This window comes from Henckelia pumila, chromosome 3 (genome assembly GCF_033568475.1).
Source record: "Henckelia pumila isolate YLH828 chromosome 3, ASM3356847v2, whole genome shotgun sequence".
Taxonomy (NCBI): domain Eukaryota; kingdom Viridiplantae; phylum Streptophyta; class Magnoliopsida; order Lamiales; family Gesneriaceae; genus Henckelia; species Henckelia pumila.
This window is the reverse complement of record NC_133122.1, coordinates 7902248-7974336: the sequence shown is the minus strand read 5'-3', so window position 1 is coordinate 7974336 and position 72089 is coordinate 7902248. Positions and strand designations below refer to the sequence as shown.

General features: G+C 39.1%; 1 non-coding gene and 2 pseudogenes across 1 annotated transcript; all 3 read right to left on the bottom strand.

Moving 5' to 3' along the window:
* Positions 1 to 29487: 29487 nt before the first annotated feature.
* Positions 29488 to 71327, bottom strand: LOC140888044 (origin of replication complex subunit 1-like; annotated as a pseudogene).
* Positions 31514 to 31591, bottom strand: LOC140893674 (small nucleolar RNA snoR28). Its single transcript, XR_012153267.1, has one exon. It is a non-coding gene; the product is annotated as a small nucleolar RNA snoR28 (small nucleolar RNA).
* Positions 33986 to 55799, bottom strand: LOC140886309 (origin of replication complex subunit 1-like; annotated as a pseudogene).
* Positions 71328 to 72089: the final 762 nt, after the last annotated feature.

Here is a 72089-nt window from a genome sequence, read left to right as displayed (position 1 = left end):
CACAATTTAATCGTAAGGTTGATACCCATTATGGAATCGTTCCATACAAAAATTTTAAACTTCCGCTGCACCGGGTATCAATCATAATTGATCTGAACACCGCGTTCTACAACATAGGACGCGGGTCATACCGATGGTCAGAGTCCAGTGGTTGAATCACTCGGAGGAGGAAGCTACTTGGGAGACCGAGGCAAACATGAGGACTAGCTACCCGGAATTGTTCGGGTAAGTACTTTAATTTTGAGAACGAAATCCAATTTAAGGGGGGGAGAATTGTAACACCCGGTGTTTTTAATACGTAAATTCGCATGCATAATTAGGAAATTTATTTATTTAAAATTTTAGATTATGGGTTAAATATTTATGTGAATTATTTGTGCATGATTTAAATGATTTTCAAGCATTTAACCCATAATTAGATATTTTTCATGATTTATGAAAATTTAATTATTTTATCGCGTAGACGGGACCGTGGACGGACGAGATGACAACTTTCTACCCAAATTATTTTATGAGTCTTTTAGGAGCCCGAAAATATTATTTTGAGTTTTTATTCCTCAAAATTATCAGTATTAAATTTTATATATTTTTAGGAGTCCGTTTTAATCCAAATTTAGCCAAAATATTGACTTTTAATTACCTTTAAAATTCCCTAAAAATTTTATTTCGGGATTTTAAGTTAGTTATCAGATTTTTACTTATTATGTAGAGTTTTAAGTTATATATTTTATATTTAAAAACCCTTATTAATATTTTAATTATCCTAAACCTTATTTTATTCTAATTACCCTAAACCTACCCCAAAATCCTACGCTCAAAGCTCCCAGCTGCCAACCCCACCTCTCCTTCATCTTCTTCAGTCGGTTTTAGCTCCAAGCCTCCATTGTTGAACGGTTTTTCAAGCTCCAAGTTGGTTGTCATCGCCCCGTCGTCCCGAAATCGTCATCTACGTCTTCTTCTTTTCATTCCATGGTGCAAGACATGTTTCTTTCTCTTATTTTTACACCATATCTGTGATTATACGTGTGAGTGTGTAGACATCAGATTTTTCAATGAGACTTTCAAGAGAGGATCGGTTTTTACGATTATTTGCACATGGTTCTTTGGTTTCTTAATCATGCTCACGTTTTTGGTTAACCATGGCTTGTATGACTGCTGGTCAAGGTGCTTTAGGGTCCCTAGGCCAGGTAGGGCTCGGGGGTTAAGGCTGGAGAGGGCTAGGAAAGAGAGGAGACGAGCTGCACCATGGTTGGTGCAGCAGATCGCGCAACTAGGTTTTATGGAAGGGGTGATCGGTTGGTTGGATGGGGCTACATGGGGTCATAGATAAGGGGTGGTTCGGACCGCCCAGACGTGGGCTACGTCTGGGCGGTGCTGCTCCGGTCAGCGGCGGCCGGATCAGGGCGGCAGCAGCCCTAGAAGGGCTGCTGCTCGCGGCCACATGGAAAGAGAAGAGGGGGATCGGGTTCTAGGGTTCAGTGATGGGTCCGGGTCGGGTTTGGTGATCCGGGTCGGTCAGTAAGTCATGGGTTATGTTAGTTGGGTCCGGGTCCGGGTTAAGTGAGTCAGGCTTGGGTATTTTTATTTTTAAGTTTTAAGTTTAATTAAGTGTTAAATGGGCCTAATTAAATCCAAAAATTTAATTGGGTTTCATTTAATTATTTAAGTTGAATTTAATTGTTATTGGGCTTAATTAAGTTAAATTAAGTTAGCCCGATAATTTTTATGGGCTTGGGAGCCCATGGAAGTTATTGGGCTAGTCTTTGGGCTTTTGGGCCCATTGGGCCAGATTAAGTTGTTATTGGGTCAAGTATGTGCTAATGGGCTTTAATTGATTTATTGGGCTTAGAAATGTGATAATGGGCTTAAGTATGTTAGTGGGCCAGTCCCAGTGTTAATGGGCCAAAATGTAAGAAAATGGGCTTGAGTGTTAGGGCCAGCAGTTTAGTACAAACCATGAGAAATTGCATGTGTCCTAATTATATATTTAATTATTTTATACATGAAAGTTATTTTAGTATTTATATGTTAGTATAAAAATTAAATTAAATATATATGAAGGACACACATTTTTATTTAAGTACATGCATTCATGAAATAATTTTTATGGCATGATTTAATGTTTAAGGTTGAGCAGGAAAATAATTTTATGTTGGAAGTTGAAGTAGTGTGACAATTTAAGGGGGGCAAGCCCCCACATGTTAAGGGCAGTTTACTGTCAATTTAAGGGTAGTTTACTGCCAGCAAGAGGTGATTCGTCACCGCCGCGTACGTTGGTTTTAAGAGACTGATCAGTCGAACCACTTAAGTTTAAGGTTACACTATGGATATGACCATGCGATGTTAGAAAAACGGTATGCTCAACAATGTTTATGTATGTATTATATGATTATATTTAAGATCAAGTTTAAGCAAGATTTTAAGTTATGATTCACGATTTTTAAGCATGCTCATTCTTGTATATGTTATGTATTAGTACTTCAGTGATTTAAATTATTTTTAATCCTTGTTATGTTAGCATGTTGGGCCTCTAGGCTCACTACACTTATATGGTGCAGGTGAGTACGTAGAGGAAGATGTAGTACCTATCGGCGGCGAGGACGTATGAGCGGACAGGCAGTGATCCCCCGCAGCCGTCGTTTGAGTCATTATGAATATTTTTAAGAAATTTAAACTCTGTTATTTATTTATTTCTTTTAAGTCTTTTCAGTGGAAAAATTTAACACTATTTTTATTAAGTAATTTATTGCATGCAAACTTTTAAGTTAATTATTTTGACAGTATATTATTTAAGTTTGACTCAGATATTTAAGTATAAAATGTTGCATTTTATTTAAGTTATTTTTAAATCTATTTATTGTTGTGCATATATGTATGGGCATGTATGTACATTTATTTCACTTAGGATATAAAAAAAAATATATATATATATTTTCCGCATATGTTATTTTAGAAAATTTGCTCATTTCAATATATTGATTGCATAGCATACATTTATAGATCAGTGTTTGTTATGCTACAATCCGTATCTGATGAGCCTTTATTTATCGTATTTGCTGAGATTTTGCCTTTGAGTAGATGGAATGCATTTGCAAGATTAGTCATAGAAGATGAAATACAGAATTGAGGAAATAAGATTGAATGTGCTGATATCAGGCGTGAGATATTAAGCTAGAATGCATTATAGATATTAAAGCAATAACTGAGTACCAGTTAACAACTGATTGAATCCATGCACTGATTAAGCAATAGTTAAGATGTGAGTTTCAGAAATTAGATTTTTGTTATTCGGTACTGGGTATACCAAGAGGAAAATGTCGGAAGAATTTTAGTCGATGTACTGAATTAGTATAGAACTAACCTAGAATTAACAGATATGTCAGTGGTTAGAATATACAGAAATATTCAGAAGACATATTCCGACTTTTCCACGAAATGAAAGGAGTTCTATAGAAAGTGATGTCTAGTATGAAAGTCTGATGACAACTCGTAAAGAAGAGCATTACTTGAACTGAAGAACTCCAGAAACAGATAGAAAAGTGAGTAGAAAAGAGTTATTTAGTACCGAAATGATAATTAATTCTATGACAATAAGTGAAGTCGAAAAGATTATATTGACTATTGTCAGCTGAGAATTTATAAATGAACTCATATCAATAGAGAATAAGAAAAATCAGTTACATTTGAGCTTTCTCTTCAATTTTGCCGAAGCTATTACATCATAGAAATCATGATTCTTGAATTTCTTGATATCGATTCTGAGGTTGTGTTATTTGATCTCGATCGATTTTGTAAGGCCCGAAAATATTAAGTTCTTAATGATGGGATTTAAGAGTTAAATTCCGAATAAGAGTGAAAAGATGAATTTAAGAATTTATGGAAATTAGAGATTTCAATTTCGGGTCACAAATATTTAATTTGGGGATTTTTTGGATTTTAAGATTTTAATATCCGAAATTCTTAAATTAAAATATTAAAAATATTTGAATTGATATTTATGGAATTTAAGATGTAAATTCCAAGATTATAAATATCAAGGATTTAATTTGAGGATGAAATCCGAGCAAGGGCCAATTTGAAAATATTGAGAAGTTCAAGGACTAAAAAGCGATAAGATCCGAAATGATTTAATTTTAATCTGAGAATATTTAATTTGAGAATTTTTAGATTTTAGAATTAAATTCTAATATTCTTAAATTATTTAGGATTGAAATTGAATTAAATCGCTTGTCCGGGGACTAATCCGTAATTATGCCATAGTTCAGGAACTAAACAGTAAATAGGTCAATATATATCTATTTTTACTTAGAATTCACGTGAGAAATCAGAAAGGTGGCAGCCAATAACCCAGAGAGGAGGGAGAAGGCTTTCAAGCCATTTTCGATTCTTCAAGCTCCGATAAAAATCGATCCGCCAAGTAGAATTTCCGATTGAGCATATATTTGCGATCACAGCTCCGAGTGCTACGTTTTGACGTAAGTTTTAAGAAGTTCTACCATGTTTGAATTTTAAGTTGTTGTTAGAATTAATATTTAATTGTATAAACGTGTTCTAGCATATACGACGATAACATATCTAAGACGGATTGAGAAAAGATCGTCGTTTGGACATGTTTTGGAATTTTGAAAGAATTTTCGAAAATCTGAATTTTTGGGGCTTTGGATTTCGAAATTGAGCTGATGAATTGATGTTGATATTGAGTTGAGATGATGAATAAGATTGATGTTATGGTTTCGGAATTACCGACTTTGAACTGTTATGCCGCCGATTTGCAATTTAAACGATTTCAGCTATAGATTGAACTTATCACTAAATATCAGATTTGAGAATAATAGTAAGCATATTGTACACTTCATTTCAGTTGTGAATTGGAGTTATCGAAGTCGAATCGACGAGTTCGAGCCGTTTGAACAATTCAAGTTGAATCCAGATTTTGATCAACTATCAACGACAATGAGCAAGCATAATAGAAATTAGATACGTCATCAGATTTGATGCTAGCAAGAGTGAATATGTCAAAGATACGATTGAAAGGTATGAATAGACATTAATAAGATGGGCAGAATAACTCGAGATTGTTTTTGATTATCGAGTTGCCTAAAATCACATATATGCATGTTTAATATATGTTATTGTTTATGTTTACATAAATGAGATAGATTATTCAAGATAGCTATCTTCTTGACTTCCCAGAATATTTATGTAAATGTTTACTTGTCTTCTTTGATTTATATTATGTTCTATATTGAACATGTTTTACGTATTCTATGTGATGCTTACAGATTTTTCGGTATCCTTGAGTGATTAGATGATCATATGATTATATGATTGATGTGTTCAAGATGTTGTTTTAGCTTATGTATGATTTGATGCATCCAGATTATGTTGCATTCATCTTGAACTCCAGCCTGAAAAGCACAGAGGGTTGAATGGCCTAGAGTGCAGATGACGTTTGGAGAACTGTAGTTGAGTGGCATGGAATGTAGATTTACTTCCGGAGTCAGATGACTCATGGCACGTAATATAGATTTATTTCCAGATCTAGATGACTCACTATAGTTGCACCAAAGTCAGGGAAATTGAGATATTTAACACCACCTCAAGTGGGAGAGTCGGTGGTTGGTTAAAGATTTTATTTCCCAGGGATCCCAGAGCTACAATTTATTGATATCAGATTTGATAGCCTATTCCTTGGCACATGCATTGCATTTATGCATTAACATAGAGATTTCTATGGTTTAGATTATGCGTTTATAAATGCTAGCATGTTATTATATTCCATTCAAGATTTGAATGAGTTTATATGCTTGGTATTATTTTATATAGATGAACGCATATATTATCATGTTTTACCTGTTATTACATTATTTGAGATTTAAGATTCATTTGGCATATAGATTTAATATGCTTAAATGATGTATATGCATGTCGTTCATACTGAGATTTATTCTCACCGTAGTTATCCGGCTGTTGCTTTGTTTGTATGTGTGCATTGCATCAGGTTGGGGCATAAGCAAGTCAGACTTGACTTGGATTGCACGAGATTGAAAGATTAGAAGTGAAGACTCGGGTTTTAAGCAGATGACATGTATTTTAAATTTGGTATTCATGTTAGAACAACAAGAACCTTTGTATATGTGAAACTTGTAGAATACTCGTTTATGTTTATGATTGTATGTATTTCAGATGATTAGAAGAGTTTAAATGCATGTTTATGAGGTTTGAGATGGGAACAAGAGTTTTATGCTTTGCTGTAAACCTTGAAATGCTATATTCTGAATTTTTATAGCAGGGCACGGACCCCGTGCAGATTTTGGGTAAGGGTCCTTGTACCCTACTGTTTCTGAACATGTTTAGAATAAAGAAGGCATAGACCCCGTGCATGTCATGTGCCAAGGTCCGTGTAGGCCACTGTTCTGCAACTTCTTCATTTTCGAGTTCTGCCTTGTGCACGGACCCTGGTCCAGAAGAGGCATGGACCCCGTGCCTTGGGTTCGTGCAGGGGTCCGGACCTAGGTCCGCATGTGGGCTGTCGAAAAAAAAAATTTGCTTTTCTCGACGTGTTTTCGCGTCGCCAAATGTATGATTTTGCGTCGCCAAATGTCATGTATGATTTATTTGCTTATTAAGCAGACTAATATTCAGATTGAATATTTCTTGTTTTTAATTGCCCTGTAAGATTAGATTAGCACCCGAGGTCCCCACAGAATCACCTTCGGAAACCCAAAATCGACCTCTAAACTTCACAATCCCATCTACTACTGAATACAAGCCACTGTCTTTCTCCTTAGCTCTCTGTCTCCACTTCCTCAATTGCTCATCAACTAATTGAGCAACTCTAATACAGTCGAATAACGTAGTCTGCGTTGTCAAGGCTAACAATCCAGGAGCTCTACCCTCAGCATAAAACTCTATCCCAAAACTCTGAATCTTATCTTGCAATGGTCTAGACACCGTCAAAGAGGCAATCACTGCTGCCTTCCAGCTCAAAGCATCTGCGACCACGTTAGCTTTACCCGGGTGATAACTAATGTCGCAGTCGTAATCTTTCATCAACTCCTACCATCTCCGCTGCCTCATATTCAACTCCTTCTGGGTGAAGAAGTACTTGAGGCTTTTATGGTCTGTGAATATATTGTTGGAGAACGGCGATCAGATCAATCAGAATTGATACCCGGTGCAGCGGAAGTTTAAAAATTTTATATGGAACGATTCCATAATGGGTATCAAAACTTTTACGATTAAATTGTATGTGTAAAAATTAAATAACAATTATAAATTTTTACCTCCAATCTCGAATCGAGATTATGGACACCAACAGATTGCTCTGCTCTTGTTGTATATCCCTGGAACTGATGGACGAACTGTTCTTCAATCAGGTCCACGAACGGATAATTAATCCCTCTGATAGATTGCACTAGAAAATCTATCAGAAGTTTCTACGAAGAGAATTAACGAATTTGATCCGTTAAACCAGACTGTAATTCAAAATTCACAGGCTGGATTTTTCCTGAGCAGAGGGGAGGGGGGCGGCCACTGTTAGACAGAAAACTAGGGTTTTTTCGAAAATTGTGACCTGTTGTGTGTAATTTCTGTACTGCAATAACTTATTTATAATGTAGGCTGCTAACAGCTTAGGGCCCATTAGTCATAAGTTCAAGCCCGACAAGCAAAGCCCGCATGTTCAGAAATTAATATAAAATTCATCGTGACTCTGATTGATAAACCGATTTTACCAATGTTCACAGAAACCATTTCTGCACCTTTTAAAGTCAAGATAAATTTTTCTGAATCCGAATTCAGTGATTTCCAAAAATGCCCATCCCTATGTCATTTTAGGAAATCTTACTCATCTACTCTTAAATAAGAAGTCCAACTTCTTTGTTCATTAAATTTAACTCTTTAAATTTAACTATCTCAACGGGGATTAAAAATCCATTACTTTGTGTGACCCTCAATGGTTCAGGGATACAGCTAGCCGTGGGCTCACAACTCCTTGTGACTCGGAACAACAATTTCCGACTTGCCCATCGAATAATGGTAAGAGCGCCTAGAAACATCGCCCCATGATTCCCTAGGTATCACTGATAGTGCCTGCAAGAACCAATAGATTTTGGTTAGCGTACAGTACGGTCCCTTCATCCATATATCCCGATCGAATCAACAACCATTGGTAAATCGAGAGTCGTTCGAGATTCGATAACTATGCAACGCATCTTGAAGATCAAATAGTGACATCGCATGTGCTACTAAGAAACCATTTCTTAAAACACATCATGTACTATGGCCAGAGATTCGTCACACTAATATCTCCTCAGATTGCATAGGATATCCACACTCGCAAGTATGTGGTGAATCCTTGACAACAAAGCATCGACTCCTATATGTGTTGTAACTGTACCCAATCCCGACACCTGATGACCCCAATAGAGTCGGTAAATGAGTCAAAGCACAGTACTAGCATATAGAGTCTCAATGATGTTTCAAGTAGTAAGGACTAATGGTGTACAACCAAAACCGCGGACTTTATCCACTCGATAAGTGATAACCACTTGGAAAGTCCGGATAGGGTAGTTCGATCATTCATCATATGAATATCCATTTGCATGCTTCGAACATCTCTATGTTCCCTACCAATGAAACGTGGTACTCTGCATCGCAAATTCTAGTCTCAAACTCGAGCGATCCTTTTCCTTATTATCGAACGGCTCAATCGACTAGGAACAGTTTAGAATATACAGTGACTATAAGATGTGTTTCATGATAGACATCCCCATGTACTACCACATCTTACATACACTATAGTATATTCAAGGTCTTTATCAAAACAACAATAGTATATCACAATATAACAATATGAAGAAAGATAAAGTCATTGCCATTAATAAAAGTGTAAATTATATTAAACAAAATATTGTTTATACAAAGAGTCATCAAAGCCCTTAGCCACAAGTTGGCTCACCGGGCACCCACTCTTTCAATCTCCCACTTGCCCTAAAGCCAACTAGTCATACTACGTAGACCCATTGCTTCGCGATGTTTGTCAAATAATGGTCCTGGCAAGGGCTAAGTAAGTGGATCAGCGATATTGTCTGCAGAGGCCACTCTTTCGACAGTGATGTCTCCTCTTTCCACAATCTCCCGGATGATGTGGTATTTCCTTAGTACATGTTTGGATCTTTGATGAGACCTTGGTTCCTTTGCCTGAGCAACGGCACCCGTGTTGTCACAGTTCACCGGGACTGGACCAACAACTTCAGGAATGACGCCCAACTCTTGGACGAAATTCCTCATCCAAACGGCCTCTTTAGCAGAAGCTGATGCTGCAATGTATTCTGCCTCTGTGGTGGAATCCTCTGTGGTGTCCTGCTTGGAACTCTTCCAAGAGACAGCACCGCCATTGAACATGAACACAAATCCAGAGGTTGACTTCGAGTCATCCACGTCACTTTGGAAGCTAGAGTCGGTATAGCCTTCCAATTTTAGTTCTCTTCCTCCATATACCATGAACATATTCTTAGTCCTTTGTAAGTACTTAAGAATGTCCTTCACGGCTTTCCAATGCATTTGACCGGGATTAGCTTGATATCTGCTCGTCACACTCAGAGCAAATGCTACATCCGATCTGGTAGATATCATCCCATACATGATACTACCTATGGCTGACGCATATGGTACATGTGTCATTTTCTCTATCTCTTCATCAGTCTTGGGACACATAGACTTGGATAGAGAAACTCCATGACACATGGGTAGATGTCCTCTCTTGGACCCATCCATTGAAAACCGTTTCAATATGGTGTCGATGTAGGTTGATTGAGTGAGTCCTATCATTCTCTTAGATCTATCTCTATAGATCTGTATCCCTAGAATATAGGATGCCTCACCCAAATCCTTCATCGAGAATCTACCTGATAACCATATCTTTGTTGATTGCAACATCCCTACGTCATTTCCAATGAGTAGGATGTCATCAACATAAAGTACTAAGAATGTCACAGCATCCTTAACTACTTTCTTGTACACGCATGGTTCCTCCGAGTTCTTGATGAAACCAAAATCCTTTATTGTTTCATCAAATTTCTGGTTCCAACTTCTTGATGCTTGTTTTAAACCATAGATTGATATCTGAAGCTTGCATACCTTATGCTCGCTTCCCATGGATGTGTATCCCTCAGGCTGCGTCATATAGATTTCTTCCTTAATGTCTCCATTAAGAAAAGCAGTCTTCACATCCATTTGCCATATCTCATAGTCATACCAAGCAGCTATGGCAATAAGGATTCTTATGGACTTGAACATTGCAACTGGTGAAAAGGTTTCATCATAGTCAACTCCTTGTCTTTGAGTATAACCTTTCGCCACCAATCGCGCCTTGTAGGTCAATACCTTACCATCAGGCCCAAGCTTTCTCTTGTAGATCCATTTACACCCTATTGGAACAATTCCATCGGGAGGATCTACTAAAGACCAAACTTGGTTTGTATGCATCGAATCTATTTCCGACTGCATAGCTTCAAGCCATAAATTTGAATCCGCATCAGAAATTGCTTCCTTGAAGTTTCTTGGATCACATCCAACATCGGGTTCATCTTGATCCCCTTCAAGAAGAAGACCATATCGAATAGGAGGTCTAGAAGTCCTCTCGGATCTTTTAGGTATAGGCGTGTCCATCAATGGTTCCTGAGGTGTTGGATCATTATTTTGTATTTCGGGTTCTTCTCGAATTTCTTCAAGTTCCATCATCTCGCCTTTCTTATCCAATAAGAACTCCTTCTCCAAGAAGGTGGCATTCCTTGAAACAAACACCTTTGTTTCAGCAGGATGATAGAAATAATATCCGATTGAATTCTTCGGATACCCTACAAAATAACATAAGGTGGATCGACTATCCAACTTATCTCCCACTGTCTGCTTCACGTAAGCAGGACATCCCCAAATCCTTAAGTACGAATACTTAGGAGCTTTGCCATTCCATAACTCGCATGGTGTTTTGTCCACTGCTTTGGTGTGGACGTTGTTCAACAACAACACCGCCGTTTCAAGCGCGTAGCCCCAAAACGAAGGTGGAAGCTCAGTGAAGCTCATCATGGATCGAACCATGTCCAACAAAGTTCGATTACGACGCTCCGATACACCATTCAACTGAGGTGTCATAGGAGGAGTCCACTGAGAGAGAATCCCATTCTCTTTCAGATAGTCCAAAAACTCGGTACTTAAGTATTCTCCACCTCGATCCGATCGAAGTGCTTTAATACTTTTACCTAGCTTGTTTTCTACTTCAGCCTTGAATTCTTTGAACTTTTCAAATGCTTCAGACTTATATTTCATTAAATATAAATACCCATACCTAGAATAATCATCAGTAAAGGTAATGAAGTAGGTGTGGCCAGATTTTGACTACGCTCAGGTTTCCCCTTAAAAGGAGATTTAGTCATTTTTCCTTTCAGGAAGGATTCACAAGTAGGTAGAGAGTTAATATCAGACATATCAAACATGCCATCTCCCACTAGCTTGTTCATCCTCCTTGAGGAAATATGACCTAGCCTAGCATGCCAAAGGTTTGCTGGGTTTTGACTATCGATTTTCCTTTTGTTTGTTGTTGCCGGTTTATCAACATAATTTATTGGAACGTCTTTCAATTTTAAGTTATATAGATCGTTTTCAAGTTGTCCATTTCCAATCAAACATTCATTCTTGTAAATATTGCAAATTCCATTCACAAAATTGCAAGAAAAACCATCTCTATCAAGCATAGAAATAGAAATAATGTTTTTAATCAAATCTGGAACAAATAAAACATCTCTTAAAAGTAACTTAAAATCGTTCTGCAAAATTAAATAAACATCTCCCACAGCTTTAGCTTCAACTCTGGAACCATTTCCAAGCTTCAGCTGGGTCTCACCCATTCTAAGCCTGCGACTTCTTGTCATCACCTGCAAATCATTGCAAATGTGAGATCCACATCCGGTATCCAATACCCAAGAAGTAGTATTAAGTGAAACATTTATTTCAATATAGAACATACCCTTCGCAGTTCGCAAATGCTCTAGATATTCCTTGCAGTTACGTTTCCAATGACCGGGCTTCTTGCAGTAATGGCAAACATCCTTGGACTTTTCCATGTTTGAAGCCTTTGCTTGTACTTCTTCTCGGGTTTGATTTTATTGGGTGGGGCAGAACGTTTCTTACCCTTTGTACTTGGCCCCTTCTTAGCAGAAGAAGAGGAGCCCACCAAGAAAGCCGGTTTATCCTTCTTTAAAGTGGATTCATATGTTACAAGCATATTGACCATCTCTTCAAGGGAGACCTCTATCTTGTTCATATTGAAATTCACCACAAATCCGTCAAACGAAGAAGGAAGAGATAGAAGTAGTAAGTCCACGTTGAGTTCATGCTCCAACACCAAATCAAGCGTTACCAACTTCTGTATGAGCCAAATCACTCGTACCCCATGATCACGGACCGAAGTCCCTTCACGCATGCGACACGTCATTAGCTCTTTTACAGTAGCGAACCTTTCAGCCCTCGATTGAGCCCCAAAAAGTTCCTTGAGTTGTACGTGAATGTCAGCAGCATTCACGATGTCCTCAAATCACCTCTGGAGTTCATCAGACATCGAGGCTTGCATATAGCATTTGGCCTTGATATCATGGTCCCACCATGTATCAAGTTTGGCCAACTCATCTGGACTTACATCAGCTGGTGCTTCCTTCGGAGGAGATTTTTCTAACACGTAGAGCATCTTCTCCGAAGTCAAGACAATCTTCAACTTACGGAACCATTTCGTATAGTTTGCGCCAGTCAATTTATTTTGTTCGAGGATCGAGAATAGTGGATTACGCGAATTCATCTTTATGAAATACTGAAAAGAAACAGACAAATATCAGTGATTGTTTAATTAATTTACTAAGACATAAAATAGGCGAAATTTATTTTATGAATCTCACTCCCACTATTTTAACGATTTCACTACCCTCTAGTGAAAATGGGAAACTGTTTTCCTTAGTGAGAACATGGAGTCCAATTGACAAACTATGGTCCCGAATAATATCAGCTAACCATAATTTTCAAAAGGTAGAGCCCAATTGCTTCCAAAGCAACCTCCACGTATTTACCTCATGTCCAATAAGGGTCCAATAATATGACGCCGTTTATTGTGACATGTCAAGATGACTCATCAATATTAAGTTGTGATGGACGGTCGCCATGTGGATCCCCCAATAATATGAGCCGATCCTATGGGAGTTCCACCCAACTTACAACATGTGTCGATCCAATGTATAGCTTTCCGACGAACGGGCCCCCCCAATAATATGAGCCGGACCGTATCCGCGGGTAGCATCTCATACATTGATCGTTGATGGAAGGTAGGAACATTTAAACAATTTTAAATTTCCTTTATTTATCTTGATATCAATTTTAAATCATATTTAAAATGAGGGATTTTAATTTTGAAAATTTGTCTCATCATTTTAAAATTTTGTAAGCTTGCCGGATTCACACAATTTTTTCTAAAACATGCATACAACAATAATATCACATATTATATAGGATGATCGATTCCATTTCTAATCGACCCGTGGTTGCCAATCACGAGTCTTAGTTCAATCCTAGGTAATATGCAGTATGCAATGCAATCCTATTACATTGAGCTTCCAATTTACATTTCTTCTGTCTTTATTGTCTGCTGGGCCCACCTCCTTCTTCAAATCTTCATCTCCCACTAAGTCTAATGTATTTACAATAAATAACCATGACAAGTAGGGGATACATTTCAAGGGGTGGGAACGGGCCATAAACCAGGCCCACTTTTATTACATATGACAATTCATATTGGGCCATAAACCAGGCCCATTAATAAATCCAACAACAATAAAAACAAATGTAAATTCCTAACATACACCTACAAAATTGGTCATGGCAATCGATCATCCTTATCCAATAATATTTAATTCAAAATTAATTTATTGGATAACATGCAATGGCAATTTAAATTAAAAGGATAAAATCATATTCCATATATAAAATCTTATTTTACATACAAAATCATATTTTATCTTTTTATCAAATAAAATCATATTTTACATATAAAATCCAATTTTATACATAAAATCATATTTTACTCAATATATCCATAAGATCATATCTTATCATCAATTGTACCAAAAATAATTAATTTCATAAAATCTGATTTAACGGATAAAATATATAAATTTTCCAAAAATTCAAATTTATCCAAAAATCAATTTTAAAATTTTCGGACTCGAACAATTCGATCCGACGCCTCGTGGACCAATCAAAAACAATTTTCGATCGGACCAAAAATAGAATTTTAACATATTAAAATTTTAATTTTAAAAATTAAAAATTAATTTTTTGCGGGCCGCCCGGGACACTCCCGGGCTGCCCGCGCCCCAAAGGGCTCGGGCCGGGTAGCGCCGTGCGCTGCCCATTGAAAGAGTGGGTGCCCGGTGAGCCAACTTGTGGCTAAGGGCTTTGATGACTCTTTGTATAAACAATCTTTTGTTTAATATAATTTACACTTTTATTAATGGCAATGACTTTATCTTTCTTCATATTGTTATATTGTGATATACTATTGTTGTTTTGATAAAGACCTTGAATATACTATAGTGTATGTAAGATGTGGTAGTACATGGGGATGTCTATCATGAAGCACATCTTATAGTCACTGTATATTCTAAACTGTTCCTAGTCGATTGAGTCATCCGATAATAAGGATAAGGATCGCTCGAGTTTGAGACTAGCATTTGCGATGCAGAGTACCACGTTTCATTGGTAGGGAACATAGAGATGTTTGAAGCATGCAAATGGATATTCATATGATGAATGATCGAACTACCCTATCCGGACTTTCCAAGTGGTTATCACTTATCGAGTGGATAAAGTCCGCGGTTTTGGTTGTACACCATTAGTCCTTACTACTTGAAACATCATTGAGACTCTATATGCTAGTACTGTGCTTTGACTCGTTTACCGACTCTATTGGGGTCATCAGGTGTCGGGATTGGGTACAGTTACAACACATATAGGAGTCGATGCTTTGTTGTCAAGGATTCACCACATACTTGCGAGTGTGGATATCCTATGCAATCTGAGGAGATATTAGTGTGACGAATCTCTGGCCAGAGTACATGATGTGTTTTAAGAAATGGTTTCTTAGTGGCACATGCGATGTCACTATTTGATCTTCAAGATGCGTTGCATAGTTATCGAATCTCGAACGACTCTCGATTTACCAATGGTTGTTGATTCGATCGGGATATATGGATGAAGGGACCGTACTGTACGATAACCAAAATATGTTGGTTCTTACAGGCACTATCAGTGATACCTAGGGAATCATGGGGCGATGTTGCTAGGCGCTCTTACCATGATTAGATGGGCAAGTCGGAAATTGTTGTTCCGAGTCACAAGGAGTTGTGAGCACACGGCTAGCTGTATCCCTGAACCATTGAGGGTCACACAGAGTAATGGATTTTTAATCTCCGTTGAGATAGTTAAATTTAAAGAGTTAAATTTAATGAACAAAGAAGTTGGACTTCTTATTTAAGAGTAGAGGAGTAATATTTCCTAAAATGACATAGGGATGGGCATTTTTGGAAATCACTAAATTCGGATTCAGAAAAATTTATCTTGACTTTAAAAGGTGCATAAATGGTTTCTGTGAACATTGGTAAAATCGGTTTATCAATCAGAGTCACGATGAATTTTATATTAATTTCTGAACATGCGGGCTTTGCTTGTCGGGCTTGAACTTATGACTAATGGGCCCTAAGCTGTTAGCGGCCTACATTATAAATAAGTTATTGCAGTACAGAAATTACACACAACAGGTCACAATTTTCCAAAAAACCCTAGTTTTCTCTCTAACAGTGGCCGCCCCCCTCCCCTCTGCTCAGGAAAAATCCAGCCTGTGAATTTTGAATTACAGTCTGGTTTAACGGATCAAATTCGTTAATTCTCTTCGTAGAAACTTCTGATAGATTTTCTAGTGCAATCTATCAGAGGGATTAATTATCCGTTCGTGGACCTGATTGAAGAACAGTTCGTCCATCAGTTTCAGGGATATACAACAAGAGTAGAGCAATCTGTTGGTGTCCATAATCTCGATTCGAGATTGGAGGTAAAAATTTATAATTTTTATTTAATTTTTACACACACAGTAAAAGTTTTGATACCCATTATGGAATCGTTCCATATAAAATTTTTAAACTTCCGCTGCATCGGGTATCAATTCTGATTGATCTGATCGCCGTTCTCCAATAGTGGTATCATATATTACACTTCTCCCCATTGAGATAGTGCCTCCAGATCTTAAGTGCGAAGACCACTGCGGCCAACTCCAAATCGTGAGTAGGATAGTTCTTCTCATGCTCCTTCAACTGCCTAGAAGCATAAGCAATAACTCTATCTCGCTGCTTAAGAACTGCTCCAAGTCCCAACTTAGAAGCATCAATATAAACCACAAAATCACCTTGCCCTAATGGCATAGCCAACACTGGTGCTGTCATAAGAGCTTCCTTCAATACATAAAAGCTCTTTTAACACTCGAAACTCCAAACAAACTTGGAATTCTTCTTGGTCAATGCTTTCAAGGGCACTGCAATGGACGAAATGCCCTTGATAAACTTCCTGTAATTACCAGCCAATCCGAGAAAACTATGAATCTCCGATGCGTTTCTAGGTACTAACCACTCTTTAACCGCTTGAACCTTGGAGGGGTCTACCTCAACACCTATCTCGGAAATGATATGACCCAAAAATGCTACTCTCTCTAACCAAAACTCGCATTTGTCGAACTTAGCAAACAACCTCCATTCTCGGAGCACCTCTAGAACAGTCTTCAAATGTTGTGAATGTTCAAACCTATCCTTAGAGTAAATGAGGATATCATCAATGAATACAATGACAAATTGGTCCAAGTACGGCTGAGACACGCGGTTCATAAGATCCATGAAAACCGCTGGCGCGTTCGTCAACCCGAACGGCATCACAAGGAACTCGTAGTGGCCATAACGAGTCCTAAAAGCTGTCTTGAACACATCCGACTCTTTTACCTTCAACTGGTGATAACCCAAACGAAGATCAATCTTTGAAAATATGGAGGCTCCTTGCAACTGATCAAAGAGATCCTCAATCCTGTGAAGTGGGTACTTGTTCTTTACCGTCACCCCATTCAACTCTCGATAGTCTATGCACAATCTTAAACTCTCGTCCTTCTTTTTCATGAAGAGGATTGGTGCACCCCATGGAGAGAAACTAGGGCATATGAACCCTTTATCAAGCAACTCTTGAATATGTTCTTTCAGTTCTCTCATTTCGGTAGGAGCCAACCTATACGGTGCCTTAGAAATTGGCATTGTATCCGGTACCAAGTCAATAGAGAACTCAACTTCTCTATCAGGCGGAATACCTGCAACATCTCCTGGGAACACGTCCCCAAAATCTCTGACGACGTCCACATCTAAAATATCCGGACGTGCTGGAAACTCTGTCAAAGATAAGCTAGCTAAGAATGCCTCACATCCATTGTAACGCCCCAAAATTTTATTAATGGACTTTATTTGAGATAATCAGAGATTTTAAAAGTCGAGGGCTGATTTGATTTTGATCAGGGACTAGAATGCAGTTTTTAGAATTTTCAGCGACTAAAACGCAATTATGGGAATTGTTAGATATTTAAAAGGAATTGACTTGTTTTAATTCATCACCTCCACCAAACCGCCATTCTCCATTGAAGGCGTGAGAAAGCTTTCCCAAGCTTTTGTGATTTCCCTTTTAGCTCGATCCGTCCGTTGGAATTTATTTCTGAAGGCAGATTAGCGATCACGACTGCGAGAGCTTCGTTCTATAGTAAGTTTTTATTCGATCAACTAGACTTCTATTTTTGGATGTTGTTAGAATCGATTGAGTTTGAAGTATCTTGGCAGAGTTCTGATCGTTTATTCTCTGTTAGTTTTGAAATAGAGCGTCGTTCGGAATTGTTTTGATTTTTGGAAGATTATTTCGAAATTGGAGATTTTAGATTTGAAGGATTTGAATTATTTTGATGATATTGAGATGATTATGAGTTTATTGAATTGATATCTTGCTGTCTGCGTTTCCGGTTTGATCAATTTTTAGCCGTTATGCCGTCAGTTTGAGTTTTGGTCATCGTTCAATATTTTGATCGTATCGAGTTTGATTGAGCTTTTGGATGTCGATATTGATCCTATTGACTTCTTATGATAGATTGAATTGAAGTCAGCAGAGTTGCGAGGTAGCAGCTTTGGTCAGTTGGAAGATTGAAGTCGGTATAGTATCGATTTCTTATTTTATCAATCGAAGAAGTGTGATTGTGTTTTGAATGAATTTGATTGGGTATTGATTATTATCCTTATTATTGATTTCAAATTGAAGTACCTTCAAAGCGAATAAGGTAAAAGACGACTTAGAATTGAATGGAACGATTAACTCGAATTAGACTTTATTCGAGTGTTCCGAAGAAATCACATACTTGCTTGATTGAATGTTTATTTGAATGCATGAGATTCTATATGCATTTATATTGACGAAATCATGTTAGAATGATTATTTGAATTGATGAATGAAAACATGATTGAATGCTTATATGAACTGATGATTGAAATGATATTAGAATGCATGAGATGACATATGCATTCATATTGAGCCTTGATTCATTTCAATTTGATTAGACGATCTAGAGATTGTAGTTGAGTGACCTGGTTGGAGATTTTATACCTTGTCAAATAAACTCTCTATAATGCTCTGGAGTCTAGAGGATTAAAATATGTCTCGTCCACCTCGAGAGGGGAGTTCAGTGTGATTGGATATTTTAACCTCGGGATCCCAAACCGAAGAAAGAAAGAAAGAAGAATTCCATTTGATTATCTGAGTCTGATAATCCAGAAGTTTTAAAGACATGCATATCATTTTAATTCAGTACTTGGATTAATTACTTGAATTCTATCTTGATGTGATAGATATATGGAAGTTGATACATGTCATGACTTGATATGTTTACGTGATTTATATCTGAAGTTGATATATGACTTGGATTGATGCATGTATTTATTTATATGTTTAATTGATATGCATGATAGTCTCTTTTATTGGGAATTATATTCTCACTGGATTATCCGGATGTTGTCTTTGTTTTTATGTGTACTTGGCAACAGGTGGGGCAGGATCGAGTTAGAGATGACAGGGATGGAATGTGGATGAAGAATAGAAGTGAGACTTCGAGTTAGAATCGGAATGCATGCCAATCTAGTTTATGTTTTGAAATCATGTTAGAATTCGAATGAGTTGTATTTGATTTTGAAGTATTGAATATTAGATCCGTTTTCGATTGATGATTATTGATTATCGAAGATAGTTTATTGATTGCATGTTACTAGATTCGGAATTAAGCAGGATAGAATGATGAAGTATGATGTTGATTATGGATTAATGCATGATGTTTGAGCTATGCATGTTGAATGATTTTTGGATTGGAGTTTGAAGCATTACCCTGTTCTGTAATTTTTTGGGCAGGGGGGGGGGGGGGGGGTGGGCGCGATCCTGGCTTTTTGCTGGATCGAGCGCGGCCCCTATTTATTTTGAGGCAGTAGACTCTACTTAATGGTGCGCTCGATCCTGGATTTTTGCCGGATCGAGCGCGGCACTTTTATTTTTCTCGGCAGAGAGTTCAGGAATATAGTGCGCTCGATCCTGGAATTTTATAGGATCGAGCGCAGCACTGTTCACTTTTAAAAAAAAATTATTCCTTTTCCTTTGGCTTTTGATTATTGACGTTTAATTATTGTTTATCCCAAGATTAGATGATTAGAACCGAGGTCTCACATTAAGTGGTATCAAAGCGATAAGATTCTTGGACTGAATTTAGAAGAGAGCGGGGTAGATTGAGTCCGCTTGAATTTAATTTCTCGCATGTGATTGATTAATTCTATGATTGAAGAATATGCGAGCATGCTTTATGATTGAGAATTATTTAAATTACTTGGATATGTGATTTAAATTTTAAAGCATGAATTAATTGAGATATGAACTGTTTCGGGTTACTGGTTACATTTTATACTCTTGAGATCGAATGAGTATGTCGAGCTGAGATTGTTGGACACCGGATAGATGTGATTGAGATGTTGTGTCCTAATCCTCTTGAATAAGGTTTTCTACTCGGCAAGTTTGAACAGGATTCAACTAGTAGCGAACCCGATTGTACAAATTTGTTTTGTGACTGAATTGATGGAAGCATTACTGATGAGATTTCAGTCTATTAACCCTTCAACTCTGAGGAGTTCTGAGAATGAGTTTGGGTGTGAAAGCTGATTAGAAGAGATGGATCAGTTGTTTGATTCTTTTTAACTACAGCGATGAACGATGGATTCAGTTAGTTGGTTACCAACTGCAAGGCTTTAGTACTTGCTCGAGGATTCACAGACTCTAACTGCTCTTGACGATGATGAAGCAGGTAACTGTTCAATTCTAGTCTTTCGAATCTTTTGCTGTTAGATATTGGTGCAACTTTTTCTTCTTATTGAGAATTTAGATTAATACTTCCTCTACTTTTGAGTATCTGAATTAGTTGCGGTGAGTTTAGTTCGAATTTTTGAACTTTGATTCGATGGGAGTTTATTGTACTGAACAGTACTATACTTCGGTTATCAGATTTTGATTATATTATCGATGTAGTGTATTAACCGAGTACAGGGCAACCGAAGTTGATTTCAGATTGTTGCCAGATTCGGATCCGAGATGATAAACGAGTGGATTTTTCCTCCGGTAAGAATGCCTGAGTTAAGAATTCCTTTCTTATTAATTGTCGATTACCGTTTGTTACAGAAAGGTGCGGAGGAATGTTTGAGGTATGCAGATGATGTCTTCAATCAGCCGTGTCGGTTGATTTAATAGAGTTGTTGAGTTTGCTGATGTTGTTTTGGTTGAGATTACAGATTTGCCTCCGAGTCGAGAGGATGTGTTCAGCATTTATTTTAGATCAGACATCATCGACTAATAATCTGAAGGGAAGAAGTTTCAGAGATTGAGTTCGGAATGAGGTACGACCGATTTGAATTTTATCGTACAGATTGAATTGGAATTGCATCTGCAATGTTTATGAGTCCTTTGAACCGAATCTTCCAGAGGTTGTAGATGAGTTCTTGAGTATTCTTATCGATGAATCTTTTATCCTTCGAAGATCCGTATTGATCTTTCAGATTCTTTATGAATTATTCGCAGATTTGCATGTCGATCAATTATGCTATTCTTTTAACGTCTGAATCTCGTGAGACCGAGTGGTATTTTCCTCGATCTTTTCTCTGGGAAGATGGAATTTTATTGAATACCTCAAGACTAGAGCTGTTATCAATTGATCTGGATTGACGTCCTTATCTGAATTTGAGATTTTTGGATTTAGCGAATTCTATCGTGAATCCTTTGAAGAATTCTTATTGTTGAAAAGACGATTACTCAGCAGATTATGTTCTCCTATTTAGTTTGTATATTTGAGACCAGTTCTTATTGAATTGAAGGAGAGATTGAATAGAACCTCAGTATTATTGATTTCTTCGGTATTGATGACCTTTCGGTGCTTTGCACTTCTTCTTATTGAGAGTTGAGACTTATTTCTGTTCAGAATAACTCCGTATTATCTTGAGCATCGGAGAAGTTGAACACTCGAGATGCAATATTAGTTTCCGATTTGAGTCTCACAGAGATCTTATTGCTCAGAAGATTTAGCATCATTTTATTTGCTTGGAAGATTTCAGTAATCTATTCTAATCTTGGAAGATAGAAGTCTTTATTGTCGCAGTCCGAACTGATTATGAATTGGGAAAGAGAGTTATAGAGGACGATTAATTTGACTGCGAATTTTATTGTTATCCGGAGAACTGATGGTAACAGCTACAATGGTAAGCTGTATGATCTGATCTTATTTTTATCTATTTCAGTTTTCTTCTTTGACAGATGATTGCTGCACTTTTGTTAGAGTCTGGATAAGATGGAACATTTATCTTGACTCCTTCATTCGACTTCGAACCAGAGTTGATTGAGAAGACTGATAACGCTTTGGAATCTGATTCGACCTTTTAGAATCCGATGAAGATAGATCAGATCTGAGTATAATCTTAGTTATTATTGATGTATTATTAGCGAATAACTTTTGTGGTGCCAGATGTTTCAGTTTGAGACAGAGTATCAGGAGTTTGGCACTTTGAAGTTTATTCAGAGTTCTTCCAGATGATCGGAAGATGTTTGAGGAATTGAGGAATTAGATCGAATAGAGGATGAGGAAACATGAAGATTCGAAGTATAGTTTTTGATGTTGTGAACTGTCAGCAGTCAGAAAGAGAACGATCCAATTTTTTGTTGTACAGACTATTCTGATTCAGAATGGAGTTGGGATCACAATTCGTTGATTTTTAGTAGTAAGACTACTTTGTTGAGTTCGAGATGAGATGTAATCGGAGTATCGTTGAACGAGTGATGGAATCCTCCGATAAGAATTCTTGATTCTAAGAATTCTTGATTTATTCTATAGAATGACTGTTGTTACAGAATAGTAGGAACGAACTCTCGAAGCTTTACAGTTGATGTATTGGATTCTAACCTGAATTGGTTGATGTGCCAATGGTTATTGAACGACTGAATTTATTCGGAATGAACTTCTAGATTGGTCCCGATTGTCAGAACGAGTTCGACACTGATTGGGGATCCGAATTTTTATCTTCAGGAAGATCGTGAAGTGAACTTTCTCAGAATAGTTTCCAGATTGAGGTTTGGCCAGTTTGAACTTTTGACAGGCCGTTGGATTTGATGAATACTCCTGTATGGTTGAAGAATTTTCTGTTGACCGAATCTTTCAGAAGTATCAGTTGAAATTAGGAATTATTATTGATGAATTTCTTGCTTTCTGGTGATGAGAATTGTACTGATCGTACAGAGCTTTCGAGAATCTTTTTAGAATGGTACGCCGATCAGTTGTATACTAATCTCGATGTTTGAAATTCTGATTGGACCGAATGAATTTCTTCGATCTTATGATCTAATGATGGAATTTCTGATTATCCGTTCTTCTGTATTCTGAGTTTCAGTACTGATGATCTTGCAGTACTTGGTTTTCTTCTTATTGAGAATTCCGATTTGAATCTTTTTAACAGAAGGAGCGAATGTAGCAACTGATGTTTAGAACCGAAGAATTTGTTCTTATTTTATCTACTGTCTGATTTTGATTGACCGATAGATAGGATCCGCTACAGTTTTCTGTACAGAATGATTTTGATGAAGAACAGAGAATTGATATCTTGTCAGATGTTGTCAGATATCATGAATTACCGAAGTCTGTCAGTTTAGACTGAGATCCTTGATGCATTGTCCTTTCGGCATAGACTTTGAAGAGAATTTTTTTGTCAATTTCAACTACTTTTGATTCGATACCCTCAGAACGACGGACAGCCAGATCAGATGAGTCGAACTTTAGAAGAATTTCTTTGAGTAGTAGTGCTAGACTTAGCACTAGTTGACGGAATTCTTGAGGTTTGTAGAAATTTCGTGCAACGACAGAGTTTGACGAGTTATTGGAGGCACATTATAGAAGTTGTGCGAGAGTAGAGGATGATCGAATTGAATTTTGAGATTAATTCCCTTTGTCTCTTGGTTTAGAACGTAAGATGATTCGAATTGTGACTAAGCTTAGAAGGATTTCTGACGAAGATGAGTCGACTCTTGATAGATGGACAGAGTGTTGATGAAGTATTCGACTAGAGTTTCTGACTTTCTCTATTTGTTGAGATGTCGAACTGATTGAGACGAACGGTTCAGAGTAAGATTGGAAGGAAACTCTGGATTTAGTTCCGAGATGTAAATTCTTATTGCAGTCCTTTGATTTTAGCCTCGACCTTGTAATAGAATCGTGATTGATTTCGAGGACGAAATCGATTCTTAGATGGGGAGAATTTTAACGCCCCAAAATTTTCTTAATGGACTTTATTTGAGATAATCAGAGATTTTAGAAGTCGAGGGCTGATTTGATTTTGATCAGGGACTAGAATGCAGTTTTCAGAATTTTCAGGGACTAAAACGCAATTATGGGAATTGTTAGATATTTAAAAGGAATTGACTTGTTTTATTCACTTCATCACCTCCACCAAACCGCCATTCTCCATTGAAAGCGTGAGAAAGCTTTTCCAAGCTTTTGTGATTTACGTTTTAGCTCGATCCGTCCGTTGGAATTTATTTCTGAAGGCAGATTAGCGATCACGACTACGAGAGCTTCGTTCTATAGTAAGTTTTTCTTCAATCAACTAGACTTCTATTTTCGGATGTTGTTAGAATCGATTGAGTTTGGAGTATGTTGATCTTGGCAGAGTTCTGATCGTTTATTCTCTGTTAGTTTTGAAATAGAGCGTCGTTCGGAATTGTTTTGATTTTTGGAAGATTATTTCGAAATTGGAGATTTTAGATTTGAAGGATTTGAATTGTTTTGATGATATTGAGATGATTATGAGTTTATTGAATTGATATCTTGTTGTCTGCATTTCCGGTTTGATCAGTTTTTAGCCGTTATGCCGTCAGTTTGAGTTTTGGTCATCGTTCAATATTTTGATCGTATCGAGTTTGATTGAGATTTTGGATGTCGATATTGATCCTATTGACTTATTATTATAGATTGAATTGAAGTCAGCAGAGTTGCGAGGTAGAAGCTTTGGTCAGTTGGAAGATTGAAGTCGGTATAGTATCGATTTCTTATTTTATCAATCGAAGAAGTGTGATTGTGTTTTGAATGAATTTGATTGGGTATTGATTATTATCCTTATTATTGATTTCAGATTGAAGTACCTTCGAAGAGAATAAGGTAAAATACGACTTAGAATTGAATGGAACAATTAATTCGAATTAGATTTTATTCGAGTGTTCCGAAGAAATCACATACTTGCTTGATTGAATGTTTATTTGAATGCATGAGATTATATATGCATTTATATTGACGAAATCATGTTAGAATGATTATTTGAATTGATGAATGAAAGCATGATTGAATGCTTATATGAACTGATTATTGAAATGATATTAGAATGCATGAGATGACATATGCATTCATATTGAGCCTTGATTCATTTCAATTTGATTAGACGATCTAGAGATTGTAGTTGAGTGACTTGGTTGGAGATTTTATACCTTGTCAAATAAACTCTCTATAATGCTCTGGAGTCTAGAGGATTAAAATATGCCTCGTCCACCTCGAGAGGGGAGTTCGGTGTGATTGTTGGATATTTTAACCTCGGTATCCCAAACCGAAGAAAGAAACAAAGAAGAATTCCATTTGATTATCTGAGTCTGATAATCCAGAATTTTTAAAGACATGCATGTTGGAGAACGCGGCGATCAGATCAATCAGGATTGATACCCGGTGCAGCGGAAGTTTAAAAATTTTATATGGAACGATTCCATAGTGGGTATCAAAACCTTACGATTAAATTGTGTGTGTAAAAAATTAAATAACAATTATAAATTTTTACCTTCAATCTCGAATCGAGATTATGGACACCAACAGATTGCTCTGCTCTTGTTGTATATCCCTGGAACTGATGGACGAACTGTTCTTCAATCAGGTCCACGAACGGATATTTAATCCTTCTGATAGATTGCACTAGAAAATCTATCAGAAGTTTCTACGAAGAGATTTAATGAATTTGATCCGTTAAACCAGACTGTAATTCAAAATTCACAGACTGGATTTTCCGAGCAGAGGGGAGGGGGGGTCGGCCACTATCAGAGAAAATACTTAGGGTTTTTCGAAAATTTGTGACCTGTTGTGTGTAATTTCTGTACTGCAATAAATTATTTATAATGTAGGCCACTAACAGCTTAGGGCCCATTAGTCATAAGTTCTAGCCCGACAAGCAAAGCCCGCATGTTCAGAAATTAATATAAAATTCATCGTGACTCCGATTGATAAACTGATTTCACCAATGTGCACAGAAACCATTTCTGCACCTTTTAAAGTCAAGATAAATTTTTTTGAATCCGAATTCAGTGGTTTCCAAAAATGCCCATCCCTATGTCATTTTAGGAAATCTTACTCCTCTACTCTTAAATAAGAAGTCCAACTTCTTTGTTCATTAAATTTAACTCTTTAAATTTAACTATCTCAACGGGGATTAAAAATCCATTACTCTGTGTGACCCTCAATGGTTCAGGGATACAGCTAGCCGTGGGCTCACAACTCCTTGTGACTCGGAACAACAATTTCCGACTTGCCCATCGAATCATGGTAAGAGCGCCTAGCAACATCGCCCCATGATTCCCTAGGTATCACTGATAGTGCCTGCAAGAACCAATAGATTTTGGTTAGCGTACAGTACGGTCCCTTCATCCATATATCCCGATCGAATCAACAACCATTGGTATATCGAGAGTCGTTCGAGATTCGATAACTATGCAATACATCTTGAAGATCAAATAGTGACATCGCATGTGCTACTAAGAAACCATTTCTTAAACCACATTATGTACTCTGGCCAGAGATTCATCACACTAATATCTCCTCAGATCGCATAGGATATCCACACTCGCAAGTATGTGGTGAATCCTTGACAACAAAGCATTGACTCCTATATGTGTTGTAACTGTACCCAATCCCGACACCTGATGACCCCAATAGAGTCGGTAAACGAGTCAAAGCACAGTACTAGCATATAGAGTTTCAATGATGTTTCAAGTAGTAAGGACTAATGGTGTAAAACCAAAACCGCGGACTTTATCCACTCGATAAGTGATAACCACTTGGAAAGTCCGGATAGGGTAGTTCGATCATTCATCATATGAATATCCATTTGCATGCTTTGAACATCTCTATGTTCCTTACCAATGAAACGTGGTACTCTGCATCGCAAATGCTAGTCTCAAACTCGAGCGATCCTTATCCTTATTATCGGACGACTCAATCAACTAGGAACAGTTTAGAATATACAGTGACTATAAGATGTGTTTCATGATAGACATCTCCATGTTCTACCACATCTTACATACACTATAGTATATTCAAGGTCTTTATCAAAACAACAATAGTATATCACAATATAACAATATGAAGAAAGATAAAGTCATTGCCATTAATAAAAGTGTAAATTATATTAAACAAAAGATTGTTTATACAAAGAGTCATCAAAGCTCTTAGCCACAAGTTGGCTCACCGGGCACCTACTCTTTCAATGCATATCATTTTAATTCAGTAATTGGATTAATTACTTGAATTATATCTTGATGTGATAAATATATGGAAGTTGATACATGTCATGACTTGATATGTTTACGTGATTTATATCTGAAGTTGATATATGACTTGGATTGATGCATGTATTTATTTATATGTTTAATTGATATGCATGATAGTCTCTTTTACTGGGAATTATATTCACCGGATTATCCGGATGTTGTCTTTGTTTGTATGTGTACTTGGCAACAGGTGGGGCAGGATCGAGTCAGAGATGACAGGGATGGAATGTGGATGAAGAATAGAACTGAGACTTCGAGTTAGAATCATAATGCATGCCAATCTAGTTTATGTTTTGAAATCATGTTAGAATTCGAATGAGTTGTATTTGATTTTGAAGTATTGAATATTAGAACCGTTTTCGATTGATGATTATTGATTATCGAAGATAGTTTATTGATTGCATGTTACTAGATTCAGAATTAAGCAGGATAGAATGATGAAGTATGATGTTGATTATGGATTAATGCATGATGTTTGAGCTATCCATGTTGAATGATTTTTGGATTGGAGTTTGAAGCATTACCCTGTTCTATAATTTTCTGGGCAGGGGGGGGGTGCGCTCGATCCTGGATTTTTGCCGGATCGAGCGTGGCCCCTATTTATTTTGAGGCAGTAGACTCTGCTTAATGGTGCGCTCGATCCTGGCTTTTTGCCGAATCGAGCGCGGCACTTTTATTTTTCTCGGCAGAGAGTTCAGGAATATAGTGCGCTCGATCCTGGAATTTTATAGGATCGAGCGCAGCACTGTTCACTTTAAAAAAAAAAATTTATTCCTTTTCCTTTAGCTTTTGATTATTGACGTTTAATTATTGTTTATCCCGAGATTAGATGATTAGAACCGAGGTCTCACATCCATCATGCACCTATTGCTTAGCTTGCAAGAAGGATATAATCTGAGTCCTCCTAAATCTCCTAGTAGCCTCAAACCAAAATGGTTCTTCTCCCTCCGGCCTGATCAACACTGATCTCTGCTGAAAGTCAATCACCACTGCATTCTTCGTCAACCAGTCCATCCCAAGAATCAGATCGAACTCAGGCATGGGCAACACTATCAAATCTGCAATCACCGATTGCCCCTGCATCAAGAGCTCAAGATTCTTCACAATACTTTTGGTGGACAGCTCTTCCCCTGATGGGATGGTCACCGTGAATCCACTAAAAAGTTCTTCACACACAATACCCCGCTTGCGGGCAAAAGCCTCAGAAACAAAAGAATGAGTAGCACCCGAGTCTAACAAGACTCAAGTGGCTACTCCGGCTACTACTATTCTACCTGCATTGACAGTGGTTACAACCTCAAAAATACTGAAATCAATTACAAGAAGTTCTACTCAGATTCATCCTAAGTAATCAATTCTCCAAAAATCAATACTACACATGCTAACACAATCAATTTTCACCAAGCATGCAACATAAACAAGTCCTCATGCCAACCCAAGTTTGTAAGAACTAATCAAATATTAGCATGCTAAACAACACAATAAGAAGCTCATAAACAAAAATTTGCATCATTAAGTCGGTTAAATCGCGCTTAACTAAATACTCTAAGCATTACCTGTGATGAGTGTGGTATCAGGATCGGCCTCCTTAGCCTGCATCACGTAGACCCTGCCCTGAGTTGGCATCGCACGCCATGGACAATCTGAGACCACGTGCCCCGACTTCTTGCACTGATAACAAACTCCAACACCTGCCAATCACTTCCCATAATGGGCACGATTGCACTTTGGGCAATATGGCTTCTCCCCAGCCTTGGGAGGAGCGGGTCTCGATGCCTGCTGACCCTAGGGTTGCTGAACATGATGTCCCTGGAGACTTGGGGGTCCCTGCTGGCACTGTGGCCCAGTGAATGGCCTCTTGCCCTGCTAGTGCTGATGGCCCTGAAGAGAAAAAGATCTCTTACTATGAACCTCAGCACCAATGTCCTTAAGGACTGCTCAGATCGTAAAGCCTTCCTGATGGCGGCTGCATAGTCCACGGACTCCGCCATATTCACATCCCTACGGATAGTAGGCCTAAAACAGGCCACAAAGTGCTGCAACTTCTCCGTTTCATCATCTCCTATCAATGGCACGAAGTGGCAGCCCCTCTCGAATTTGCACAAACTCGGATATAGTCAAATCTCCCTGCCGGAGACTCGTGAACTCTTTCTTCAGCTGTGCCCTCACCTCAACAGTAAATTATTTCTCATAGAAGAGGGTCTTGAATGCTTCCCAAGTAAGTGTGGCAACATCAACCGTCCGCTCCACACCCTCAAACCATAGGGCAGCATCGTCCTTGAGGAGGAACGTCATACAACGAACTCGGTCCGCATCTCCCAACTTTATGTAGTGGAAAATTGCCTTAAGCGAGCGAATCCAGCCCTCCGCTACCAATGGATCCGTATTGCCAGAAAAGTCCTTGGGATCCATCTTCCTGAAGTGCTCGTAGACGGTACTAGACCTAGCCCTCGGAGCATCAGCAAGCCGCTCCAAGATACGGGCTAAATCTGCAAGAACCTGGGCCCCAACATCTATTGCTGGAGGGGGCAGAGGAGGTGGCGGTGGAGGTGCACGAGGTGCCATCTGTACGCAAGTTCAAATTTCCACATTCAAATTTCATGTCTTAAGAGAAAAATTTTCTTTAAACTTATCTAGGCTCAAATACTTTAGGAAATTATTGCTACTAAACTTAATAAATGGCAGTAAATGAAACTTAAATCTTACAGACTTTGAGGCGAGATCCCTTCGAGTTTCGGAAACCGGCAGTAGGCACAGCCCAAACCAAGACCGTGCTCTAATAGCAATTGAAACGACTCACACCATTAAAACTAATTTAAATTAATAAAGAAAATGCGGGATTTTAAAAAAATTTTGCCATGACCTTATTAAAAATATTAAAAGCCAACCTGGTCATCAATTAAAACTTCATTTGTTTGGCAACAACAAGAATTTCGTACCTATCACAATCAATTTGGAATTTTGCTTGGTAGGCCAATCAAGAATATTGTATAGAACCTGTGAGGTAAAATTAGCAGATTTAAACATTGTTTTCATAAAGAATCATTTTAGAAGAAAATGAAGAAGCTTTTGACCCTAAAAGGCACAGCCTACCGATTGATTTCTGGTTACTAGAAGATCAAGCTCATCTATGAGAAGAACACAAGGATTTGAATCTTCCTTCCCACATTTGTTTTCACCTAAAAAGCATTCAGTCAAGAAATTGAGAGCCTTTTTTTCGAACCAACTTTATGCCCACTCAGTCCCTCATATATTACCTGAAATTAATTGCATTAAAATGACTTGTGGAGAAGCATGGATAAATTTGGAACCTACTAAAAACAAATAATCGGGCGTTCTTACACTATATACACTTTCTGGCGAAGTCAATTTGAGACCATTAATCTCCACAAAGCAGTAAGGTCTAATGCTTCATGCATCAACCTTATATTCCTCATCACAGCAAGTACGCTCATTGTCTAAAGTTTGCAGACAAAATATAAGCCAGATTGACTTCGCAACAAAAGTTCAAAGATGAATATATGTGGGTTTAACTGATGTATGAGTTGTAGCATCATCCATATATTTTACCTTGCCGGTTCCTGGAACACCATGAACATAGAGGCATTTTCCCAGGCACTGTTCATCACATATGCCCTCTTTAATAAATGCCGTTATCTCATCCATTTCCCCGCATAAAGAACATGATGTAAGATAATTACTTTTACAGATTTAGCAACCTTATCTTAACAATACATACTTGTCCCTACAAGGGAGATAATTGGGCAATGTTGCAAGTAGAAGCGTTGCTTTTGCCCTTTCAAGATCAGTCTTCTTGCAACACCGAGCATGTTTGGCTATTGTCTTTGTCCCTATCTTTTGCAGGCCAAATATACGTCCTTTTCTTGAGTTCTGCAATAGTATTTCAAATTACAATCTTGTATTTCCTGCTAAACTCTTGTTAAGACTCAGGTGTCAACAAAGCTAAAATAACTATACCGCAGCTAAAGGATGAGCGGGAGATGGTCCAAACAATAAACAATGTCTATTATCATTGTAATATTCCATGTCTTCTTCGGTGTCAGAGTCAGAATCATCACAAGAATTCCAATCATCATCAGTGTCAACTCCTCCACCATCCTGCCAGAAGGATGAAAGTATATTAATTCCCAGAAATGCAAGTATTTTTTGTTGGAAGCCGTCTATAACTTAAATCTTCAATGCATTCAATCTCAGCAATGCTCTTGAAACTATGCCAGTGTATGTTGTACTCGTATTCACACAAAAACACATCATCCCCCTCATTGTCAGCCTTGGAAAATTCTTTAGGATTCATAACTGTGGGGACCCGGGTTGCTAATCTTATCGTAGGGAAATTTATTATAATTTACAATTAATCAAGTACACAAAGAATATAAAGAAACAAGAGCTAAAACAAAATAATTTTTTTTTAAATTTACAGGCTCTCGCTCGATCGGTGAAACTTGGCCGATCGAGCGAGCTCAAATGCTCAAACGCTCTATTTCAGAATTTAAGGCCTCGCTCGATCGGTGAATTTCTACCGATAGAGCGAGCAACAAATTTTCTCCTCTGTTTAGCACAATAATGGCCTCACTCGATCGGTGAATTTCTACCGATCGAGCGAGCCTAAAATGCAGAAACTTCTGCTGCTAAAATTCTGCTGTCAAGACTTGAAAACAAATCACATAATCTGATATACATGATACAAAATCAAATACATGTCATCTTATAACCTCTTACAAGCTTCTAAACATCATATACATGCTAAGAAATAAACTAGCATGTGTTCAACATTAATATACAAAGATCTTGTATCAATTCTAGCATGATTTATCAACTCAAAATACAAGTCTTGCTGCTAAACCCGTGTTCTCACTTGCTATGATTCTATCTCGAGCTATCCCTGTCTTTTCTGACCAGCTCCTGCCCCACCTATTGCCATGCACACATACAAAACAAAGCAATAGCCAGATACTTTCGGTGAGAATAAAATCCCAGTATAAACAACAAAACATGCAATAATAATAGCATCTAATCTAATGATATAAAATAAATGCAATGCATGTTTGAAGAATAGGCTATCAAAGCTGATATCAATAAAGTTTGGTTCTTTGGGATCCCGAGGAGTAAAATAACTATCAAACCGCCGACACTCCCAATCAAGGCGGCATCAAGTATTTTAATCCTCTGACTTTGGTGCAATTATAGAGAGTATTCTGGCTCTGAAAGCGAAGGCTGCAATCCATGCCACTCAACTATAATTCTCCAAACGTCATTTCGCACTCTAGGCTAATCTGCCCTTATGCTTTACAGGCTGGAGTTCAAGATGAATGCAACATAAGATGTATGCATTAAAGACTGTAAAACATCTTGAACATATAATCACATAATCAAACAAAGCATCAACACTCATATAAATCACATAGTAGCACATAACAAAACAATAGCAAGAACGTATGTGATTTACTCGAGAATAATAGCTATCTCGAGAGCTCTATCCCATCTGGATAGCTGTCATTTATACCTTTCGATGTCGTGTCTGATAGTACTTCAAGTCTGAAAACATCATAGTAAAACCATCTATCAAAATCTGTTCCAAAGCATAACAAAATTTCAACTAAAGAACTTCAAACCTTCTAAATCTTTCTCGATTCGAATCGACAATCTCGAGTTCGGAAACACTTTGATAAAATCTGAAAGATAGTAGATACAATCTAACCATATCAAATTCCAACTCTAATCATGTTTTGTTCAATCAATAATAGCAAAATCTTGACAATTTGCGAATCAGCGGCATAACGGCTACAAACCGGCAACCGAAACAATATCCAAAACAAGATCTCAATCATATCCAACATAATTATTTCCCATATCAATAACATACATACACGTTCAGCACATTCAGAATTAGAAAGATTTTGAATTTTGCTTCTTAAATTCATAAGAAATCCAAACGATAGTCTTTTTCCGAACCGTCTGCGAATACACCATCGGTATAGCTGATATACGCATATATCTTAAAATCATAAATTTCCATCTTCAACATAAAAAATAAAATCTGAGAAAGATGAGTGAAACTTGTACCAAAACAAAGGTCTCGGAGCGGTGATCACAGATATATATTTATCTGGAATTTCTGACAACTGGAGCGCGAGTTATCGAAGCTTTTTCGGAACAAAAATGGAGTTTGGAGGGTTTCAGCCGATTTTCTGCCTTCTTGTCTGATGCTTCACGTGAGAATAGATATAAATCAAGTGGAGAATGAGATATATATAGCATATTTGCACTTTAGTCCCTGAACTTTTGGCTATTTGCAATTTAGTCCCCGGAAAAGCGATTTAATTTCAATCCTTATTCATTTAAGAATATTAGAATTTAATTCTAAACTCTAAATATTCCCAAATTAAATATTCTCAGATTAAAATTAAATAATCCCGGGCCTTACAATAACAAAGCAGTGTCTTATGATAGATTCCATCTACAAAACATTGTTTTCTAAAGAAAACGAGACAGCTATCTCTTTCAGAAATTAGGATCTCGGAAATGAATATCCACATCCTCAGTAGCACTCAAAGATGTGTATACATATACGAAGAACCCAATAGGTTCATAACCTCCCAGAGTTCATACATATGATACATCGTGCTTCCCGAATCAACAGATAATGTGGGATGTAAGTTCAAATACGTAGGTGTAGGTCCTCAAGAAGAGCATCTGTAAGCTCAAACCGAGTCAAAAGAATTTTAAAACATAAAATTAAAACAGAATATATCACCTCAACATCAGAAAAATCATTTGTCAAATAGAGCTCCCTCCTCAAATTATGAGGCTGCCTTCCCGCAGATGTCTCTTCTAGAATGACATACCAGCATGCCCGAAACCAATAATTACCGTCCACATCTTTTCACAAACTACTCAACCCCCAAACATCACAAATGAATATAGTTAGCAAGTAAATTTTCATATTTTACAGTTGATAAAAAAATAAACCAATGTTACGTACCTGTCAATATGAGCAGCCCACAAATCGCTGGAAATTACCTTTTCCCTTGCAGTCCTAGCCCTCTTCTTCCCCTTAGGCGGCCCCGGGAACTCTACCATTTTCCCTGATTTTCTCGCCTCACAATAACTTCTCTCTGGAACCTCTTTCAATGGCGGTTTGAAGCACCTAAAGTGATACCCATTCAAGCAATCGTCACATTCAATCATAATCTTTTTACCAGCAGGCTTGAAACACACCCTACATTCCTCCACCAGCGGATACTCATCATCGGAGGCTGTGTTTTCTCTCCTCCACATAAACATCGTCCCCTGTTGAAAACTGGCCTCCATCCTAAACAACATTTTTATAATACACCCTTTTCTTTGTTCTTCCACTCCCATGACGGGCATTTTTGTCTAGATTCCTCGAGGCCCTTTCTGTCTCGAGACCCTCATTTTTTTCGTTTTCGATTTTTCTTTTTCTCTTGGATTCAGTGAGTTGTGGCGATGCGGGGGATAATGAAATGGTGGTGGGTGAGTTAAGGTGGGAATTCAGGCGATTCTTGGGAGTTGAATGTGGAAACTTTTCTAGAGTTTCGGAAGTGAGGCGAAGGGAGCGACGGAGAACGGTGGTGGTTGAGATTTGTGGAGTTGGTGGAGAAATGGAGTTCTTTAGATTGTTTTAAGAAGACCTGGATTTCTTAGTCACCCGTGTCTCTGTCATTTTGCGGCTGCTGGATCGGAAACAGGATCTGAAAATCCTATAACAAAAAATGATTGCAACACTGAATAAATGTTACTAAGAGAATATGCAGTGCAAGAACGAATTAAGCTTAATTCCAAACATGAATTTTACATAAGAACAATCAACACTACATTGGAGTAAAATTTCATGAATGATTAACCATGAAAAATTACCTTGATGCCTTTTGAAATTCAGAACAACCAACCATTCATTGCTCTCTGCTGGGTAGCAGACAGTCCATAGCCTGAAAACTGAATAAGGAAATCTAAAATATTTCAGACGTTTTTTAGTGAATTATAAGATCACGAATCTCAATTAATGCCCACTGCCTCAATGAAGTTCAACATTCAATATTCAGTTTTGGAAGAAGAAGAAAATTTTCGTGGCAGAGAAACAAATTGTTTTCATACTCCTACTAATTTTATGCGGATGAATATGAGAAAGAGATCAAAATTAATAATAATAAAAAACCTTAAAAACAGCTACATCAATAAAAAAAATTGAATAATAAAGTAATTGAGAGCTAGATTGCGAACATTCCAAATCCAGAGCCCAAAAAAGTAAGCGTGTTTGAGGCTTACAAAAAAGCAAATTTTTGATAAATAGATAATGATTTTTTGACATAAAAGCATATTGCTGGCCTAAAAAAATTCCAACATATAGAAAGAAGAAACTGAAAGCAAATATTAAACAAAATATAACAACAACCAGACCAGAGAGATTGTGAGATCGTGACACATGTACTCGAAGCCGTACCTTTTGCTATAGAGTTGAGATGCAAATATTTCAAACTGAAAGCCCAACAAAGTAAGCCTATTCCTGCTATACAAAAAAAATGAATATATAAAAATTCAAAAACCCAAACCAAACATTAACAATGATGAACAAAAACTAGAGATATTGAGAGGAAGAATTTCGAGTCCATACCTTGTGTGAAAGATTAGGATCCGAGAGTCCGACGTGAAAAGATTGGGTGATAAGATTTGGAATCAAGAGCCCGGAGTGAAAGGGCTGGGAATATCTGAGAATGGAGTAAATTAAGAGAAAAACTTCTTTTAGTCGGTGTGTAACGCCCTGTTTTTATCTTAAATGAGTTTATTTGAGTTAATCGGAGATTACAGAGTTCACGAGCCGACTTGATGTTGATCAAGGTCCTTTTTGCAAATTTTGGAAATTTCAGGGACTAAAACGCAAATATTGATTTTTATATATTATCTACACTTGGATTAGAATTGAGAAGTCTTCATCTTCTCCTCCATAGCTGTCTCCCTCCATTAGAACGCCTTCAAGCTTTTCCAAGCTTCTAGATTTCAGTCCGAGCTCGATCCAGCCGTTGGAAATTATTTCTGAAGGCAGATTAGTGATCACTGCAGTGAGAGTTCCGTTATACCGTAAGTATTTCTCCGATCGGATATGTTTTGTTTTTCGAAGGTTGTTAAAATCGATCTAAATTCTAGTATGTTGTTCTTGGCAGAGTTCTGATCGTTTATTATCTGTCGGTTTTGAATTAGAGCGACGTTCGGATTTGTTGTGATTTTTGGAAGCCATTTTCGAAAATAATGATTTTGAGATTTGTTGGGATTGCCTTGTTAAGGTTGTATTAGCATTGTTATGAGTTGTTATCGCTATTGAACTGCTGTCTGCATTGTCGGTTTGTTCAGTTTATAGTCGTTATGCCGTCGGTTTGAGTTTTGGAGATTTGAACCGTTTTTGAAGTTGTTGAACTTGGCTTGTAAGTTGATCTTGGTTATTGATCTTGTATTTCATCTGGACAGATTCGTTTGGAGTTTGTCAAGCCAGAGTTAACAGCGTTTTGATCGTCAAGAGTTGGACGAAGATCGGTAAAGAGTTTTACCTTGAGCCTTGTTGTTGTTTAGATTGGTTAGACTTTGATACAATCTTTTGTTGTAGCTTTCCAGAGATTGGAACTACTTGCCTTGAAAGGTAAAAGCAGTCATCGTCGCGGGATAGCATACTCGGGATTGTTGGTTCTCGAGTTTTCCATTTTAAATCACATATTGCATCGATACTTGTTCTAGCATGTGGAACTTGTATTTTGTTGATTGATTGAGTTTTGTTATGTGGCTTATGTTTATGTTTCTGTTATGCATTCATCTTGAGCCTACTTTGATTTTAGCGGGCAGAACCGCCCTTTTTGTTTAGATGTTTGAGAACTATGATTGAGTGGCCTAGGTTGTAGTATTTCGCCTAGTGCTAGCATACTCATTATGGTTGCTTAAAGTCTAGAGGAGTGGGATACGTGGCACCACCTCGATTGGGAGAATCGGTGAGTCGTTACGTGATCTCATCCTCGGGATCCCAAAAGCAGAGCAGCACTCCCATGTTTATCAGAATTGATATCCTGGTTTTAAAGACATGCATATGAAAGAGTGGGTGCCCGGTGAGCCAACTTGTGGCTAAGGGCTTTGATGACTCTTTGAATAAACAATCTTTTGTTTAATATAATTTACACTTTTATTAATGGCAATGACTTTATCTTTCTTCATATTGTTATATTATGATATACTATTGTTGTTTTGATAAAGACCTTGAATATACTATAGTGTATGTAAGATGTGGTAGTACATAGGGATGCCTATCATGAAACACATCTTATAGTCACTGTATATTCTAAATGGTTCCTAGTCGATTGAGCCGTCCGATAATAAGGATAAGGATCGCTCGAGTTTGAGACTAGCATTTGCGATGCAGAGTACCACGTTTCATTGGTAAGGAACATAGAGATGTTCAAAGCATGCAAATGGATATTCATATGATGAATGATCGAACTACCCTATCCGGACTTTCCAAGTGGTTATCACTTATCGAGTGGATAAAGTCCGCGGTTTTGGTTGTACACCATTAGTCCTTACTACTTGAAACATCATTGAGACTCTATATGCTAGTACTATTCTTTGACTCATTTACCGACTCTATTGGGGTCATCAGGTGTCGGGATTGGGTACAGTTACAACACATATAGGAGTCGATGCTTTGTTGTCAAGGATTCACCACATACTTGCGAGTGTGGATATCCTATGCAATCTGAGGAGATATTAGTGTGACGAATCTCTGGCCAGAGTACATGATGTGTTTTAAGAAATGGTTTCTTAGTAGCACGTGCGATGTCACTATTTGATCTTCAAGATGCGTTGCATAGTTATCGAATCTCGAACGACTCTCGATTTACCAATGGTTGTTGATTCGATCGGGATATATGGATGAAGGGACCGTACTGTACGCTAACCAAAATCTATTGGTTCTTGCAGGCACTATCAATGATACCTAGGGAATCATGGGGCGATGTTGCTAGGCGCTCTTACCATGATTCGATGGGCAAGTCGGAAATTGTTGTTCCGAGTCACAAGGAGTTGTGAGTCCATGGCTAGCTGTATCCCTGAACCATTGAGGGTCACACAGAGTAATGGATTTTTAATCCCGTTGAGATAGTTAAATTTATAGAGTTAAATTTAATGAACAAAGAAGTGGGACTTCTTATTTAAGAGTAGAGGAGTAAGATTTCCTAAAATGACATAAGGATGGGCATTTTTGGAAAACACTGAATTCGAATTCAGAAAAATTTATCTTGACTTTAAAAGGTGCAGAAATGGTTTCTGTGCACATTGGTGAAATCGGTTTATCAATCAGAGTCACGATGAATTTTATATTAATTTCTGAACATGCGGGCTTTGCTTGTCGGGCTTGAACTTATGACTAATGGGCCCTAAGCTGTTAGCAGCCCACATTATAAATAAGTTATTGCAGTACAGAAATTACACAACAGAGGTCACAAAATATTTTGAAAACCCTAGCTGCGTTTTAATAAGTGGCCGCCCCCTCCCTCTCTTTGTCGGGAAAAAATCCAGCCTGTGAATTTTGAATTTGCAGTCTGGTTTAACGGATCAAATTCGTTAATTCTCTTCGTAGAAACTTCTGATAGATTTTCTAGTGCAATCTATCAGAAGGATTAAATCTCTGTTCGTGGACCTGATTGAATAACAGTTCGTCCATCAGTTCCTGGGAGATACAACAAGAGTAGAGCAATCTGTTGGTGTCCATAATCTCGATTCGAGATTGGAGGTAAAAATTTATAATTGTTATTTAATTTTTACACACACAATTTAATCGTAAAGTTTTGATACCCATTATGGAATCGTTCCATATAAAATTTTTAAACTTCCGCTGCACCGGGTATCAATTCTGATTGATCTGATCGTCGTTCTCCAACAGTGGTATCAGAGCCAGGTTGCTCAGATCAAGCGATGAAATTAATCGATTGTACAAAAATTTTTTAGCCTCGGTTTTTGAAACAAAATAATTTTTTTTTTAATTAAAAATTTTTCGGGCAAAAACACGGGCAGCGATTGGATCGCTGCCTGGGGGGGGGGGGCAGCGAGAGTCACTGCCCATGGGCAGCGACGTGATCGCTGCCCAGGGCAGCGCACGGCGCTGCCCGGCCCGAGCCCTTTTGGGGCGCGGGCAGCCTGGGAGCGTCCCGGGCGGCCCGCGAAAAATTAATTTTTAATTTTAAAATTAAAATTTTAATATGTTAAAATTCTATTTTTGGTCCGATCGAAAATTGTTTTTGATTGGTCCACGAGGCGTCGGATCGAATTGTTCGAGTCCGAAAATTTTAAAATTGATTTTTGGATAAATTTGAATTTTTGGAAAATTTATAGATTTTATCCGTTAAATCAGATTTTCTAAAATTAATTATTTTTGGTACAATTGATGATAAGATATGATCTTATGGAGAAATTGAGTAAAATATGATTTTATGTATAAAATTGGATTTTATATGTAAAATATGATTTTATTTGATAAAAAGATAAAATATGATTTTGTATGTAAAATAAGATTTTATATATGGAATATGATTTTATCCTTTTAATTTAAATTGCCATTGTATGTTATTCAATAAATTAATTTTTAATTAAATATTATTGGATAAGGATGATCGATTGTCATAACCAATTTTGTAGGTGTATGTTAGGAATTTACATTTGTTTTTATTGTTGTTGGATTTATTAATGGGCCTGGTTTATGGCCCAATATGAATTGTCATATGTAATAAAAGTGGGCCTGGTTTATGGCCCGTTCCCACCCCTTAAAATGTATCCCCTACTTGTCATGGTTATTTATTGTAAATACATTAGACTTAGTGGGAGATGAAGATTTGAAGACGGAGGTGGGCCCAGCAGACAATAAAGACTGAAGAAATGTAAATTGGAAGCTCAATGTAATAGGATTGCATTGCATACCTGCATATTACCTAGGATTGGACTAAGACTCGTGATTGGCAACCACGGGTCGATTAGAAATGAAATCGATCATCCTATATAATATATGATATTATTATTGTATGCATGTTTTAGACTAAATTGTGTGAATCCGGCAAGCATACAAAATTTTAAAATGATGAGACAAATTTTCAAAATTAAAATCCCTCATTTTAAATATGATTTAAAATTGATATCAAGATAAATAAAGGAAATTTAAAATTGTTTAAATGTTCCTACCTTCCATCAACGATCAATGTATGAGATGCTACCCGCGGATACGGTCCGGCTCATATTATTGGGGGGGCCCGTTCGTCGGAAAGCTGTACATTGGATCGACACATGTTGTAAGTTGGGTGGAACTCCCATGGGATCGGCTCATATTATTGGGGGATCCACATGGCGACCGTCCATCACAACTTAATATTGATGGGTCATCTTGACATGTCACAATAAACGGCGTCATATTATTGGGCCCTTATTGGACATGAGGTAAAAACGTGGAGGTTGCTTTGGAAGCAATTGGGCTCTACCTTTTGAAAATTATGGTTGGCTGATATTATTCGGGACCATAGTTTGTCAATTGGACTCCATGTTCTCACTAAGAAAAACAGTTTCCCGTTTTCACTAGAGGGTAGCGAAATCGTTAAAATAGTGGGAGTGAGATTCATAAAATAAATTTTGCCTATTTTATGTCTTAGTAAATTAATTAAACAATCACTGATATTTGTCTGTTTCTTTTCAGTATTTCATAAAGATGAATTCGCGTAATCCACTTTTCGCTATCCTTGAACAAAATAAACTGACTGGCGCAAACTATACGGAATGGTTCCGTAAGTTGAAGATTGTCTTGACTTCAGAGAAGATGCTCTACGTGTTAGAAAAATCTCCTCCGAAGGAAGCACCAGCTGATATAATCCGGAAGAGTTGGCCAAACTTGATACATGGTGGGACCATGATATCAAGGCCAAATGCTATATGCAAGCCTCGATGTCTGATGAACTCCAGAGGCAATTTGAGGATACCGTGAATGCTGCTGACATTCACGTACAACTCAAGGAACTTTTTGGGGCTCAATCGAGAGCTGAAAGGTTCGCTACTGTAAAAGAGCTAATGACGTGTCGCATGCGTGAAGGGACTTCGGTCCGTGATCATGGGGTACGAGTGATTTGGCTCATACAGAAGTTGGTAACTCTTGATTTGGTGTTGGAGCATGAACTCAACGTGGACTTATTACTTCTATCTCTTCCTTCTTCGTTTGACGGATTTGTGGTGAATTTCAATATGAAAAAAATAGAGGCCTCCCTTGAAGAGATGGTCAATATGCTTGTAACATATGAATCCACTTTAAAGAAGGATAAACCGGCTTTCTTGGTGGGCTCCTCTTCTTCTGCTAAGAAGGGGCCAAGTACAAAGGGTAAGAAACGTTCTGCCCTACCCAAGAAAACCGAACCCGAGAAGAAGTACAAGACAAAGGCTTCAAACATGGAAAAGTCCAAGGATGTTTGCCATTACTGCAAGAAGCCCGGTCATTGGAAACGTAACTGCAAGGAATATCTAGAACAGTTGCGAACTGCGAAGGGTATGTTCTATATTAAAATAAATGTTTCACTTAATACTACTTCTTGGGTATTGGATACCGGATGTGGATCTCACATTTGCAATGATTTGCAGGTGATGACAAGAAGTCGCAAGCTTAGAATGGGTGAGACCCAGCTGAGGCTCGGAAATGGTTCCAGAGTTGAAGCTAAAGCTGTGGGAGATGTTTATTTAATTTTGCAGAACGATTTTAAGTTACTTTTGAGAGATGTTTTATTTGTTCCAGATTTGATTAAAAACATTATTTCTGTTTCTATGCTTGATAGAGATGGTTTTTCTTGCAATTTTGTGAATGGGATTTGCAATATTTATAAGAATGAATGTTTGATTGGAAATGGACAAATTGAAAGCGATCTATATAACTTAAAATTGAAAGACGTTCCAATAAATTATGTTGATAAACCGGCAACAACAAACAAAAGGAAAATCGATAGTCAAAACCCGGCAAACCTTTGGCATGCTAGGCTAGGTCATATTTCCTCAAGGAGGATGAACAAGATAGTGAGAGAGGGCATGTTTGATATGTCTGATATTAACTCTCTACCTACTTGTGAATCCTGCCTGAAAGGAAAAATGACTAAATCTCCTTTTAAGGGGAAACCTGAGCGTAGTCAAAATCTGTTGGATTTGATCCATACAGACGTTTGTGGTCCATTTAGAATTGGTACTCAATATGGCCACACCTACTTCATTACCTTTACTGATGATTATTCAAGGTATGGGTATTTATATTTAATGAAATATAAGTCTGAAGCATTTGAAAAGTTCAAAGAATTCAAGGCTGAAATAGAAAACAAGCTAGGTAAAAGTATTAAAGCACTTCGATCGGATCGAGGTGGAGAATACTTAAGTACCGAGTTTTTGGACTATCTGAAAGAGAATGGGATTCTCTCTCAGTGGACTCCTCCTATGACACCTCAGCTAAATGGTGTATCGGAGCGTCGTAATCGAACTTTGTTGGACATGGTTCGATCTATGATGAGCTTCACTGAGCTTCCACCTTCGTTTTGGGGCTATGCGCTTGAAACAGCGGTATTGTTGTTGAACAACGTCCACACCAAAGAAGTGGACAAAACACCATACGAGTTATGGAATGGCAAAGCTCCTAAGTATTCGTACTTAAGGATTTGGGGATGTCCTGCTTACGTGAAGCAGACAGTGGGAGATAAGTTGGATAGTCGATCCACCTTATGTTATTTTGTAGGGTATCCGAAGAATTCAATCGGATATTATTTCAATCATCCTGCTGAAACAAAGTTGTTTGTTTCAAGGAATGCCACCTTCTTGGAGAAGGAGTTCTTATTGGATAAGAAAGGAGAGATGATGGAACTCAATGAAATTCGAGAAGAACACGAAATACAAAATAATGATCCTACACCTCAGGAACCATTGATGGACACGCCTATACTTAGAAGATCCGAGAGGACTTCTAGACCTCCTATTCGATATGGTCTTTGTAGTGACCCTTACCCGGATCACCTACTAAACAGAACTTAGGCATGCAATTAACTTAATAAAACAGATATCAGAATAAAACTGCGGAATCCAATAACATTATACAATCCCAAGTAAAGGAATCTGTAATTATCCAATAATATACAACCAAATCGAATAGCTGTATAAACCCAAACAACAGTAATAAAACCTAGACGAAGCTTCAGCCGGCCAACCACTGACTAGCCCCTCCTGGATCCACCCTCCTCGTCCAATCGCAAACCTACCCCATGGAATAGGGTGTCCAGAAAATACAGAGTACGAGACGTGAGCATAAAACGCTCAGTGCGAGAGTATGAGTATACATGCATGAAAAGTGAACTCCCTATAGACTCGAGGTCAAGGATCAGATAACAGAGACAGACCGGGCCCTGGTATGTAGCACGCTGTGCCGTCGCTTTAGGAGGTGGCTCCCATACCGAGATAATCGTGGATACGCCGGACCCAAATCGATGGAAGTCCATCCACTAACAGGATAGGGTACAACCCTACTAACAGACATCTCGAAGGAGATACAACAAGATGCAAATGAATGCAGCATAATATCATGGCATATAAATCATGCGGTCACATAATACATGCATACTCAGTCAGGATATCTCGAACAGTACTTTCGTACCTCAATACAGTGCAAGCTCTACCAACTCTAGGTCCACGCCTATAGTCTGCTCTACACTGCCAAATGATACTACTATCATTAAAGTGCTCTAAAAGCCTTAACTAAGCTATTGCATACTCCTAAATATTTATAGGGAGCAAAAGCTATACCTTCGTCCGTCGTTAGCCCTTTGATGTCGATGCCTCCAGAACTTGGGCACAACTCCGCTACGACTACCGAACATCTAGACGACTCCCGGTTCAAGCCTAGGAAGGCTAGAACAACTCGAATATGACTAGAAATAGAGAGGAAATCCGGAATTGGCAAGGAGAAATGAAGTCTCGGCCTTCTATTTATAGACAACGATCGGAGCCTCCGATCCTCGATCGGGACGTCCGAACCTCGATCGGAACGTCCGATCCTGCCATCGGAGCTTCCGAAGATCCTGATCTGCCACGTGTCAAAATATCATTTGTTGACTTCGGATAGGGGTGATCGGAACGTCCGATCCTGATCGGAGCTTCCGATCCAACCACACGTCATGCCTGACGTAATAACATCGGTGCCTCCGATCGCTCATCGGAGCTTCCGATCCTGTTCGGAGCTTCCGATCGTGCCTTCGGAGCTTCCGATCCGTCCGATGCCTAATTGAATTAATTAGAATTAATCCTTTAATTACTCAATTAGGGCACGGGCTACTACATTCTCCCCCATTTAAGATATTTCGTCCTCGAAATCAGATCTTAAGTACCGAACGCAAATACAGAAATCAGAAACATTCTTTATTCAAATCAAACGTTTACAGAGTTTGCAACTGAATACAACTTAAAGAATGAAATCAAAACAACTCAGGATGGTCTTTACGCATCCTGTCCTCAAGCTCCCAAGTAGCTTCCTCAGTGCCTCGGCGCTGCCACTGAACTAAAACCAAAGGAATGACTTTGTTCCGTAAAACCTTATCCTTAAAATCAAGGATGCGAAGAGGTTTCTCAACATAAGTCAAATCCTTGTCTACCTGAACCTCAGATCGCTGCAGAATATGAGATTCATCCGCCACATACCGTCGCAACAGAGATACGTGGAACACGTCGTGAATACTGGATAGATGCGGTGACAATGCTAGTCGATAAGCCAAATCGCCAATGCTCTCCAAGACCTCAAACGGACCGTTTCTGTTGGGAGATAACTTGCCCTTAAGGCCAAATCTGAGAATCTTGCGGAAAGGTGACACTCTCAGAAACACTTTCTCCCCGACCTCGAACTGCAAAGGCCTACGCTTAATATTAGCATAGCTGGCCTGACGATCCTGTGCAGTCTTAATCCGTTTCTTGATCTGATCAACAATGTCTATTGCCTGCTGGATAAACTCCGGTCCTTCAGCCTGTCTCTCCCCTACTTCTTCCCAGAAGAGTGGAGTACGACAACGTCGCCCATACAACGCCTCAAAAGGTGCCATCCCAATACTAGTATGATAGCTGTTGTTGTAAGCGAACTCGATCAACGGCAAATGATCCTGCCAGGCTGAACCAAAATCCATGACGCACGCTCTAAGCATATCCTCTAACGTACGGATAGTGCGCTCTGACTGACCATCAGTCTCCGGATGATAGGCTGTACTCAAACTGAGAGTAGTACCCATCGCACGCTGAACACTCCCCCAGAATCTAGAAGTAAACCTGGGGTCCCGATCGCTGACAATGCTCACGGGCACTCCATGAAGTCGAACGATCTCCTGAATGTACATCCGTGCCATGCGATCCACAGAGTACTCTCGGCTATAGGCAATGAAATGCGCTGACTTGGTGAGTCGGTCCACCACAACCCAGATAGCATCACAGTTCCTCGGGGATACCGTCAAATGGGTCACAAAGTCCATAGTGATAAACTCCCATTTCCATTCAGGAATAGGCAGACTGTGAAGCAATCCTCCAGGTCGCCGGTGCTCTGCCTTGACCTGTTGACACACCAAACATCTCGAAACAAACTGATAAACACTGTGTTTCATTCCCTTCCACCAGAAACGAGTACGTAGATCCTTGTACATCTTGTTGCTCCCAGGATGAATACTCAACTTAGTGCGATGTGCTTGAGACAAAATCTCCTCTCGCAACTCTTCATCCTGTGGAATCACAAGCCTACCAGACAAACACAGAAAACCATCTGACTGATAATGAAATCCAGACGAGCTACCCTCGTTAGCTAGACGAGCTAAACGCTGAGTCTTTGAATCAGACATCTGAGCATCTCGGATCCGCGAATACAAGGCTGGCTCAGATAATATCGCAAACATCTGGATACTCTGCATACCTTTCTTATGCTTGAAGGTAAAACCTGAAGTACAACAGTCACTGATCGCACTAGACATCGAACAAGTCTGAAGTGCGGATAGTCGCACCTTGCGACTCAAAGCATCAGCGGTGAGATTAGCAGCTCCCGGATGGTACTTAATCTCGCAATCATAGTCCTTAAGCAAGTCCATCCAACGTCTCTGTCTCATGTTCAATTCTGCCTGAGTGAACAAATACTTGAGACTCTTATGGTCGGTGAAGATCTCAAATTTCTCGCCATACAGATAATGACGCTAGATCTTCAAAGCGAACACAATGGCTGCTAACTCCAAATCATGGACTGGGTAGTTGTCCTCGTGAAGCTTCAGCTGTCTAGAAGCGTATGCGATCACATGCCCATTCTGAGTCAGGACACAACCTAACCCCTGAAGAGAAGTATCCATGTAAACTACATACCCTCCAGATCCTGACGGTAATGCTAACACCGGCGCAGAAGTCAACCGCCGTCGAAGCTCACGGAAATTCTCCTCACACTCGGAGGACCACTCAAAATCCACACCCTTGCGGGTAAGCTGCGTCAACGGTCAAGCTAACTGAGAGAAGTTCAGAATGAAGCGACGATAATACCCTGCTAGACCCAGGAAACTAGGGATCTCAGCAACCGTCGTCGGACGCGACCAATTAAGTACCGCTTCAATCTTGCTTGGATCAACAGAAATCCCCTCCCTGGATATGATATGGCCAAGAAAGACCACTCTATCCATCCAGAACTCACACTTGCTCAGCTTGGCGTACAATTGCTCATCTCGAAGAGTCTGCAGTACCAACCGCAAGTGAGAAACATGCTCTTCCGTATTACGCGAATACACCAAGATGTCGTCAATGAAGACCACGACAAACTTGTCCAAATACTCCCTGAAGACACGGTTCATCAAATCCATGAATATAGCCGGAGCATTGGTCAAACCAAATGGCATCACTAGGAACTCGTAATGCCCATAGCGAGTACGGAATGCAGTCTTGGCTACGTCCTGATCACGGACTCTCAACTGATGATACCCAGATCTCAAGTCAATCTTGGAGTAAATTGATGTGCCCTGCAGCTGGTCAAACAAGTCATCAACACGAGGCAACGGATACTTGTTCTTCACAGTGACTCGATTCAGCTGCCGATAGTCAATGCACAGCCGCATCGGCCCATCCTTCTTCTTCACGAAGAGAACAGGAGCTCCCCAAGGAGATACACTAGGACGAATGTACCCCTTGTCCAAAAGATCCTGTAGCTGATTCTTCAACTCACGCATCTCTGACGGAGCCAGACGATACGGTGCTCTAGAAATAGGCGAAGTACCCGGCATCAACTCTATGCCAAACTCGACTTCCCTAGTAGGAGGAAAACCCGGAATCTCATCTGGAAACACATCTGGAAATTCATCCACAACAGGAATGCTCTCTATCCCAATACTCTCAGCGGACAAATCAACTGCATAGATAAGGTAGCCTTCCCCGCCAGACTCCAGAGCTCGACAGGCTCTCAAAGCTGATACCAAAGGCATCGGGGGTCGCGCTCCCTCACCATAGAAAAACCAACTCTCACTCCCTTCCGGATGAAAGCGTACTAATCTCTGATAGCAGTCCACTGAAGCTCAATAGGTAGTCAGCACATCTATTCCCAGAATGCAATCAAAGTCGTCCATCGCCAGGACCATGAGATTCGCTAACAGAATGTTCCCTTCGAACTCTAAAGGGCAACCCATCACTAGACGCTTAGCCAAAGCAGATTGGCCCGTCGGAGTAGAAACAGACATCACTACGTCTAGTGCAATGCATGGTAACTTATGCCTCTTAACAAAACGTGCAGAAATAAAGGAATGAGATGCACCAGTGTCAATAAGTACAAGAGCAGGTATACCATAAAGCAGAAATGTACCTGCGATGACTTTCTCATTCTCCTCCACAGCCTGATCATGTCTCAGGGCAAACACCTGGCCAGAAGCTCGTGGCCTCAAATGAGAACTCCCAGCAGACTGTCCCTGCGACCTCTGCTGAACGGTGGCCTGAGAACCCGATCCTGAACCAGATCCAGAACCGCCTCCCCCAGACTGTGGACAATCCCTCCGGATATGACCAGTCTCTCCACAACGGAAACAAGCTCCAGAAGCTCTACGACACTTGTCGGATGGATGGTTCTTCCCACAGTGATCACACTTGTCCTTCTTACCATAACGGACAATACCTCCAGAACCAGAGGAAGAAGAAGATCCAGACTTCTTGAAAGTTTGGGCACGGGGACCCAAAGAACTAGCAGGTCTCGACTGAGGGAAAGACCTGTTCCGCCGAATGCTGTCCTCCGCCTGGTGACAACGGCTCACCAAACCCTCGTAGGACATGTCGTCGCCAACCGCCACACGGTCATGGATCTCAGGGTTAAGGCCCTGAAGGAACAGATTATACTTCATCTCTGAGCTATCAGCAATCTCGGGGCAATAGGATAGCAGATCAAAGAACCTCTGCTGATACTCATCAATAGAAATGGCTCCCTGACGCAGACTCAGTAGCTCGCCTGCCTTCGACTGTCGGAGTGCAGGAGGAAAATACCGCTTTTGGAAAGCTGTGCGGAACTCGGCCCAGGTGGCCACTCCTCTCGCCGTAACAAAAGGTGCAGAAGTAAACCTCCACCACCTACGCGCACGCCCATCCAGAAGATAGCCAAGGGTCTCCACCTTCTGCTCATCAGTGCATTGGAAAGTCTGAAAAGTCGTCTCCATGCGGTCTAACCAGTTCTCCGCATCCTCCGGAGACTCACCTCCAACTAAGGGCTTAGGACCCATAGCTAAGAATCGACGCACAGTGAAACACTCGTCGTCATGGTGACGATGACGCCGTTCTCGACGAGGCTCCCGGTCGGCATCACCCCAACGCCCACCAACACTGCCATGAGAACTCTGGTCGTCTCGATTTGACATCTACAAAAATACCTCAAGATGAGACTAAATCCCAAGAAATCTTTTGCATGCTCTGATACCATAAATGTAGTGACCCTTACCCGGATCACCTACTAAACAGAACTTAGGCATGCAATTAACTTAATAAAACAGATATCAGAATAAAACTGCGGAATCCAATAACATTATACAATCCCAAGTAAAGGAATCTGTAATTATCCAATAATATACAACCAAATCGAATAGCTGTATAAACCCAAACAACAGTAATAAAACCTAGACGAAGCTTCAGCCGGCCAACCACTGACTAGCCCCTCCTGGATCCACCCTCCTCGTCCAATCGCAAACCTGCCCCATGGAATAGGGTGTCCAGAAAATACAGAGTACGAGACGTGAGCATAAAACGCTCAGTGCGAGAGTATGAGTATACATGCATGCAAAGTGAACTCCCTATAGACTCGAGGTCAAGGATCAGATAACAGAGACAGACCGGGCCCTGGTATGTAGAACGTTGTGCCGTCGCTTCAGGAGGTGGCTCCCATACCGAGATAATCGTGGATACGCCGGACCCAAATCGATGGAAGTCCATCCACTAACAGGATAAGGTACAACCCTACTAACAGACATCTCGAAGGAGATACAGCAAGATGCAAATGAATGCAGCATAATATCATGGCATATAAATCATGCTGTCATATAATACATGCATACTCAGTCAGGATATCTCGAACAGTACTTTCGTACCTCAATACAGTGCAAGCTCTACCAACTCTAGGTCCACGCCTATAGTCTGCTCTACACTGCCAAATGATACTACTATCATTAAAGTGCTCTAAAAGCCTTAACTAAGATATTGCATACTCCTAAATATTTATAGGGAGCAAAAGCTATACCTTCGTCCGTCGTTAGCCCTTTGATGTCGATGCCTCCAGAACTTGGGCACAACTCCGCTACGACTACCGAACGTCTAGACGACTCTCGGTTCAAGCCTAGGAAGGCTAGAACAACTCGAATATGACTAGAAATAGAGAGGAAATCCGGAATTGGCAAGGAGAAATGAAGTCTCGGCCTTCTATTTATAGACAACGATCGGAGCCTCCGATCCTCGATCGGAACGTCCGAACCTCGATCGGAACGTCCGATCCTTCCATCGGAGCTTCCGAAGATCCTGATCTGCCACGTGTCAAAATATCATTTGTTGACTTCGGATAGGGGTGATCGGAACGTCCGATCCTGATCGGAGCTTCCGATCCAACCACACGTCATGCCTGACGTAATAACATCGGTGCCTCCGATCGCTCATCGGAGCTTCCGATCGTGCCTTCGGAGCTTCCGATCCGTCCGATGCCTAATTGAATTAATTAGCATTAATCCTTTAATTACTCAATTAGGGCACGGGCTACTACAGTCTTCTTCTTGAAGGGGATCAAGATGAACCCGATGTTGGATGTGATCCAAGAAACTTCAAGGAAGCAATTTTTGATGCGGATTCAAATTTATGGCTTGAAGCTATGCAGTCGGAAATAGATTCGATGCATACAAACCAAGTTTGGTCTTTAGTAGATCCTTCCGATGGAATTGTTCCAATAGGGTGTAAATGGATCTACAAGAGAAAGCTTGGGCCTGATGGTAAGGTACTGACCTACAAGGCACGATTCGTGGCAAAAGGTTATACTCAAAGACAAGGAGTTGACTATGATGAAACCTTTTCACCAGTTGCAATGTTCAAGTCCATAAGAATCCTTATTGTCATAGCTGCTTGGTATGACTATGAGATATGGCAAATGGATGTGAAGACTGCATTTCTTAATGGAAACATTAAGGAAGAGATCTATATGATGCAGCCTGAGGGATACACATCCATGGGAAGAGAGCATAAGGTATGCAAGCTTCAGAGATCAATCTATGGTCTAAAACAAGCATCAAGAAGTTGGAACCAGAAATTTGATGAAACAATAAAGGATTTTGGTTTCATCAAGAACCCGGAGGAACCATGCGTGTACAAGAAAGTAGTTAAGGATGCTGTGACATTCTTAGTACTTTATGTTGATGACATCCTACTCATTGGGAATGACGTAGGGATGTTGCAGTCCACAAAGATATGGTTATCAGGTAGATTCTCGATGAAGGATTTGGGTGAGGCATCCTATATTCTAGGGATACAGATCTATAGAGATAGATCTAAGAGAATGATAGGACTCACTCAAGAAACCTACATCGACACCATATTGAAACGGTTTTCAATGGATGGGTCCAAGAGAGGACATCTACCTATGTGTCATGGAGTTTCTCTATCCAAATCTATGTGTCCCAAGACTGATGAAGAGATAGAGAAAATGACACATGTACCATATTCTTCAGCCATAGGTAGTATCATGTATGGGATGATATCTACCAGACCGGATGTAGCATTTGCTCTGAGTGTCACGAGCAGATATCAAGCTAATCCCGGTCAAATGCATTGGAAAGCCGTGAAGGACATTCTTAAGTACTTATGAAGGACTAAGAATATGTTCATGGTATATGGAGGAAGTGAACAAAAATTGGAAGGCTATACCGACTCTAGCTTCCAAAGTGACGTGGATGACTCGAAGTCAACCTTTGGATTTGTGTTCATGCTCAATGGCGGTGCTGTCTCTTGGAAGAGTTCCAAGCAGGACACCACAGCGGATTCCACCACTGAGGCAGAATACATTGCAGCATCAGCTGCTGCTAAAGAGGCCGTTTGGATGAGGAATTTCGTCCAAGAGTTGGGCGTCATTCTTGAAGTTGTTGGTCCAGTCTCGGTGTACTGTGACAACACGGGTGCCGTTGCTCAGGCAAAGGAACCAAGGTCTCATCAAAGATCCAAACACGTACTGAGGAAATACCACATCATCCGGGAGATCGTGGAAAGAGGAGACATCACTGTCGAAAGAGTGGCCTCTGCAGACAATATCGCTGATCCACTTACTAAGCCCTTGCCAGGACCATTATTTGACAAACATTGCGAAGCAATGGGTCTTCGTAGTATAACTAGTTGGCTTTAGGGCAAGTGGGAGATTGAAAGAGTGGGTGCCCGGTGAGCCAACTTGTGGCTAAGGGCTTTGATGACTCTTTGAATAAACAATCTTTTGTTTAATATAATTTACACTTTTATTAATGGCAATGACTTTATCTTTCTTCATATTGTTATATTATGATATACTATTGTTGTTTTGATAAAGACCTTGAATATACTATAGTGTATGTAAGATGTGGTAGTACATAGGGATGTCTATCATGAAACACATCTTATAGTCACTGTATATTCTAAATGGTTCCTAGTCGATTGAGCCGTCCGATAATAAGGATAAGGATCGCTCGAGTTTGAGACTAGCATTTGCAATGCAGAGTACCACGTTTCATTGGTAAGGAACATAGAGATGTTCAAAGCATGCAAATGGATATTCATATGATGAATGATCGAACTACCCTATCCGGACTTTCCAAGTGGTTATCACTTAACGAGTGGATAAAGTCCGCGGTTTTGGTTGTACGCCATTAGTCCTTACTACTTGAAACATCATTGAGACTCTATATGCTAGTACTGTGCTTGGACTCATTTACCGACTCTATTGGGGTCATCAGGTGTCGGGATTGGGTACAGTTACAACACATATAGGAGTCGATGCTTTGTTGTCAAGGATTCACCACATACTTACGAGTGTGGATATCCTATGCAATCTGAGGAGATATTAGTGTGACGAATCTCTGGCTAGAGTACATGATGTGTTTTAAGAAATGGTTTCTTAGTAGCACGTGCGATGTCACTATTTGATCTTCAAGATGCGTTGCATAGTTATCGAATCTCGAACGACTCTCGATTTACCAATGGTTGTTGATTCGATCGGGATATATGGATGAAGGGACCGTACTGTATGCTAACCAAAATCTATTGGTTCTTGCAGGCACTATCAGTGATAACTAGGGATCATGGGGCGATGTTGCTAGGCGCTCTTACCATGATTCGATGGGCTAGTCGGAAATTGTTGTTCCGAGTCACAAGGAGTTGTGAGCCCACGGCTAGCTGTATCCCTGAACCATTGAGGGTCACACAGAGTAATGGATTTTTAATCCCCGTTGAGATAGTTAAATTTAAAGAGTTAAATTTAATTAACAAAGAAGTGGGACTTCTTATTTAAGAGTAGAGGAGTAAGATTTCCTAAAATGACATAGGGATGGGCATTTTTGGAAATCACTGAATTCGGATTCAGAAAAATTTATCTTGAATTTAAAAGTTGCAGAAATGGTTTCTGTGCACATTGGTGAAATCGGTTTATCAATCAGAGTCACGATGAATTTTATATTAATTTCTGAACATGCGGGCTTTGCTTGTCAGGCTTGAACTTATGACTAATGAGCCCTAAGCTGTTAGCAGCCCACATTATAAATAAGTTATTGCAGTACAGAAATTACACAACAGAGATCACAAAATATTTTGAAAACCCTAGCTGCGTTTTAATAAGTGGCCGCCCCCTCCCTCTCTCTGTCGGGAAAAAATCCAGCCTGTGAATTTTGAATTTGCAGTCTGGTTTAACGGATCAAATTCGTTAATTTTCTTCGTAGAAACTTCTGATAGATTTTCTAGTGCAATCTATCAGAGGGATTAAATCTCTGTTCGTGGACCTGATTGAAGAACAGTTCGTCCATCAGTTCCTGGGAGATACAACAAGAGCAGAGCAATCTGTTGGTGTCCATAATCTCGATTCGAGATTGGAGGTAAAAATTTATAATTGTTATTTAATTTTTACACACACAATTTAATCGTAAAGTTTTGATACCCATTATGGAAACATTCCATATAAAATTTTTAAACTTCCGCTGCACCGGGTATCAATTCTGATTGATCTGATCGCCGTTCTCCAACAGCATATCATTAGCTTCGACTTGAATATGTTGTTTTGATAGCATGTTGTATATTCATTACTTGTTATGTTGTTTTTACTGGGAATGTCATTCTCACCGGTTTATCCGGCTGTTGCTTTGTTTTGTATGTGTACTTGGCAACAGGTAGGGCAGGACAAAGTCAGCGAAGGCCTAGTTAGCAACAAGAGGGAGAGCTAGTAGTGAGACTCGGTTTAGAAGTCGTGTCGGCATGTCTACCTAGTTGTATTTGAACATGTTTAGATATCGAACTTCGTTATGTTATTGTATTGTTTATGCGAGCTGTGTTGAAAGTTTGTCGTTACAAATCCAATACTTTTGAGCAGTTGTGTAACCCTATAATTTCATGTATTAGTTGGAGAACTTGTGATTGTAATGCATGATAAAATGTTGTTGGTTTTGGACTCAAGTTCTAGCATGATTTCTGCTGTTTTTCTCTGTTTCTGTCACTGCTCGATCCGCAAGATCTTGCGGATCGAGCGAGGGCATTTTGATGCAGTTTCTGTTTTGGAAATTTTGTGGCTCGCTCGATCTGCAAGATCTTATGGATCGAGCGAGGGCTGGTTTTCTCGGGCAGAACCTATTGGGTTTTTGGCTCGCTCGATCGGTAAGATCTTACCGATCGAGCAAGGCACTATTTCAAAAAAAAAAAATCTTATTGCTTTTAACCTTTGGTTATTGTATGCCTTATTGTTGTTTAATCCCGAGATTAGTTGTTTGGAATCGAGGTCTCACACGGTGAATGAGAAACGTGATGCAGGTTTTTTGAGACGTGGGTATTAGAAGGGGTAGGAAAATATTACTCTTGCAGAAAAGAAAATATAAGTTTAAAGGTTTAGAACAAATAAAACTCTTATAATTCCTAATAAACATTTAATTTTTTTTTCCAAACATCGAAATTTAGGATTTTATCTATCTATAATCTATTATCTATTAGTGGATAAAAATTCACATTTGATCGTAAACTTTAATATTAGCAAAATCATTAGTCAAATAGAGCTCCCTCAAATTATGAGGTTGTCTTCCCGCAGATGTCTCTTCTAGAATAACATATCCCCGTGCTCGAAACCAATAATTACCGTCCACATCTTTCCACAAACTACTCAACCTCCAAACATCACAAATGAATACAATTAGCAAGTAAATTTTCATATTTTACATTTGATAAAAAAAATAAACCAATGGTACGTACCTTTCAATATGAGCAGCCCACAAATTGCTGGAAATTAACTTTTCCGTTGCAGTCCTAGCCCTCTTCTTCCCCCTTAGGCGGCTCTGGAAACTCTACCATTATCCTTGATTTTCTCGCCTCGCAATAATTACAAATCCAGCTTCCCTTTGGAACCTCCTTCAATGGCGGTTTCAAACACCTCAAGTGATACACATTCAAGAAATTGTCACATTCAATCATAATCCTCTTACCAGCAGGCTTGAAACGCACCCTACATTCCTCCACCACCGGATCCTCATAATCGGCTGCGTCTTCTCTCCTCTTCACATAAACATGGTGCCCTGCTGAAAACTCGCCTCCATCATAAACAACCTTTTTATAGTAGACCCTTTTTTTTTTGTTCTGCCACTCCGATGACGGAAATTTTTGTCTGGATTCCTCGAGGCCCTTTTGTCTCGAGACCCTCATTTTGTTCGTTTTCGAATTTTCTTTTTCTCTTGGATTCATTGATTTGTGGCGATGCGGGGGCTAATGAAATGGTGGTGGGTGAGTTAAGGTGGGAATTCAGGAGATTCTTGGGAGTCGAATGTGGGAACTTTTCTGGAGTTACGAAGGTCAGGCGAAGGAGCGACGAAGAGCGGTGGTGGTTGAGATTTGTGAAGTTGGTGGAGAAATGGAGTGCTTTAGATTGTTTGAAGAAGACCTGGATTTCTTAGTCACTGGTGTCTCTGTCATTTTCCGGCTGTTGGATCGGAAACAGGATCTGAAAATCCTATAACTAAAAATGATTGCAACACTGAATAAATGTTACTAAGAGCATATGCAGTGCAAGAACAAATTAAGCTCAATGCCAAACATGAATTTTACAGAAGAACAACCAACCCTACATTGGAGTAAAATTTCATGATTTATTAACCATGAAAAATTACCTTGATGCCTTTTGAAATTCAGAACAACCAACCATTCATTGCTCTCTGCTGGGTAGCTATTGGTCCATAGCCTGAAAAACTGAATAAGGAAATCTAAAATATTTCAGACTTTTTTTACTGAATTATAAGATCACGAATCTCAAATAATGCCCACTGCCTCAATGAAGTTCAACATTCAATATTCAGTTTTGGAAGAAGAAGCAAATTTTTGTGGAAGAGAAACAAATTGTTATCATCCTCCTATTACTTTTATGCGGATGAATATGAGAAAGATATCAAAATTAATAATAATAAAAAACAATAAAAACAGCTTCATTAATAAAAAAACTGAATAATAAAGTAATTTAGAGCTAGAGTGCGAACATTCCAAATCCAGAGCCCAACAAAGTAAGCGTGTTTGAGGCCTACAAAAAAGCGAATTTTTGATAAATAGATAATGATTTCCTGACCTAAAAGCATATTGTTGGCCTCAAAAAATTTCAACATATAGAAAGTAGAAACTGAAAGCAAATTGTAAACGAAAAATCAACAACAACCAGAGAGATTGGTAGATCGTGACACAGGTACTTGAATCCGTACCTTATGCTATAGAGTTGAGGTGCAAATATTTCAAACTGAAAGCCCAACAAAGTAAGCCTATTCCTGCTATCCAAAAAAAAAATGAATATATAAATATTCAAAAACCCAAACAAAACATTAACAAGGATGAACAAAAAGCAGAGAGATTGAGAGGAAGAATTTTGGGTCCATACCTTGTGTGAAAGATTAGGATCCGAGAGCCCGACGTGCAAAGATTGGGTGGTAAGATTTGGAATCAAGAGCCCGGAGTGAAAGGGCTGGGAATATCTAAAATGGAGTAAATTAAGAGAAAAACTTTTTTTAGTCGCTGAATGAGAAACGTGATGCAGGTTCTGTAAGAGTGGGTGCCCAGTGAGCCAACTGTGTGGCTATGGGCTTTGTTGACTCTTTGTATAAACAATCTTTTGTTTAATATTATTTACGCTTTTATGGCAATGACTTTATATTACTTCATATTGTTATATTGTGATATACTATTGTTGTTTTGATAAAGACCTTGAATATACTATAGTGTATGTAAGATGTGGTAGAACATGGAGATGTCTATCATGAAATACATCTTATAGTCACTGTATATTCTAAAACCGTTCCTAGTCGATTGAGCCGTCCGATAATAAGGATAAGGATCGCTCGAGTTTGAGACTAGCATTTGCGATGCGGAGTACCACGTTTCATTGGTAGGGAACATGGAGATGTTCGAAGCATGCAAATGGATATTCATAGGATGAATAGTCGAACTACCCTATCCGGACTTTCCAAGTGGTTATCACTTATCGAGTGGATAAAGTCCGCGGTTTTGGTTGTACACCATTAGTCCTTACGACTTGAAACATCATGGAGACTCTATATGCTAGTACTGTGCTTTGACTCGTTTACCGACTCTGAGGGGGTCATCAGGTGTCGAGATTGGGTACAGTTACGACACATATAGGAGTCAATGCATTGTTGTCAAGGATTCACCACATACTTGCGAGTGTGGATATCCTATGCGATCTGAGGAGATATTAGTGTGACAAATCTCTGGCCAGAGTACTTGATGTGATTTAAGAAATGGTTTCTTAGTAGCACATGCGATGTCACTAATTTGATCTTCAAGATGTATTGCATAGTTATCGAATCTTGAGCGACTCTCGATATACCAATGGTTGTTGATTCGATCGGGATATATGGATGAAGGGACCGTACTGTACGTTAACCAAAATCTACTGGTTCTTGTAGGCACTATCAGTGATACCTAGGGAATCATGGGGCGATGTTGCTAGGCGCTTTACCATGATTCGTTGGGCAAGTCGGAAAGTGTTGTTCCGAGTCACAAGGAGTTGTGAGCCCACGGCTAGCTGTATCCCTGAACCATTGAGGGTCACACAGTGTAATGGAGTTTTAATCCCCGTTGAGATAGTTAAATTTAAAGAGTTAAATTTAATGAACTAAGGAGTTGGACTTCTTAAATAAGAGTAAGGGAGTAGGATTTCCTAAAATGACATAGGGATGGACATTTTTGGAAACCACTGAATTCGGATTCAGGAAAATTTATTTTGACTTTAAAACGTGCAGAAATGGTTTCTGTGCACATTGGTGAAATCGTTTCAGCAATCGGAGTCACGATGAATTTTATATTAATTTCTGAACGAGCGGGCTTTGCTTGTCGGGCCCCAGCTTATGACTAATGGGCCCTAAGGTGTTAGTGGCCTGCATTATAAATAAGTTATTTCAGTACAGAAATTACACAACAACAGGTCATTATTTTGAGAGCAATTTTCGAAAACCCTACCCTCTCTCTCAAACATATTTCGGCCGCCCCCCCCTTCACTCTGCCCGAGAAATTCCGGTCTGTGATTTTGAATTGCAGTCAGGAATAACGAATCAAATTCGTGTATTCTCTTCGCAGAAAACTTCTGATAGATTTTCTAGTGCAATCTATCAGAGGGATTAAACCTCTGTTCGTGGACCTGATTGAAGGCGTTCATCGGTTCCAGGGAGAGACAACAAGAGCAGAATTGTTCTGTTGGTGTCCATTAATCTCGTTGCGAGATTTGAGGTAAAATTTATTTAATTGTTATTTAAATTTTACACACACGTAATTCAATCGATGTATGGTTGATACCCACACCATGGAAACGTTCCATGAAAAAATTTTAAACTTCCGCTGCACCGGGTATCAATCGTAATTGGTCTGGGAACTCGCCAGTTTTCCAACAGTGGTATCAAAGCCAGGTTGCTCAGATCAATCGATTGAATAATCAATTGTACAAAATTTTTGAGTCTCGGTTTATGAAACAAAATAAATATTTTTAATAAAAAAAAAATTTTTTTCGGGGCAAAACCCGGGCAGCGATTGGATCGCTGCCCGGTGGGGCAGCAATTGTTGCTGCCCCGGGCGGCGCACGGCGCCGCCCAAAGGGGGCGCACGGCGCCGCCCAAGGCGGCGACCGTCGCCGCCCAGGGCGGCGCACGGCGCCGCCCAGGGCAGCGCTGTGCGCTGCCCAGCGCAGCGCTGGGCGCTGCGCAGGGCAGCGCTCGGCGCTGCCCAGGGGCGGCGCTCGGCGCCGCCCAGCGCAGCGCCAGGCGCTGCGCAGGGCGGCGCTCGGCGCCGCCCAGGGCAGCGCACGGCGCCGCCCAGGGGCGGCGCCAGGCGCTGCCCTAAGGGGGCAGCCGGGCTGCCCCCGGCGCGCGCCCCGGGTGCGGGCCAACCCGGGAGTGTCCCGGGTGGCCCGCGGGAAAAATTATATTTTTATTAATTTTAATATTTAAAATTTTATTTTTGGTCCGATCAAAAATTGTTTTTGATTGGTTCACGAGATTTCGGATCGAATTGTTCGAGTCCGTAAATTTTAAAATTGATTTTGGATAAATTTGAATTTTTGGAAAATTTTAATATTTTATCCGTAAATTGAATTTTGAAATCAATTATTTTGGTACAATTGATGATAAGATATGATCTTATGATATATTAGATAAAATATGATTTTATTTGTAAAATTGGATTTTATAGATAAAATATGATTTTATTTGATATGGAGATAAAATATGATTTTATATGTGAAATGTGATTTTATATATAAAATATGATTTTATCTTGTTTAAATTTGAATTGCCACAGCATGTTATCCAATAAATTAATTTTGAATTAAATGTTATTGGATAAGGATGATCGATTGCCATGACCAATTTTGTAGGTGTATGTTAGGAATTTACATTTTGTCTTTATTGTTGTTGGTTTTATTAATGGGCCTGGTTTATGGCCCGATATGAATGTCATATGTAATAAAAGTGGGCTTGGTTTATAGCCCGTTCCCACCCCCTAAAATGTATCCCCTACTTGTCATTGTTATTTAATTGTAAATACATTAGATTTAGTGGGAGATCAAGATTTGAAGATGGTGGGCCCAGCAGACAATGAAGACTGAAGAAATGTAAATTGGAAGCATATGTAATAGGATTGCATTTGCATACTGCATATTACCTAGGATTGGACTAAGACCCGTGATTGGCAACCACGGGTCAATTAGAAATGGAATCGATCATCCTATATAATATGTGATATTATGATTGTATGCATGTTTAGACATAAATTGCGTGAATCCGGCAATGCATGCAATAAATTAAATATGATGAGACAAATATTTTTATAAATAAAATCCCTCATTTTAAATATGATTTAAAATTTATATCAAGATAAATAAAGGAAATTTAAATATTGTTTAAATGTTCCTACCTTCCATCAACGGTCAATGTATGTGATGCTACCCGCGGATACGGTCCGGCTCATATTATTGGGGGGGCCCGTCCGTCGGAAAGCTGTACATTGGATCGACAAATGTTGTAAGTTGGGTGGAACTCCCATGGGATCGGCTCATATTATTGGGGGATCCACATGGCGACCGTCCATCACAACTTAATATTGATGGGTCATCTTGACATGTCACTTTAAACGGCGTCATATTATTGGGCCCTTATTGGACATGAGGTAAACACATGGGGGTTGCTTTGGAAGCAATTGGGCTCTACCTTTTGAGAATTATGGTTGGCTGATATTATTCGGGACCATAAGTTTGTCAATTGGACTCCATGTTCTCACTAAGGAAAAAGTTTCCCGTTTTCACTAGAGGGTGGTGAAATCGTTAAAATAGTGGGAGTGAGATTCATAAAATTAAATTCGCCTATTTTATGTCTTAGTAAATTGTTAAACAATCATTGATATATGTCTGTTTTTCCTTTTCAGTATTTCATACAATGAATTCGCCAAATCCTTTATTCTCGATCCTCGAACAAAACAAGCTGACTGGCGCCAACTATACGGAATGGTTCCGGAAGTTGAAGATTGTCTTAACTTCGGAGAAAATGCTCTACGTGTTAGAGAAAGCACCTCCGAAGGAAGCACCAGCTGACATAAGTCCGGAGGAATTGGCCAAACTTGATGCATGGTGTGACCATGACATCAAGACCAAATGCTATATGCAAGCCTCGATGTCTGATGAACTCCAGAGGCGATTTGAGGACACGGTGAATGCTGCTGACATTCACACGCAACTCAAGGAACTTTTTGGGGCTCAGTCGAGGGCTGAAAGGTTCTCTACTGTTAAGGAGTTGATGACGTGCCGCATGCGTGAAGGGACTTCGGTCCGTGATCATGGGGTACGAGTGATTTGGCTCATACAGAAGTTAGCGACCCTTGATTTGGTGTTGGAGCATGAACTCAATGTGGACTTGCTGCTTCTATCTCTTCCTTCTTCATTTGATGGATTCGTGATAAATTTTAATATGAACAAGATAGAGGCCACCCTTGAAGAGATGGTCAATATGCTCGTTACATATGAATCCACACTTAAGAAGGATAAGCCAGCTTTCTTGGTGGGCTCCTCATCTTCTGCTAAGAAGGGGCCAAGTATGAAGGGCAAGAAACGTTCTGCCCCACCCAAGAAAGTGGAACCCGAGAAGAAGCAAAAGACAAAGGCTTCAAACGATGGAAAATCCAAGGATGTTTGCCATTACTGCAAGAAGCCGGGTCATTGGAAGCGCAACTGCAAGGAGTATCTTGAGCAGTTGGGAACTGCAAAGGGTATGTTCTATATCGAAATAAACATGTCACTTAATACAACTTCTTGGGTATTGGATACCGGATGTGGATCTCACATTTGCAATGATTTGCAGGTGATGACAAGAAGTCGCAGGCTTAGAATGGGTGAGACCCAGCTGAGGCTCGGGAATGGTTCCAGAGTTGAAGCTACGGCCATTGGAGATGTTTGTTTGATTTTGCATAATGGTTTTAAATTATTGTTGAGAGATGTTTTATTTGTGCCAGATTTAATTAAAAACATTATTTCTATTTCTATGCTTGATAGAGATGGTTATTCTTGTAATTTTGTGAATGGGATTTGCAATATCTACAAGAATGAATGTTTAATTGGAAATGGACAACTTGAAAACGATCTATATAATTTAAAACTAAAAGACGTTCCAGTGAATTGTATTGACAAACCGGCGACAACAAACAAAAGGAAAATCGATAGTCAAAACCCGGCAAACCTTTGGCACGCTAGACTAGGTCATATTTCCTCAAGGAGGATGAACAAGCTAGTGGGAGAGGGCATGTTTGATATGTCTGATATTAACTCTCTACCTACTTGTGAATCCTGCCTAAAAGGGAAAATGACTAAATCTCCTTTTAAGGGGAAGCCTGAGCGTAGTCAAAATCTGTTGGATTTGATCCATACAGATGTTTGTGGTCCATTTAGAGTAGGGACTCAACATGGCCACACCTACTTCATTACCTTTACCGATGATTATTCAAGGTATGGGTATTTATATTTAATGAAATATAAGTCTGAAGCATTTGAAAAGTTCAAAGAATTCAAGGCTGAAGTAGAAAACAAGCTAGGTAAAAGTATTAAAGCACTTCGATCGGATCGAGGTGGAGAATACTTGAGTACCGAGTTTTTGGACTATCTGAAAGAGAATGGGATTCTCTCTCAGTGGACTCCTCCTATGACACCACAGCTTAATGGTGTATCGGAGCGTCGTAATCGAACTTTGTTGGACATGGTTCGATCTATGATGAGCTTCACTGAGCTTCCACCTTCGTTTTGGGGCTATGCGCTTGAAACGGCGGTATTGTTGTTGAACAACGTCCACACTAAAGCAGTGGACAAAACTCCATACGAGTTATGGAATGGCAAAGCTCCTAAGTATTCGTACTTGAGGATTTGGGGATGTCCTGCTTACGTGAAGCGGACAGTGGGAGATAAGTTGGATAGTCGATCCAGCTTGTGTTATTTTGTGGGGTATCCGAAGAATTCAATCGGATATTATTTCTATTATCCTGCTGAAACAAAGGTTTGGATAAGAAAGGCGAGATGATGGAACTCGAAGAAGTTCGAGAAGAACCCGAAATACAAAATAACGATCCCACACCTCAGGAACCATTGCTGGACACGCCTGCACCTAGAAGATCCGAGAGGACTTCTAGACCTCCAGTTCGATATGGTCTTCTTCTTGAAGAGGGTCAAGATGAACCCGACATTGGATGTGATCCAAGAAGCTTCAAGGAAGCAATTTCTGATGCGGATTCGAATTTATGGCTTGAAGCTATGCAGTCTGAATTGGATTCGATGCATACTAACCAAGTCTGGTCTTTAGTGGATCCTCCCGATGGAATTGTTCCAATAGGGTGTAAATGGATCTACAAAAGAAAGCTTGGGCCTGATGGTAAGGTATTGACCTACAAGGCGCGATTGGTGGCGAAAGGTTATACTCAAAGGCAAGGAGTTGACTATGATGAAACCTTTTCACCAGTTGCTATGTTCAAGTCCATAAGAATCCTTATTGCCATAGCTGCATGGTATGACTATGAGATATGGCAAATGGATGTGAAGACTGCTTTTCTTAATGGAGACATTAAGGAAGAAATCTATATGAAGCAGCCTGAGGGGTACACATCCATGGGAAGCGAACATAAGGTGTGCAAGCTTCAAAGATCAATTTATGGTCTAAAACAAGCATCAAGAAGTTGGAACCAGAAATTTGATGAAACAATTAAAGATTTTGGTTTCATCAAGAACCCGGAGGAACCTTGCGTGTACAAGAAAGTATTTAAGGATGCGGTGACATTCTTAGTACTTTATGTTGATGACATCCTACTCATTGGGAATGATGTAGGGATGTTGCAGTCAACAAAGATATGGTTATCAGGTAGATTTTCGATGAAGGATTTGGGTGAGGCATCCTACATTCTTGGAATACAGATCTATAGGGATAGATCTAAGAGAATGATAGGACTCACTCAATCAACCTACATCGATACCATATTGAAACGGTTTTCAATGGATGGGTCCAAGAGAGGACATCTACCCATGTGTCATGGAGTTTCTCTATCCAAGTCTATGTGTCCCAAGACTGATGCAGAGATAGAGAATATGACACATGTACCATATGCGTCAGCTATAGGTAGTATCATGTATGGGATGATATCTACCAGACCGGATGTAGCATTTGCCCTGAGTGTCACGAGCAGATATCAGTCTAATCCTGGTCAGATGCATTGGAAAGCCGTGAAGGACATTCTTAAGTACTTGCGAAGGACTAAGAATATGTTCATGGTTTATGGAGGACGAGAACTCAAACTGGAAGGCTATACCGACTCTAGCTTCCAAAGTGATGTGGATGACTCGAAGTCAACCTCTGGATTTGTGTTCATGCTCAATGGTGGTGCTGTCTCTTGGAAGAGTTCCAAGCAGGACACCACAGCGGATTCCACCACTGAGGCTGAATACATTGCAGCATCAGCTGCTGCTAAAGAGGCCGTTTGGATGAGGAATTTCGTCCAAGAGTTGGGCGTCATTCCTGAATTTGTTGGTCCAGTCCCGGTGTACTGCGACAACACGGGTGCCGTTGCTCAAGCAAAGGAACCAAGGTCTCATCAAAGATCCAAACACGTACTGAGGAAATACCACATAATCCTGGAGATTGTGGAAAGAGGAGACATCAGTGTCGAACGAGTGGCCTCTGCAGACAATATCGCTGATCCACTTACTAAGCCTTTGCCAGGACCATTGTTTGACAAACATCGCGAAGCAATGGGTCTACGTAGTATGACTAGTTGGCTATAGGGCAAGTGGGAGATTGTAAGAGTGGGTGCCCAGTGAGCCAACTGTGTGGCTATGGGCTTTGTTGACTCTTTGTATAAACAATCTTTTGTTTAATATTATTTACGCTTTTATGGCAATGACTTTATATTACTTCATATTGTTATATTGTGATATACTATTGTTGTTTTGATAAAGACCTTGAATATACTATAGTGTATGTAAGATGTGGTAGAACATGGAGATGTCTATCATGAAATACATCTTATAGTCACTGTATATTCTAAAACCGTTCCTAGTCGATTGAGCCGTCCGATAATAAGGATAAGGATCGCTCGAGTTTGAGACTAGCATTTGCGATGCGGAGTACCACGTTTCATTGGTAGGGAACATGGAGATGTTCGAAGCATGCAAATGGATATTCATAGGATGAATAGTCGAACTACCCTATCCGGACTTTCCAAGTGGTTATCACTTATCGAGTGGATAAAGTCCGCGGTTTTGGTTGTACACCATTAGTCCTTACGACTTGAAACATCATGGAGACTCTATATGCTAGTACTGTGCTTTGACTCGTTTACCGACTCTGAGGGGGTCATCAGGTGTCGAGATTGGGTACAGTTACGACACATATAGGAGTCAATGCATTGTTGTCAAGGATTCACCACATACTTGCGAGTGTGGATATCCTATGCGATCTGAGGAGATATTAGTGTGACAAATCTCTGGCCAGAGTACTTGATGTGATTTAAGAAATGGTTTCTTAGTAGCACATGCGATGTCACTAATTTGATCTTCAAGATGTATTGCATAGTTATCGAATCTTGAGCGACTCTCGATATACCAATGGTTGTTGATTCGATCGGGATATATGGATGAAGGGACCGTACTGTACGTTAACCAAAATCTACTGGTTCTTGTAGGCACTATCAGTGATACCTAGGGAATCATGGGGCGATGTTGCTAGGCGCTTTACCATGATTCGTTGGGCAAGTCGGAAAGTGTTGTTCCGAGTCACAAGGAGTTGTGAGCCCACGGCTAGCTGTATCCCTGAACCATTGAGGGTCACACAGTGTAATGGAGTTTTAATCCCCGTTGAGATAGTTAAATTTAAAGAGTTAAATTTAATGAACTAAGGAGTTGGACTTCTTAAATAAGAGTAAGGGAGTAGGATTTTCTAAAATGACATAGGGATGGACATTTTTGGAAACCACTGAATTCGGATTCAGGAAAATTTATTTTGACTTTAAAACGTGCAGAAATGGTTTCTGTGCACATTGGTGAAATCGTTTCAGCAATCGGAGTCACGATGAATTTTATATTAATTTCTGAACGAGCGGGCTTTGCTTGTCGGGCCCCAGCTTATGACTAATGGGCCCTAAGGTGTTAGTGGCCTGCATTATAAATAAGTTATTTCAGTACAGAAATTACACAACAACAGGTCATTATTTTGAGAGCAATTTTCGAAAACCCTACCCTCTCTCTCAAACATATTTCGGCCGCCCCCCCCTTCACTCTGCCCGAGAAATTCCGGTCTGTGATTTTGAATTGCAGTCAGGAATAACGAATCAAATTCGTGTATTCTCTTCGCAGAAAACTTCTGATAGATTTTCTAGTGCAATCTATCAGAGGGATTAAACCTCTGTTCGTGGACCTGATTGAAGGCGTTCATCGGTTCCAGGGAGAGACAACAAGAGCAGAATTGTTCTGTTGGTGTCCATTAATCTCGTTGCGAGATTTGAGGTAAAATTTATTTAATTGTTATTTAAATTTTACACACACGTAATTCAATCGATGTATGGTTGATACCCACACCATGGAAACGTTCCATGAAAAAATTTTAAACTTCCGCTGCACCGGGTATCAATCGTAATTGGTCTGGGAACTCGCCAGTTTTCCAACAGGTTCCTTAAGACGTGGGTATTAGAAGGGGTAGGAAAATATTACTCTTGCAGAAAAGAAAATAAGTATTAAAGGTTTAGAAAAAATAAAACTGTTATAATTGCTAATAAACATTTATTTTTTTTTTCCAAATATCAAAATTTTCGATTTTATCTATCTATAATCTATTATCTATTAGTGGATAAAAATTCACGTTTGATCGTAAACTTTAATATTAAAAAAATCATTAGTCAAATAGTGCTCCCTCCTCAAATTATGAAGTTGTCTTCCCACAAATGTCTCTTATGGAATAACATACCACCATGCCCGGAACCAATAATTACCGTCCACATCTTTCCACAAACTAGTCAACCCCCAAACATCACAAATGAATACAATTAGCAAGTAAATTTTCACTTTTTAGTTGATAAATATATAAACCAATGATACGTACATTTCAATATGAGCTGCCCACAAATCGTTGGAAATTAACTTTTTCCTTGCAGTCCTATCCCTCTTCTTCCCCTTAGACGGCTCCGGAAATCTACCATTTTCCCTGAGTTTCTCGCCTCGCAATAATTACAAATCCATCTTCCCTCTGGAACCTCCTTCAATGGAGGTTTCAATCACCTCAAGTGATACCCATTCAAGCAATCGTCACATTCAATCATAATGCTCTTACCAGCAGGCTTGAAACACACCGTACATTCCTCCACCACCGGATCCTCATAATCAGAGGTTGCGTCTTCTCTTCTCTCCTCTTCACATAAACATGGTCCCCTGCTGAAAACTCGCCTCCATCATAAACAACTTTTTTATAGTAGACCCTTTTTTTTGTTCTGCCACTCCGATGACGGGCATTTTTGTCTGGATTCCTCGAGGCCCTTTTTGTCACAAGACCCTCATTTTGTTTTTTTTTTTAATTTTCTTTTTCTCTTGGATTCATTGAGTTGTGGCAATGCGGGTGCTAATGAAATGGTGGTGGGTGAGTAAGAAGGGAATTCAGGCGATTCTTGGGAGTCGAATGTGGGAACTTTTCTAGAGTTACAGAGGTGAGGCAAAGGGAGCGACGGAGAGTGGTGGTGGTTGAGATTTGTGGAGTTGGTGGTGAAATGGAGTGCTTTAGATTGTTTGAAGAAGACTTGGATTTCTTAGTCACTGGTGTCTCTGTAAGTTTTCGGCTGTTGGATCGGAAACAGAATCTGAAAATCCTATAACTAAAAATGATTGCAACACTGAATAAATGTTACTAAGAGCATATGCAGTGCAAGAACGAATTAAGCTCAATGCCAAACATAAATTTTACAGAAGAACAACCAACCCTACATTGGAGTAATATTTCATGATTGATTAACCATGAAAAATTACCTTGATGCCTTTTGAAATTCAGAACAACCAACCATTCATTGCTCTATGCTGGGTAGCAGATGGCCCATAGCCTGAAAAACTGAATAAGGAAATCTAAAATATTTCAGACGTTTTTTTACTGAATTATAAGATTACGAATCTCAAATAATGCCCACTGCTTCAATGAAGTTCAACATTCAATATTCAGTTTTGGAAGAAGAAGCAAATTTTCGTGGCAGAGAAACAAATTGTTATCATCCTCCTACTACTTTTATGCGGATGAATATGAGAAAGAGATCAAAATTAATAATAATAAAAAACCATAAAAACAGCTTCATCAATAAAAAAAACTGAATAATAAAGTAATTTAGAGCTAGAGTGCGAACATTCCAAATCCAGAGCCCAAAAAAGTAAGCGCGTTTGAGACCTACAAAAAAACGAATTTTTGATAAATAGATAATGATTTCATGACCTAAAAGCATATTGCTAGCCTCAAAAAATTCTAACATATAGAAAGTAGAAACTGAAAGCAAATTGTAAACGAAAAATCAACAACAATTAGAGAGATTGTGAGATCGTGACACAGGTACTAGAAGCCGTGCCTTTTGCTATAGAGTTGAGGTGCAAATATTTCAAACTGAAAGCCCAACAAAGTAAGCCTATTCCTGCTATCCAAAAAAAATGAATATATAAAAATTCAAAAACCCAAACCAAACATTAACAACGATGAACAAAAACCAGAGAGATTAAGAGGAAGAATTTCGAGTCCATACCTTGTGTGAAAGATTAGGATCCGAGAGCCCGACATGCAAAGATTGGATGGTAAGATTTGAAATCAAGATCCCGGAGTGAAAGGGCTGGGAATATCTAAGAATGGAGTAAATTAAGAGAAAAACTTCTTTTAGGCCCCGTTTGGTTACAAAAGTCAGGTAAAAAAAGCACTTTTTTAAGTGCTTTTCAGTTAACAAGGTGTTTGGTTGACCAAAAAAATAAGCACTTTTTTGAGTCAAAATTAGAGCTTTTTTAAAAGCCAAAAAATTGTAACTTTTAAAAACACTTATTTTAAAAAATCTCTACAAAATCCAAACGGGCTCTTAGTCGCTGAATGAGAAGCGTGATGCGGGTTCCATGAGACGTTGGTATTAGAAGTGGTAGGAAAATATTACTCTTGCAGAAAATAAAAGATAAGTATTAAAGGTTTAGAACAAATAAAACTGCTATAATTTCTAATAAACATTTAATTTGTTTTTTCAAAATATATTAAAAAATACGATTTTATCTATCTATAATCTATTATCTATTTAGACCTGGCCACGGGCCGGGTTCGGGTCAGCAATAGGCCGACCGTTAACCGGCCCGCCCGTGGCCGATTTCGGTCCGGGTCCCAGAACCGCCGGTCCGGGTCCGGTTAACCGGCGGTTCCGGGTTCGGTTCGACCCTTGTTTTTTTTAAAAAAAAAAAATTAAAAATAAAAAACTTGTAATATTGAACTTTAAAAACTCTATTAAATATTTCATTATCTCAATAAAAAGCTAATACATATATTAAATAAAAATATATTATATTTCAATTTTTAACATCTTATAATATTACATTTATTCAATAAAAAATATATAGCATTTCAACTTTCAACATTGTATATTAAAAACTCTATCTAATTCAATAAAAAATATATATATATTTATTAAATAAAAAATATATTGCATTTCAACTTTTCACAACTTATATTAAAAATTATATATATCAATAAAAAATTTATTATATTTATTCAATAAAAATATATATTATATTTCAACATCTTATATTAAAAACTCTATTTATCTCAATTAAAAACTCTATTTATTTCAATAAATAATATATTACATTTAAACTTAAAACATCTTATATAAAAAATATTATTACATTTAATTATATTCAATCACATAATATTAACAAATTACACTTGGCCTAATGGCAAGAATGAAGACCCAAATCATTTGGTTTTGGGTTCAAATCTCACCCATGTATGAATATCAAAAATATATTATTTAAAATAAAATTAAAATATTATTTTAAAAAGGTAAATCCGTTGGGTCAACCCGGCGAACCCGGAGGGTCGGACCCGCCGGGTTGAACCGGCCAACCCGCCGGGTCGGCGGTTTTCCAAAGGAAAAACCGGGAACGGACCGCCTAGTGGTCGGTTCCGGTCCGGGTCCAACCCGGCCCTTGGCCAGGTCTATATCTATTAGTGGATAAAAATTCACGTTTGATCATAAACTTTAATATTAGCAAAATCATTAGTCAAATAGAGTTCCCTCCTCAAATTATGAGGTTGTCTTCTCGCAGATGTCTCTTCTGGAATAACATACCATCGTGCCCGGAACCAATAATTACCATCCATATCTTTCCACAAACTACTCAACCCCCAAACATCACAAATGAATACAATTAGCAAGTAAATTTTCATATTTTACAGTTGATAAAAAAATAAACCAATGGTACGTATTTGTCAATATGAGCAGCCCACAAATTGCTGGAAATTAACTTTTCCCTTGCAGTCCTAGCCCTCTTCTTCCCCTTAGGCGGCTCCGGGAACTCTACCATTTTCCCTGATTTTCTCGTCTCGCAATAATTACAAATCCAACTTCTCTCTGGAACCTCCTTCAATGGCGGTTTGAAGCACCTCAAGTGATACCCATTCAAGCAATCATCACATTCAATCATAATCCTCTTACCAGCAGGCTTGAAACACACCCTACATTCCTCCACCACCGGATCCTCATAATCGTAGGCTGCATCTTCTCTCCTCTTCACATAAACATGTTCCCCTGCTGAAAACTCGCCTCCATCATAAACAACCTTTTTATAGTAGACCCTTTTTTTTTCTGCCAATCCGATGACGGGCATTTTTGTCTGGATTCATCGAGCCCTTTTTGTTTCGAGACCCTCATTTTGTTCATTTTGTTCATTTTCTTTTTCTCTTGGATTCATTGAGTTGTGGCGAAGCGGGGGCTAATGAAATGGTGGTGGGTGAGTTAAGGAGGGAATTCAGGCGATTCTTGGGAGTCGAATGTGGGTACTTTTCTGGAGTTACGGAGGTGAGGCGAAGGGAGCGACGGAGAGCGGTGGTGGTTGAGATTTGTGGAGTTGGTGGAGAAATGGAGTGCTTCAGATTGTTTGAAGAAGACCTGGATTTCTTAGTCATTGGTGTCTCTGTCATTTTCCGGCTGTTGGATCGGAAACAGGATCTGAAAATCCTATAACTAAAAACTATTGCAACACTGAATAAATGTTACTAAGAGCATATGCAGTGCAAAAAATAATTAAGCTCAATGCCAAACATGAATTTTACAGAAGAACAACCAACCCTACATTGGAGTAAAATTTCATGATTGATTAACCATGAAAAATTACCTTGATGCCTTTTGAAATTCAGAACAACCAACCATTCATTGCTCTCTGCTTGGTAGCAGATGGTCCATAGCCTGAAAAACTGAATAAGGAAATCTAAAATATTTCAGACGTTTTTTAATGAATTATAAGATCATGGATCTCAAATAATGCCCACTGCCTCAATGAAGTTCAACATTCAATATTCAGTTTTGGAAGAAGAAGCAAATTTTCGTGGCAGAGAAACAAATTGTTATCATCATCCTACTACTTTCATGCCGATGAATATGAGAAAGAGATCAAAAATAATAATAATAAAAAACCATAAAAACAACTTCATAAATCAAAAAAATTGAATAATAAAGTAATTTAGAGCTAGAGTGCGAACATTCCAAATCCAGAGCCCAACAAAGTAAGCGTGTTTGAGGCCTACAAAAAAGCGAATTTTTGATAAATAGATAATGATTTCTTGACCTAAAAGAATATTGCTGGCCTCAAAAAATTCCAACATATATAAAGTAGAAACTGAAATAAAATTGTAAACAAAAAATCATCAACAATCAGAGAAATCGTGAGATCGTGACACAGGTAC